Here is a 72,089-nt window from a genome sequence, read left to right as displayed (position 1 = left end):
CTCCCTGTCTGTCCGTCCTGGGGCCTAGGAAACACCTTGGGCTCTGGGTTTCCTGAGGGTTCTACATGGGACTCCTTCTGGGTCTGCCTGCTGGCTCTGGTAGCACATAGCACATCTAGACCCCAATTGGATATCCTGTACTGGCTATCCTTTCCCTGTGCCCCAATCATGCACACACCTCCAAGGGCAAGCGAGATGTTGTCCCAGGTGATCTTACCCAAACCCACGTTTCCTTGGGGACCTGACTCTTCTTTGCGCACTTTGTCATCTGGCTCCCATTCCCAGACTCACTGCTCTTTTCTTCCATTCTGGCTTCACCTTTCAGCCCTGAAATGCTCGGGGAAGAACCTTCTTTTGGGCTGCGTTACTTGGTCACAGCTCACCATTGGGCTAACCTTGGAACTGTAGCTGAAGTCAGGGACAATTCATTCAGTCAGGGTTTGTTGTGGAGCATGCCAGGGTCGTGAAGAGAAACAGTCCTGATCTCTGTTTTTGGTCTGCGGGAGAGAACTGAGGGGAGGGAACAATGGCCACCATCGTGGGGAGGGAGGGTCCTAAGGGAGCTAATGAGAGCACACGGTTGTGTCCAGCACAGAGAGGTAGAGCCCAGCTTCTGGGATTGCAAGGGAGCATAAAGGATGCTTCGCAGATGGGGTCATGCTTGTGATGGGTCCTGAATGATGCACAGGAGGTGGAAGGTCCATAGGAAGAGAGAGAAGGGCCTGACGGGTGTCTAGCAAGCACCTTAAACAGATGTCCTGATTCCTAGCTGAACGATCTAGAACTGGGAAGGGACTGAAATTTTACCTGATTTGCGAGTGAATAAATCAGCCAGCTACCATTCCCTGAGTACTGGTGGAAGTCAATGCCCCTGTGTCAGAGATGAAGGGCAGTTTATCACAGGAATAGCTGTAACAAGGGGATTGGTTTTTACTTTGTGTTTTCAGTTAAAGTTTACATAACAGGTTATGTTTTCATTTAACAATTTCTATACACCTTGTTCAATGACATTGGTTACATTGGTTATATCCAAAAGAAAGTAGATAATAATAATAATAAAGACCAAATTAAGAAAAAGTTAAAAGAGAAAACTAATGATATACTGTTAAATTTTAACCTAACGGTATCGGCAGTAACCCACTTTCTGATGCATTCTGGTTGTGGACAGGCCCGATCATATTCCTGGTCAGTGATCTGAGGGTATTCAATGGAGACTTATTCCCCATGGCTATCTGCAAATGGATTTTGGGTTTTCACTGTTGTCCATAGCCTTCTGTAAATTGGGTGCTCAGAATTTAAGTTCTAAATAAATTTCCCTCCTCTGATATTGGATTTTGTCTTTTATAATTCTTGGATCACCCAGGTTGATGTACTTCTTCCATGTGGGTTTAGCTGTCACCTCACTTTGATGGCTGCTTGTTTTAAGAGAACCCTTTAAGACCCCAGACACTGTTCTTTTGGATAGATTCTGGGCAATCTCTTAAAAATTGGCTGAATACCATTGAGAATGAGTATGTTTGCGCCTGTTCGCTATGTCTCACTTCTCACAGGATTTGGTAAAGAGGGCCAAGTGATTCCTGGACACACATGAGCTGCATTTCAGGAGAGGAACCCTGAACTTAAGGAATCCAAATCTTTTATAAAGCCGGTAACCATGCCTTCCCTTTTCTCTGGGAGGAAGACACTTAATTCCTTTAAGGATTTAGTGAGCAACTTTGGAAAATGGATAGTGCAGAAATGGGATAGGTCCAGGGATACTTGTGTCTAATAAATACCTGGCCATCCAAAGTGAAGACTGTATTCCCCAGCTTCTCTTGCAGCTAGGTATAGTCATGATTACACGCAGGTCTGTGAAGTATAAGGTTTGTGGGGCAGTTTCTGGGCAATCTTTTAAAAACTGGCTAGCCTGGACCCTGGATCACGTTTCCCCACTCATTGTTACTGATGCCTGCAATATGGACAACTCTGGCAGGCAAACAGCCATCACGGACCCTGAGTTGTCTGCTTCAGGACAGCAGAGCAGCAAGATGCCAGGAGCCGAGGCCTCCAGTGATGGAGGAACCGACAAACTAAATCTGGACTGATTATCTTTGAACTTCATTGTAGGGGAGGAAAATACATTTTCATTTTATTAAAACAATTTTTAAAAACAAAATTCATTGTGGTGAAATATATGAGGGGGCTTAAAAAGTTAGTAGAAAATAGAAAGAAAAGATAATAGAATTTTCCCATGAACTTATTGAGGCCCTCCTCCCCCCATATATCTATTTCCCATTTGGCAGTTAGTCCTACTAACTGGTGGCCTACACATTGCTATGATGCTAGAAACTGTGCCACCAGTATTTCAAGTACCGTCAGAGTCACTTCAGGTAGACAGGTTTAAATGATGCTTCCAGACAGAGACAGACTATGAAGAAAGGCCTGGTATCTACCTCAGAAAATTAGCCTATGAAAACTTATGGATCACAGTAGAACATTGGAACCTTGATGGCACAGTGGTTGGTTACTCAATGGCTGTGATCTGAAAGGTTAGCAGTTTTAAGCCACCAGCTGCTCTGCAGGAGACATGCTCCTGTAAACAGTTTCAGTCTCAGAAACTCACAGGGCAGTTCTACCCATTCCTATAGGGTTGCTAAGCGTCAGCACCAATGTGACTGCAGTGGGTGAGTTTCTGAGTGCAGGAGGATGAGCCCCAGGCTGAATGCAGCAGCGGCGATGATGGCCTCAAAGGTATAGGACTGTGAAGATGGCACGAGGCCGGCAGTGCTTCCTTCTGTGAAGCAACAGGTTGCTGTGAGGCAGCAAACAACAATAACAACAAAATATACGTAACAAAAGTTGCTATCTTAATCACTTTTGAGTATTTAATTTGGCGACTTTGAGTATATTCACGATTTTGTGCAACCATCACCACTGTAAGTATGCAGTATAGAAATTCAATACCCAAAATTGGACTGATGAAGGCATGGGATGGCTGGCTTGCAAACACCCATAGCTGGGGGAATAGATTCATAGGATTATGATGTAGTATTCACATAAGTATAGAATATTTTTGTTTTGGTCACTTGTAGAATATTACGTTTAAATGAAGGTGGAACATTTTTGAATTGTATGCATTTTAATTTTATATAGTTAGGTACAGGTATTATTTTATTATTGCTTTGTTAAAAATATGTATGGCTAAAGAGTGTGTAAGAGTGTTAAGTTGACAAGGGGTGGTCTGTGGCAATTACATAATCTGTCAACTTGCGAAGGGGTAGAGTCTAGCTTGTCAATCAGGCCATAGTCAATGAGGCCTCTGTGTGGGCATGACCTTCTCCTGAGGATTCTGGAAACTCCTGTATTCCTTCCTGGAGGTGGGAGAAACGCTCTGCTTCATCTTCCTGCCGGCAAGCCACATGGAGCTACACAGATGCAGCCAGAACCCTGGAACTGGAGGAGTCACAGGGAGACCCATGCCCACGCTGAGATGCTTCCACCACCACTGGATCCACAAGACTTTCCACCCACTGGCCTGTGATCTTCCTGCATTTGGCATCATTGCATGACTGTATGAGTCTCAAGAGAAATTTATGGACTAGTATTGACATATGCAGTAATATCAGACTTATGGACTTTATCTGGACTGGGTTGGGTTGTTTTCTTAATGTCAAATTGCTCTTTGATATAAAGTTCTCTCTTATACTCATGTGAGTATCTGGATTTGTTTCTCTAATCAACCCAGACTAAGACAACTACTATTCATTTATAAAATTTCTTTTTTAAAAGTTTTTATTAAATATTTTTGGGGGCTCTTACATCTCTTATCACAATCTATAAATTCATCCACTGTGGAAGCACATTTGTACATATGCCGCCATCATTATTTTCAAAGCATTTTATTTCTACATGAGCCCTTGATATCAGTTCCTCATTTTTTCATTTATAAAGTTTCTTGGTCATGTGTGGGATACAAAAGGGTTTTCCCCCAGGTTGTCTCCTCCAAATATATGTCAAATTTCGGACTTGCTTGTATCATGTGGTAAATGACTGTACACTTGGAGGTCAACACAACTTGCTTAGAGGTTATTCTCCCTAGAGCAATCAGAGTGTATAGTCTGTCCCACCCTAAGTAGGGCCCACTCCCATCTGATAAGGATAGTGGATTTCCCCCAAGATAGCATTAGCTCAATAATGGAAAGAAAGCAAGCTTCAAATAAACACACACACACACACACACACACACACACACACACACACACACACTAAACTGATAAGAAAGAGAGGTAGGAAAACATCAAGCACAAAATGTAAAAGATGATATCACAGAGTCCACAGATGGATGTAATAACCCTGAATATCGATGGACTGAACTCAGGCATTAAAAGTCTGAGGCTAGCAGACTGGCTTAGAAACACAACCCATTGATCTGCTGCCAACAGGAGACATCTCAAGATTACGGACAAAAATAGGCTGAGAATCAAAGGCTGGAGAAAAATATACCAAGCAAATGGAAATGCAAAAGAAAAACCAGGGGTTTCAATACTAATCTTAGACAAAATTGATCTCAAGGTGCAAGCTATTACAAGAGATAAGGAGGGGCACTATCTAATGCTCAAGGGAACAGTGGACAAAGAACCAGTGGGCATAATAAATATATCCACGCCCAACAAGAGACCAAAAAATTCATCAATCAAATACTCCAAAATATGAAAATACTCCAAAAGATGAAAAAAGAAATTACATGCTCAACAATTATAGTAGGTGACTTTAATACACTGCTCTCTGAGAAAGATAGATCACAGGGAAAGAAGCTTAACAAGGAAGCTACAGATCTAAACATTACGATCAGACAACTTGACCTGATATTTTCAGAGCTCATCACCCAAATGCAAAAATATTCACATTCTTTTCAAATCCACATGGCACATACTCGAAGATAGACCACATGCTGGGATACAAGTGTAATCTGTGTGAATTCAAGCACATAGAGATCACACAGACTTCTCTCTCAGACCACTGTGCCATAAGGCTGGAAAGCAACAAAAGGACAATTAAGAAAACAAGGGGGAATTTATAGAGGTCTAAATTAAGGCCTGTACATATGTAAATATATTTATATGTGAGGATGTGGAAATAGATCTATGTGCATATTTTATAGGTTTAATATTAAGGTAGCAGATGGACATTGGGCCTCCACTCAAGTACTCCCTCAATGCGAGAATACTTTGTCCTATTGAACTGCCATTCTATTATGCTCACCTTCTTGACACAATAGCTGAAGACAAAGTGAGTGAATAAGCAAATGTGGTGAAGAAAGCGGATGGTGCCCGGCTATCAAAAGATATAGCACCTGGGGTCTTAAAGGCTTGAAGGTAAACAAATGGCCATCTAGCTCAGAAGCAACAAAGCCCACATGGAAAAAGCACTGCAGCCTGCGTAATCATGAGGTGTCGAAGGGATCAGGTATCAGGCATCAGGCATCATCAGAACAAAAAATCTTACCATAGTGAATGAGAAGGGGAGTGCGGAGTGGAGACCAAAAGCCCATTTGTAGGCCACTGGAGATCCCCTTACAGAAGGGTCTTGGGGAGGAGATGAGACAGTCAGGGTGCAATGTAACAATGATGAAATAACTTTCCTCTAGTTCCTAAATGCTTCCTCCCCTAACCCCCTCGCCCCACTATCATGATCCCAATTCTACCTTACAAATCTGGCCAGACCACAGGATGTACACTGGTCCAGATAGGAACTAGAAACACAGGGAATCTAGTGTGGATAATCCCTTCAGTATCAGTGGTGTAAGGGGCGATACTAGGAGGGTGGAGGGAGGGTAGGTTAGAAAGGGGGAACCAATTAAAATGACCTACATTTAACCTCCTCCATGGGGGACAGACAACAGAAAAGTGGGTGAAGGGAGACATCGGACAGTGCAAGATATGACAAAATAATAATTGATAAATTATCAAGGGTTCATGAGGGAGGGGGGAGTGGTGAGGAAGGGGAAAATTGAGCAGCTGATGCGAGAGGCTTAGGTGGAGAGCAAATATTTTGAGAATGATGAGGGCAATGAATGCACAAATGTGCTTTACACAATTGATGTAGGTATGGATTGTGATAATAGTTGTATGAGCCCCTAATAAAATGACTTACAAGTTAAAAATAAATAGAAAACAAGGTAAAATTATTGAAGGATGAATAACTCTGTACTGCAAATGGAGTGGGTACTGGCCCAGATCAGAGATGAAATCAGGAAGTTTCTAGAAACCAATGAGAAAGAGGCTATGATGTACCAAAACTTTTGCTACACAGCAAAGGAAGTTATCAGGGGAAGATGTATAACAATACATGAACACATGAAAAAGGAACACAGACTTATTATTGATATGCTGACACAAAACTTACAGCAATTAGAGCAGAGTCATCAGGACAATCCTACTAATATCAAAAGAAAATAAATAATAAAAATCACTGCTGAGATTCATGATACGGAAAACAAGAAAAGTATGGAAAAAGTAATGCAGCTAACAGCTGGTTCTTTGAAAGGATTAAGGAATCAGCCGGCCACTGGCAATCCTGACCAAGGAAAGGAAGGAACAAATTTCAATAGCGAGGACGAGGGGTGAAGCAAGGGCCATTACAATGGACCTGAATGAAATCAAAAGGATAATTACACCGTACGACGGAGGCCTCTATGCCAATGAATTCAACAACTTGGGAGACATGGACAAATATTTGGAAAACCAATTCCTCTCTGGACTATCTCAGATGGATGTCAAGAATCTCAGCAGACCCATAGCAATAGAAGAAATAGACAAGGTTATCAAGGGATTACCAACAAAATAATCCCTGGACCAGATGGCTTCACAGGAGAATTCTACCAAGCATTCCGGGAAGAACTAACACCAATCCTACACAAACTCCTCCAGAACATAGAAAAAATCAGCAAATTCTTTAACTCGTTCTGTGCAGCTAGTATAACTCTGATACCTAAATTGGGCAAGGATCCCACAAGAATCGAGAACTACAGACCAATATCCCTAATGAATATCGATGCAAAAGTCCTTAACAAAATTACCGGCCAATAGAATACAAAGGTATATAAAACAAATAATTCACCATGACCAAGTGGGATTCATAGCAGGGATGCAATCATAGTTCAACGTATGAAAGACCATTAGTATTATTTGCCACATTGACATGAAAAATTATAAGAACTACATGATAACACTAATAGAGGTGGAAAAAGGCATTTGACAACATCCAACACCAATCCTTGTTTAAGACACTCAAGAAGACATGAATGGAAGGAAATTCCTCACTATGATACAAGCTATATATGTAAACCAACAGCCAACATGGTAGTCAATGGTGAAAACATGAAAACAATCCCACTGAAAAAGGGGACCAGAGAAGGATGCCCCTTGTCCCCACGCTTTCTTAACATCATACTGGAGGTCCTAGCTAACAGCGTAAGGCAACTAAAAGACATCAGAGGTATTTGCCTGGGGAAAGAAGAGGTGAAACTATCGTTATTCACATATATGATTTTTTATATGGAAAATCCCAAAAGCTCCACAAAGGGAATACTGGAAGCAATAGAGGAGTATGGCAGAGTGGCAGAATATAAGATCAATAAACAGAAGCCTTTTGGACTACGTTACACATCAGACAAGATCATGGAAGAAGGGATCAAAAAGCTGGTATTCACAATAGCCAAGCACAAATGGAAATATCTAGGGATATACCTGACTGAAAAAACAAAAAGATTTGTAGGAGGAAAACTATAGAACAATATTACAAGAAACCAAGAGTGACCTCAACAAATGGAAGAATATCCCGTTTGTGGATCCAAAGACAGAATATAGTGAAGATATCAGTTCTGCCCAAAGTACTTTATAAGTTTAATGCTATTCTGATATAAATTCCATAATCTTTCTTCAAAGAATTGGAAAAGCTGATTATCAACATCATATGGAGAGGGAAGAAACCCAGAATTAGCAGAGAATTCCTCAAGAAGAACGACAGAGTGGGAGGGCTTGCTTTACCTGCCTTTAGCACCTATTATACAGCCACAGTGGTCACAACAGTGTGGTATTGGTATAATGACAGATATTCATACCAATGGAAAAGAACAGAAAACCCACAAATAAAATCATCAGCATACAGACAACTGATCTTTGATAAGGGCCCCCAAAATATCAAATGAGAAGCAGATGCCCTCTTCAACAAGTGGTGCTGGAAAAACTGGGTAACTACCTGTGGGAAAATGAAGCAAGACCTTTACCTCACTCCAGCACAAGAAGAAACTCAAGGTAGATCACAGACCTTGAGGTAAAAGCCCAAAGTATTAGGGCCATCAGTGAGGCAATTAGGACAACCCTGAGAACTTTGGCACAGGGAATCCATAGGCTATTGGAAATAGGGAAGGGCACAAATACAGATGAGGCACAAATTAACAAGTAGGATATACTGAAGATAAAACACCTATGTACATTGAAGAATTCACCAAGAGAGTAATAGAGTGCACAGACTGGGAAACATCTTTAGCAATGACACATCAGACAAAAGCTTTATTACTAAAATATGCAGTACTTGGCTAGCTTACAAAAGGAAAATAACTAATTGCTCACTGAGGAGGTGCGCAAAGGGACCTGAAAAAAAGTATCACAAGAGCAGAAATCCAACTGGACAATAAATATAAGAGAAAATGTTCCAGATAATTAGCCATAATAGAAATGTAAATTAAAACAACGATGAGATACTAAACATACTCAAAGATTGCCGAGTTAAAAATATCAGAAAGTAACAAGTGTTGGAGGGGCTGTGCTTAGACAGGAACTCTCATCCACTGCTGGTGGACCTGTAGGTATGTACACCTATTATGGAACTAGATTTGGTGATATTAAAACAGATGGAAATTGAGCTACCATACAACCCAGAAATCCCCCTACTGGGCATACCCAGAAGGGGCAAGAAACAAACCAAGGCCAGACATCTGTGCTCCAGTGTTAATCGTGGCACAGTTTACAATTGCAAGGAGTTGGAAACAACCCAAATTTCCACCAACAGATGAATGGATTAAAAAATTGTGGTGCAATGGAGTACTATGCATCCCTAAAAGGAGTGATGAACTCATGAAGCACATTACCGCATGGGAAGAACTGGAGGAAATTATGCTAAGTGAAGTAAGCCAAGTACAAAAGGACAAGTACCACTGGGGTAAGCTTAAAATTGCCAAAGGGGCATAGGGGAAAAGCTACTGTATACATACATTCCTGGGGTGAGATCCAGGTAGTATGACAGGAGCTAGACCAAATCTATGGATACAAATGGGAGCCAACTAAAAATGAGGGTGGGGGACAGAATAAACAAACAAACAAAGATAGAAAGTAAGATATGGGGAACAGGGGAATAGGGCACTAACCCATCTAAGTGGAGGGTGTTGTTTATAACTTCACAGGAGAGGGAGAGAGGGACTAGATTTTAACCTAGTGCACTGTTAGACAGGGTTCTCTAGAGAGACAAAACCAGATTGCTAATAATTATATATATATACACAGATAGATAGATATATAACACAAGAAATGGCCAGTTAGATTATATACAGATAGATAGATACATAATACAAGGACTGAGCAGGTAAATTATAAAGCAGTACAAATGGCTCAGTGCAATTCACTCCCGTGAGACAGTTGTGAGACACTGGCAGTCCTTCAAGTCTTAAGGGCCGCCAGGTAGTCCTCTGTAGAGAGATTCAGGCTATCCTGGCACAGGCAGCAAACAGCAAGGCAGGTCACCAACAGTTAGCCAGGTCACCAAAAGTCAGGTCACCAACAGTCAGTCCCCAGCTCAAGAGATGTAAATTCCAATTGTGTGGCGAAGCAGGTCTTGAAGGAACCTCAAATTACAGTGACACAGCCCACAGGTTAGGTGTCCCACGGGTAGTGTAGATTGTAAATTGAGGCACAAAACAAGCAAGGCAGCCGCACAATGATCCTATGATCAAAGAGCAAGAGACAAGAAAGGCGAGGCACGCGGAGCCATTTATCTCTCCACCCTTCAATTAATCCCACATGTGTTTATTGGCCAGGCTGGCACAATAAACTACCTCATGCACAATGATGTGAATGCAACACACCGGCATGAAGCAGGGAACCAATAGAGAGGTCTGAGGGGCCGGCCCCAATTCCAACTATGTGGACACTCCCCCCAGAAGAATTCACTTCAGAGGAAGCACTGAAGCTACAGCATGGGGAGAGGGACATGTGTGATCAGAGCACACAGGAGCAAATGAAGAGGGAAGGAGAGAGAGTGGAGCACATCCTGGTCCACCAAGCCCTGAGGATGATATTCCTGCTCAGAGCAGCCAATGCACAGAGAGGACAATTGGGCCTGCCCCACCATGAGACATGAAGTCCCTTACTGACCCATAACTATGAGGGACAACACTGGAGGCAACACTGGAGGTGCTGGAATTGTGCCCAATCTGACCCCCCCACACTGGGGTAAAATGCCAAGGGTGTGCAATAGAGCAGCAAGGGGAGCACAGCAATGAAGTCCCTGAGGAATCCAAAAAATAGACTTCGGGGCCGGGACGTGGCACCCCATCAGACTTGACTAGAAAACACTCCTAAAGGTAAACAAACAGACCTGGGACTATTTATATAGGCTTTTCTTTCTTTCTTTTTTTGTCTTTGAGGTTTTTTTGGTTGTTGTTTTTGTTTGTTTGTTTCTTTTGTTATTTGGTTGTCTCTGTTTTGTTTTTATGCTTGTTACTGTCTGTGCATGTCAATCTAGATAAGATCTTTGGGATAAACAATCTGGAGGAAAAAACAAACCAGCTGTTCCTTGGGGACTCGGGAGAGGGGGAGGCAAGGAAAAGGAAGTGGGTGTTAACAAACCCAGGGACAAGGAAACAACACGTGATCTAAAATCAATGGCAAGGAGAGTGTAGGATGCCTGGCAGGGCTTGATCAAGTTCAATGTAACCAAGAGGAATTACTGAAATCTGAATGAAGGCCAAACATGATAGTGGGACAAGAAGAAAGTAAAAGGAAATAGAGGAAAGAAATGGGAGGCAAAGGACATTTTTAGAGGTCTAAATATAGGCATGTACACATGTAAATATATTTATATATAAGGATAGGGAAATGGACCTATGACCTTATATTTATTTGTTAAATATTAAGGTAGCAGATGGACACTCGATCTCTACTCAAGCACTCCCTCAATGTAAGAGCACTTTGTTCTAATAAGCCGGCATTCTGTGATGCTCACCTTCCTGACCGGATCACTGAAGACAAAATGGGTGCATAAGCAAATGTGGTGAAGAAAGCTGATGGGGCTCAGCTATCAAAAGATATAGCATCTGGGGTCTTAAAAGTTTGAAGATAAGCAAGTGGCCATCTAGCTGAGAAGCAACTAAACCCACATGGAAGAAGCATATCACCTGTGTGATCATGAGATGTAGATGGGGTCAGGTATCAGGCATCAAAGACCCAGAACAAAAAAGTCATATCAATGTGAATGAGGGGGAGTGGAGAGTGAAGACCAAACGACTATCAGAAGACAATTGGACAGCCCCTTACAGAAGGGTCACAGGTAAGAGATGAGCCAGTCAGGGTGCAGTATAGCACCAAGGAAATATACAGCTTTCCTCTAGTTCTTTAATGCTTCCTCCCCCCCTATCATGATCCCAATTCTACCTCACAAATCCGGCTAGACCAGAGCATGTATAGGGGTTCATATAAGAACTGGAAACACCGGAATTCCGGGACAGATAAACCCCTCAGGACCAATAATGAGAGTAACGATACCAGGAGGGTAAAGGTAAGGTGGGAGGAGAAAGGAGGAACCAATCACAATGATCTACATATAACCCCCTCCCAGGGGGACAGAACAGAAAATTGGGTGAAGAGAGACATCGGTCAGTGTAAAACATGAAAAAAAAATTATAAATTATCAAGGACTCATGAGGGAGGGAATGTGGGGGAGGGAGGAAAATAATGAGGAGCTGATGCCAAGGGCTCAAGTAGAAAGAAAATGTTTTGAAAGGATGATGGCAACATACGTACAAATGTGCTCGATGCAATGGATGTATGGATTGTTGTAAGAGCTGTAAGAGCCCCCAACAAAATGATTAACAGAAAAAGAATCCTTGGGCTGCTCAGAGAGGTTGGTAATTTGTGCCAATGGCAGGATTTAGCTGGTTTGCACCAGTTCAGCAGATCTGATACCTAATTTTTTTGTCGAGTCCCTCAAACGACGAACAAAAACATTTGTTAAAATGATACTTGTAATCAGGGTTCTTTCTAGTGCGGAAATCACAAGTTACATTCCTTCCTCTCTTTGAAGTTCATGTAGGTAACAGCGTATTCTACGCGTATTCTGCGCGTCTGCTCATTCCATCTGTAGGTATAACAGACTGGACAAACTAGGCTTGTAATATTTGCCTGTTCGTTTCATACACATCTTTCTACTTTTGAGAAAGTACTGCACTTTTAGTCTCTTGTGCTTGTTACTTTGGTAAACGAAAACATATAACATCAAAAGGAAAAAATGTCAAATAATCAGAGGGTGACACGCTGTCATTCATTCCAGCTTTGTGTTACGCTCCAAATTCCCATGAGATAGTATGAGTGAATTCTGAAATTCCTGAAAGAGTTCAAAGAGCTAACAGTCTTGTCAGAACAGTTGCTGTAAACTCAGCAGAAGCAGAAAGGGGTTTTCCCAAGAGGAACATAATGTGTTCAGAGAAGTCCCCTCACTGTTTCCGACCTATCAAACACAGCAACTCGTGTCTAACCGACCTGCCTCGAAAGGCATGGAATGCGCTCCCACCGTGGAAAGACGGCTAAGGATAAATCACACAGCCGAGGATGCTCGGATACAAGTGACGAAGATGGCAAGTGAGGACAATGCTTCCAATCAAGAGGCAATACGGGAATATCTTAAATAACCAGTTTATTGGTTTTGGGGGGTTCAGGTATTATTAATATTTTTAAAACTCTTATAATCTTGTTTTGTTGTTCTTATTCAAGTATTAACTATATGAAATAATGAACTACCTTTCGGTAGATCTTTTTTTTAATACTTAAGATGGTCATCAGGGGATCAAATGGGTTGTTAAATGATTTGAATCCCACCCCTGGTTGGTGCTCCCTCGCGGCTCCGAGGGAGAAAGGTGTGGCAGTCTGCTTGCCTCAAGGTCAGGGCCTGGGAAGCCATGGGGCCAGTCTACGGTGTCCTAAAGCATCGCGAGAGGGTTGCTATGAGTTGAGATCGCCTGGATGGCAACTGGTTGGAATTTCATGTCTGTGGAGTCTAGTTCATTTCACCTAGCAGAATGTTTGTGCGGTCCATGTGGTAGCATGCGGACCTTTAATTCTCTTCTGTCGTGCATACACACCATATTGCATGTATCTGTTCACTTGTTGATGGACACAGGTTATTGCCACCTTATGGCTGTTTTTCCAACACACCTCTGGATGCTGGTGGACAGGTCTCTCTTAAATAGACTCAAACTCAGGGCTTTTGAGTCCATTCTGACTGACAGTGACCCTACAGGACAGAGAGCTACCCCAGAGGGGGTGTCTGAGAATGTCCATCTTTACGGGAGCACACAGCCTCATCTTACTCCCTCAGAGTGGCTGACGAGTTTGAACCCCTGACCTTTTGGTTAGCAGCTCCTGAAGTCTCTGTTACAAACCCCCTGCATTGGGCCAGTGCTGACTCACAGCGACCCTAACACGACAGGGTAGAGCTGCCCCTGTGGTTTTCTGAGACTGTAACTTTTTACCAGAGTAGAAAGTCTCATCTTTCTACCCAAAGTCTCTGTTTTCCATCTTTTTTTTAACCCTTTTTTTTTTGAGCAGGGGGGTGGTGGTGGCAGCAGCAGTGTTGTAATAAACCACTGGATTCTAACTGGTACTAGCCTAGAGTGAACGAAGACTTCTGTAGGTTAAAAACATCAGCAGAGAGGAGGGTTTGAACTTTTTTCTTCCCCTCCCCCCCGCCTTGCCCTCAGCAGTGTCAGGGGGAGGGTGGGGCCGTCACCTCTGGCTTGTTCACCGCACCCTGGCCAGGCTCCATTCACAAGGAGGCCACGCGACCCAACAGCATCCATCTGATGGCAGTAAGCAACAAGCTGGCTCCATTCACAAACCCTGTCCTCCTTTGAAAACCAATCACCATGCGAATGAAGCATGACTGGGTGGTGGGCCAGCTCGGCCCATCTGTCACGCCCTTTCAGAGATCCAGGCGAAGGCAGCCGGCCTGGGCCTAGCCAGCCCCCTCTCCTTTGTACCCCAGGGACACGCACTGTAACGAGATCCCAGTACCTACTGAATTATTCAGAGCTGCCCTGAGTGTCAGTTTTATTATAAACATGCAGACTGCTGCAGGCTCCAAAGTTCCCAACCTCCAGCAGCCTTCTCCCTCCAGGATGCTCCAACTGGCTGCTTTGTGCCTCTGATTGCCCACTCCCCAGGCCTTGACAACCTAATTTGCCTGTGATCTGTTCTGACCTCATGCCTGGTCACAAGGCCTTGGCACCTGTACCCACAGCTCCTTGGTGCTCCATTCTCTATTCCACCACTCTGCTCACTGCCCGCCTGTGTACCCTTGCCTCTGCCAGTCTGCCCGCTCTCCTCCAGTTGGTGACATCAGACATCCCCAAGAACCTGCCTTCCCTGGAGTGGAGGGGACCTGCTGATAGCAGGATCTCCACTTCTGTGGGCCTCCCTCTAATCAGCTCTCCCCTCCCACCTCCATGTTCCAGCCCCACTCAATCCTCTCCTCTTCCCCACAAACCCCAGATCCCCACTTCTCTCCCCCAGTGGATCCGGAGAATACCCCCCAGCTGGTAACACAGTCGAGATGGGAAGGCACAGTTAAGAGTGATGAAATGCAGTGATGTTTCAGGCCTGACAGACCTATTTCTGGCAGCCGTGGAATTAAAGTGTGAGGCTTTGGACTGCAGCTGCTACTAGGAGCCTCTGCGTTTTTCTAAAGATGTGACTAAAGCTTTCAGGGTTTCAGCTCAGATCACCGTGGCTATTTATCCTGCTGCTGCGTTCACTGTACCTTTGTATTTGAAACGTTAGAGCTTTTAGAGGAAGGCCACGCAGCAGCAAGTGCAACGCATACACACTGTCCTGGTGGGGGAGAGTGTCCCCATTTTTTTCTTTCTTTCTGATTGTCCGCGTCAGCTCTAGTGGGAAGAGCTGCTGGGGGTGGGCGTGAGGGGTGTCCCAGCACAGGGAGTGCTGCCTCCATGCCCTGCCGACTGGGCTCCTGCAGGACGCTGGCAGCAAGGAGCGGCCATCCTGAGAAAGCTCTCAGAGGGCGCCTCCCTGCCACCAAGTTTGGTGGGGCCAGGCATGGACTGGTCTTCTCTCGTCTTGTCACTGCTGAGAGCTGGGCATGTGCTAACCTCGGTGGGGGAATGTGGCAGAAAGGAATAAATCCATTCTGGGACAATGGTGAGCACTTACTCTCCAGCACCAGCCGGCCTGCTCATTCCCGGTCCTGCTCCCAATTCCATCCCACTAGGGCCACCTGGAAGGAGGAGCCAGGATGGCTCAACAGTCACCTCGCGTGCAAAATCTGGGCCCTGTGGTCAGCAAAGCCTGACTCCACACACTAACTACAGGGCTGCGGGGGCACACCATTGATCAATTCTGGACCTCAGTTTCCATCCTTGGGCAGAGCATGTGGTTACCATGCTCGACTGCTCATTGAAAAGATGGAGCTTTAAACTCACCCAGAGGTGGCTTCATTGCATGGGCAAATCTGCTGCATCAGACCTCTTTACCACGATAAAAGTGGTATCCGTCCCAATGAAATTAAAAAGAAAAGAACAAGTAAAGAAATTGAAAGTGACAAACTAATAGTTTATAAATTATCAAGGGTTCATGAGGGAGGGGGGAAAGGGGAGGGAGGGGAAAAATGAGGACCTCATGCCAGGGGCTTAGGTGGAGAGCAAATGTTTTGAGAATGATGAGGGCAATGAATGTACAGATGTGCTTTACACAATTGGTGTATGTATGGATTGTGATAAGAGTTGTATGAGCCCCTAATAAAATGATTTTAAAAAGCAAGATGTTACTTTGAGGACTAAAGTACCCCTGACCCCAGCCATGGTATTTTCAGGTGCATAGCATGCACGCTGTGGAAGCCGGATATCGAATACGGAAGGCAGAAGAACGGATGCGTTTGAACTGCGGTCTGCGGGAAGAATATTGACAGTCCCATGGATGGCCAGAAGAACAAAGAGATCTGTCTTGGAAGAAGGACAACCAGAGTGCTCCTTAGAGGGGAGAAAGAGGAGACGTCACCTTACGTAACGTGGACATGCTGACAGGAGGGAGCAGTCCCTGGAGAAGGACATCATGCTCGGTCAAGTGGAGGGACATCAAGAAAGGGGAAGGCCCCGGTGAGATCGATGGACACGGTGGCTGCAGTTGTGAGGATGGTGCAGGAGCGACTGGTGCTCATTCTGTTCTACATAAGGTCACTCTGAGTCAGAATGAACCAAACTTTTTGGCCCCTAACAACAACAACAACAACAACAGAGGTGCCTTGGAAGCAAGGATTGGTGATCTACTTCTGAAAAATCTGCCCTAGGAAATTGGATGCAGCACAGCTCAAGTCTGACTATGACAACTGTTTTTTTTTTTAAACTTTTTTATTGTGAATTTGGTGAAGGTCTACAGAAGAGCTCATCAACGTCACAGTGAACAAGCACACAGACTTTGATTTCGCTCCCCTCTGGCAAACCCTTTGATGTACCACTGCATCTTCCACGCTCTGTGTTTCCCTGTGTACCTTCTTCCTCCTCTCAGAACCCTCTGAACTTTGCCCTTGGCGAAGTGCCGCCCTTTGGATCTTAAATGGTTAATGATTCCAACATGGGGTGAGTTCAGTTCTAGACCCTGTAGTAGTTACATGATCTCCTGGCAACTGAAGTGAAGGGGTGGAGGTTAGCCTGTCAATCAGGTCACGGCTTGATGGCCTCATTTGGAGGTGCCACAGAGACACATAGCTCACTGGAGGCCACGCACTCTCTGCTACACATTCCTGTTGACAAGCCAATGGAGCGACACTGATGGAGCCGGAGCCTTGCAGCTGGAGGAGCCATGTGGAGACCCACACCAGCACTGAGATGCTTCCATTGCCATTGGATCCTCAAGATTTCCCATCCACTGGCTTGTGATCTTCTTGCATTCGGCATTGTTGCATCTGTTGCTTGAATCTGAAGGGGAATTTTCAAACTGGTATCGGACATCTGGGCTAATGTCAGACTTGATCTGGACTGGGCTGGGATGCTTTCTTAATATACAATTGCATTTTGATATAAAGCTCTCTCTTACATATGTATGAGTGACTCTGGCTTTGTTTCTCTAGTCTACCCAGACTCACACAGACCTGAAGGGTGATAAAGAACCAGTCTTAGGGGTCCCACCAGTCTCCATCCAACCAGGAAGCCTGGTTTCTTTTACGATTTTGAGTTTTTGCCTACTCTGCCCTAGACCTTCTACTGTGGTCCTTTTCAGGGCAATGGTAAAGGTTTCTGTTTTGCTGGTTAAGTGTTATGCAGGCAGTAAAAGAGGCCAGTGTGGTGGACCTGGGGTGTGTGTGTGTGTCCTTGCCTGTGAATGCTGTGCTGGAGTGACCGCTCTGAGGGTGACAGAGGCTGCATCTAGGCCATTGCTTCCATTGTCCTTTAAGGCAGGGTAAAGGGGTGTGGCAAATCCCTTAAAATGTGTACTCAACTTTCTTTTGCAAGTCTGTTGCCACACCTGACTTCAAGGGAAAACGTAAATATAGCCTCATCATGTGACTGGTAGGGGAGGAGCTAGCCATGCCAAAGGAACAGAACACGGACAGTCAAAGGTGGGGGATGAGAATGCCATTCACTAGGATGGGAAATGGATGGGACCGGGTCTGGCATTTTGTACCCTTTCACACGGCCTCTACTCTGTTGCCAGAATTCTTGCTCTAATACAAGAAAATGAATGCCATTCCTCTCTTCAAAGTATCCCCAAAGTTCCCTGGCCCCCTGATAACTTTTCAAATGCCTAGTGTGTGGCAAGGCGGCCTTTCATAAGCTAACAGATGGCCGATTCCCTTTTAGCCCAGCCACCCCCTATACCCTAATCTCTCACAATGCTTCCTCCACCCCACACCTATAAGCAGGCTTTATTCTCTGTCAAATGCCCACCTTCGTCCTTTGACACTTTATTACCAGGAAAAGTTGTACTTCTCCTTTGAAAAGATCTTTCTAAATTTCACCAGACTGACTTAAATACACTTTCTTTTATTTCCTTGTTTAATAGTGTCCCAATTTCCATCTGCGGTGAAGTGAAATTAATTACTGATGGCTCTTCTATCCCTTTCTCTATAACTCCCACCAAATGATTAAATGGACCATGCAAATGAGGTGTAGGAGACTCTACCTTGGCAACTGGTCAGTTCTGCCATGCCTTTGGGTGTAAGAGGGCCTTCTCACACGTAGGAACAGGAAGACTCCCAGGACCATCCAGAAAGAAGAGCCTTCTTATTGCTGGAGATCAGGAGACTGTGAGGCAGAGCAGTGGGCGGGTTTGCTGGGCCACAGAAGCAGAGGCCAAGAGACCATGCGGCTGCGAGATGAAGGACCAGCATAAGATGCCTTTCAGCATGGCTGAGAAGAGGCACTACGTGGATCAAAGACTGTGTCCTTAATGTCTTGGGTTTAAAAAATTTTTAAATCCTGACTTGTGGTAACCTGTTAGCTTCCCTAGGAAAACCCCATAATTGAAGTCTGATCTGTGAATTCTGTGCGGCCATTCCAGTGAGTGACAAAACCCGGAAGGGAGGTAGAGTGCTGTCGGAGGGAGGGTTGGTGTCCGACTGCAGTAAAGACGGACTGACCCTCTGCCTCGTGGCACTGGGCCTCGGGCTCGTGGGGAGTTGGGTTCTCCGCCCTACGCAAGTCGTGGGAGGTCAGATGTGGCTCCTATGTCATTTTCCTCACCATCATCATCATCCCCCTTTCAGTAGCAGTGTGTGAGTGTCTGCTTCCTTCTGCCTTTGCTATGAACTGTGAGAGTTTCCTTCCTGGTCTTTATTCCTCCCTTCTGCCGTGTTGGTGCTGTGTTCAGGTGGGTGGAGTCCACCCCAGCACATGCTATATGTAGCAGAACGAAATGCCGTTGGGTCCTGCGCCATCCTCACGATCATCGCTGTGTTTGAACCCATTGTTGCAGGCGCTGTGGTGCTCCACCTCATTAAGGGTCTTCTTCCCCCTCCTACGCTTGATGTCCTTCTCCAGGGACTAGTTCCTTTTGATGAGATGTCCAGAGTAGCCAAGGGGAAGTTTCTCCACTCTTGCTTTTTTGGAGGGCTTTACTCATTCTTAGCCTCATGATTTGGGTGGGATGGGCTCTTATGTCTACCTCCTATCCCCAAGCCAGAAGGCACTGCCTTGACGCAGGGATAGGCATTTGACCCATTTGAAGTCAGCGGCAGAGTATGGCTCTCAGGACGGTATAGCAGGGCTTGACGATGTGAGGTCTGGAATATCTATCATATTTTATGATTGCACAAGAAGAACTTTGAGGCGGGTGGGGGTGGGGGACTATGCATGAAATATGATAATGAAGCCTGGTGGAAGGGGCAGGAAACGGAATATTTGGTGACACTGTGTGAACTCTTGGTTTAAGTGAACTTGGAGCCTTGCTCCGAGTTCGTCCTCTGGCCTCGCCATCGTAATGTGACTCAATACATTCACTTTGCTGTTTGTTCAGTTGCGAGTTGGATTTTTGTTTATTCCAACCTAATAATCCCATCTGATACAGAAATCAGCACCAGTGGGGTGTTTCAAGAGGCAGGCCCTAAAAGTGACAGTGATTCCACCAGCGAGGTGAGGTATAGGGCAGTAGGGTCCCTACATCTTGGGCTAAGAATGTGGCAATCTAGTCCAGTTAGTTATACGTTAAAACAGCCTTTTCTGACTATGATTCAAAACAAAACAAACAAAAATCAAAACCATGGTTGACATTCTGGATTCTGGCAGGACTGGAAAACTTCAAAACCCTTGTCAAAGGTAAAATAGTCGGAAAGGGAACTTCGGTGGGATAGTGGTTACATCCTGGGCTGTGAACCACAAGGTCCGACGTTCAAAACCACCAAGGGCTCAGTGGGAGAAATATGAGACTTTCTACTCCTGAAAGAGTTACAGACTCCAAAACCCATAGGGGCAGTTCTACCCTGCCTTACAGTGTTGCCATGAGTCAGAATTGGCTTGATGACAGTGAGATGTTTTTAGAAAAAAAAATAGCATGCGCAGAAGCAGGAATGAGGGAATGCATTGCATGAGATAAGACTGGGATATACATTTGATCTCCCTTTTGACCCATTTTAAAGCTGTTTCAGTTACCAAAAAACGGTGAAGGGGAAATACACGTGTGGACTAAGCTCCTGGTGAATCCCCTCTCACCATGGACTAGAGATGGGAAGAGCCTTGCTGACTTGCAGAACGCCCTGGAAAGTGGCTTGTTGCAGATGACTGAGGCTATCATTTAGCATCCTACTATCCGATCTTCCTTATGATCCAGTTAATTTTGTTCTGGTTTTTAAATATTTTCTGCTTTCTTTTCAATTGAGGTTTTGATTTATTTGACTTTGTTATTCCTGTTAGTTTTTAAAGGTTTTCTGCATGTGAAATCCAGGACCGGTAACTCAATGGCGACAGCAACGGTTCCTTGAGGATGTGGCAGGGGAGGCAAGGGGAGTGGGGAGCTAATAACAGTGAGTACAAGAGTGAAGGAAATGTTCTGATGCTGATCGTGGTGATGATTGTACAACTCTTGTTGATGTAACTGAACTATTGAATTATATGTAAATTATATGACAGTGAAACTATTTAAAAACAAAAAAGACTGGGATATGGATTAAACCTGCTGCCTAGCCCCTTCCCACGCACCTCCCGGTTATACACTCTTCAACACCAAGGAAAATAATTGCTTAAAAAATGAAACTGGGGAGGGAGGGGTAAAAATGAGGAGCTGATACCAAGGGCTCAAGTAGAAAGCAAATGTTTTGAGAATCATGATGGCAACATATGTACAAATGTTCTTGACACAATTGATGTAGGTATGGATTGTGATAAGAGTTGTATGAGCCCCTAATAAAATGATTTTAAAAAAGAAACTGTATTTACACGTATTAAAAAGTGTCTGTCACAGAAATGCATCGAAATCAATACAGTCAAGGCTTCCACAACCAGGAGGCTAGAAGAACACAGCCATCTTCTCTGAAAGCAATCATATTGGAGGTTCTTGGGTAGAATGAGAGCAAAACGTGGAGCAAAACTCAGTTATAACAAAGACCAGAATCACTGATTGGATAGAGCCTGGTGGAAGCTTTGAGACAATGTCCCTTCATCACCCTTCAGGTCTGGAAATGAACTCGGTTTCCAGCCAAAGACCAGATGGGCCTATAACAGAGACAAAACCCCTAGGGAGGCATGCCTTCCTTCAAGAGTCAACCATTCAGCTCATCAGAGCATTATTTACACCAGGACAAAGTGCAGATGGGCTAGGAACGGGGGAGGAATGGAAAAGAGAGGAAGTGGGATAAAGGATGATGTTACATTTGGGGTCTGCCATCAATGATATGAAACAAAATGCTTTTGAAAGGAAACCCAATTTGCTCTGTAAGCCTTCACTCAATCTGCAATGAGAAGTTTGAAAAAGCACACCTTCCCCTGCCCACGCCCCCCGGCCCCAACTATCATGATCCCAATTCTACCTTGCAAACCTGGTTAGACCAGAGGATGCACAGTGGTACAGTTGGGATCAGGAAACACAGGGAATCTAGGACAGATGAACCCCTGAGGACCAATGGTGAGAGTGGCGATACCTGGAGGGAAGGGGGGATAAAAAGGGGGAATCGATCTCGGGGATCTACATATAACCTTCTCTCTGGGGGATGGGCAACAGAAAAGTGGGTGAAGGGAGACTCTGGGCAGTGTAAGATGAAATAAAATAATTATAAATTATTAAGGGCTCATGAGGAAGGGGGAGCAGAGAAGGAAGGGGAGGGAAAAAAAGGAAAATGAGCTGATTCCAGGAACCCAAGCAGAAGGCGAATTTTGAGAATGATGAGGACAACGAATGTATAAGGGTGCTTTACACAATTTATGTATGTATGGATTATGATAAAATTGTATGTGCCCCAATAAAATGATTAAAAAAACAAATAAAAGGGGGGAAATAAAAAAATAAAAAGCACACAACCAAGGCTTTAGGAAAGGTAATAATTTAACAATGGGGTGCTTTACTAATGGACCACATGAACCACAGCTGGTTCTGTGGTCTTCAGAAGAACTAGATGGTGTCTGGCTATGACTTCATACTGTTCCAATCACGATCACAAGAGAAAGTCCTGAACAAAGTGGGAGGGAAATACAGAAACAAAATTAAAACCATAAACATCACTGGGCTTCCTGGTCTCAGAGGGACTCAGGGAATCGCTGAGACTGTGACCCCTAGACACCAGGGATCATCTTTTATTCAAACAATAGGCAGCATTTGTCTCCAAACAAGATCCAGAAGGCAGGAGAGAATTGGGAAAGGAAGATGAATGGAAACAGGAAACCCAGGGAAGGAGTGCTTGTGCATCGAAGGGATTGCAACTAATGTAAAAAACAAAATGTGTATAAATTGTTGAATGGACAATTGAACTTCTCTGTAAACTTCTACCTCCAAGTTGGGCTGCTAACTACAAGGTCTCTAGTTTGAAACCACCAGTTGCTACTTGTAAGAAAGACAGGGCTTTCCATTCCTGTAAAGAATTACAGTCTCGGAAACCCACAGGGGCAGTTCTCCCTGTCCTAGAGGGTTGCTCTGAGTCAGCATCGCCGCAATGGCTGTTGAGAGATCATTAAAAAATTTTTAAAGAAAAGAATCTATTAAAACAATGGATTAATCTTCCCAGATAATGAAAATATTGATCTATTCATACTGGATTACCTTAGTCAGTTAGGGAAATATTTTAAACAATAAACAAATGCTGGAGGAAATGCACAGTACTGAAGGGTAAGGGTATCAATATGTTTCCTACATATTCTTAAAAGAAATAAGTGATCACATAGGCAAGATCTACAAGAGAATCCAAATTTTAATGTTACACATTCCTCTTGCAGTACAAATGCCAGTCACAGCATCTCAAGCTAGGAACTACGTAAGTTAGAGAAGCAAGAATTATGTAAGTTATAAAACGCTAATAACTCAGACTTAGAACTAAATAAGTGAGCTGCAAGAGCCCCAATAAAATGACTAGAAAAAAGAGAACCATATAAGTGATAAAAAACCTAAAAATTTAAGCACATGTAATTAAAGCCAAAAATATGAATAATATGAAATTAAGATTTTTGTCAAGCATTAGAAAATCATATAATATTAAGATATTCTCATGTATATATAGGAAAAAAGTTACACCATGTATATTGTGAGATATAGAAAAGAATTTATTAAAAATTTAAAATTATTATTAATTAGGACTGAGAACATATATCTTATAATTCCATAGTTCAATCACATCAAGTAGAATGGTATAATTGCTACCACAATCCGTTTCCAAACATTCTTTTTCTTCCTGGACTCCTTGATATCATCTCCCTTTTACATCCCTGATTCAAATTTTAGGAAACAAATGTAGAGGACATGGCTGTCCTAAAATTCTTGATTGTTCTGAGAGGTTACGCCTCTCTCCTTGTATTCACACAGAAAGCATACGCACATACATACCAAAGGGACTCTCCATCACTCTAATTATCGATATGAGTGGAATACAGTCTGGAGACAAGGTTCAGATTTAGGATGCCACCCTGGTGGTTATGTAGAAATGGTTTCAGGGTGCATTTCAAGATTAACATTAGAGCTGTGTGTCTGGGAAGAGCAGTAAGGTCATTACCATCCCCCAGGTCGGATTCCAGACTCAAAGACTATGTATGTCACAGTAAGAACTCTGGTCTTAGATACTAGCTTGTCGAATTAACCAAAAGCAAATAGACTGGAAACCTGCGAAGGGAGTTATAAAAAGCTCGAACTCACTGCCATTGAGTCAATTCTGACTAATATCGCCCTACAGGACAAGCTAGAACTGCCCAGTTTCTGAGACTGTACATCTTTATGAGAGCTGAGAGCCTCATCCTCCTCCTGGAGGCAGTCTTCAGGTTAGTAGCCCACTATGCCACCAGGGAGTTACAGTGCACAGAGATCGCTAAGGCCAGATGACAGTGGCCAGTACCTTTGAACTCTTCACATACTTCTTGGGTCCCCAAACATAGTAAACCAGTGTTTACAAAGACGAAATATTAAAGTGGTGACTGTCATACTTTAGTGTACATAAGAGGTTTATTTAAAAAATAGATCCTTGTACTTCATCTCCAGAGTCTGATTCGTCTGTCATGGTTGGGCCTAGGGATCTGCATGATTAACAAATATCCCCAATGATTCCCATGCAGGAATTCAGAGAACTCAGCTTTGGGAAGCTTTCTATTCAGGGAAATAGAGAAATTGATGTAATATCAGCCAGTAGAACTTCTTGTATCCAGTGAGCGTCTAGCACTATGTAAAGCAGAGAGTGGGAGTTTGGCACCACTTTGTCTATTAGACCCAAAGGAGCCTGGGTCCCCAGAGTCAAGGTGGACTTGGGAAGTGTGAGGACCATTGCTCCAGGGTTTGACCTGACCTCAGTCCCTCATCCTTTCCTGCTCGATTCTGCTTTGCACCCATTGGGGTGGGTTTGTCCAGATGCTGTGAGCTGGCAAGAGTATGCCTGGGATATATTCCTGCTCCTTGACTAGGAAGTGAGTTCTGGTTACATCTGTGGAAGGTGGGGAATATGCCAACTGTCTGGAAAAGTGTTTACTAGGCTTCTCTGTATTGATTCCCCCTTTCTACCACATAGCACACCTTGGGACAGGGACTCTGCTGAGAGCCTTGGTGAAGCAGTCACTCTTTTCTGGCCAATTGGATGACTCATGCAACTTAGCTCCACACACCCTCCATCAAGGGCCTTGGGATTATCAAGGCCAGTATATTTAAAGTCACATTCTTGGGAGTCCTCTGGGCACTGCCAGATTAGCCACGGAAGAGAGAAGTGCCCAGGGGACAGCTGCCAGTGTCAAGGCCAGCAAGACTATTTGTGGCAAGTCCAGCAACACAGGCAAATTATGGGTACGGCTTTTACATGGTTTAGAATGCTACCTGGTGATGGCCCAAGTTTCCAAAGTTTCTTTTCATTCATTCTCCCCAAAATTAATTCAGCGTCTACTGTACACCAGTCACCAGGGAAGATTCAAGGGTGTGTCGACCCAATACTTCCCTAAATGAGATCACACAGGTTAGGTAATAACACAGTGGCCTTTCAGAGTGCTGTGGACCTCTTGCTATTCATGATGGCAGAGCATCCAACACAGAGTAATGGAGATCGATAATGGTAGGGTGCAGGGCAATCGTCTGAGAGCAAGGTCTTGGGCTTAATGTACAAGTTTAAGGAGATCTTGCCTAAAACAACTGTTTCTGGCCAAGATGGGATAATAAAGATGGGCTTTACCTTTCCACTTGAAACCATTTAAAAGTTATATGAAATAGATGAAGCAACAGTTTTGGACATTAGACTGCACAGGATAGTGGTCACTGAGAGATGAAAAATGGCAGAAGTAAGCCTGCAGACTGCTCCAGCCTTGAGAAAATGTCTAGTCTGCAGCACAAAAGGAGAAAATCAGGAGAAGCTAAGACTACTTCTGGGAATAGAAATATACCCAACATTCAACAAGGTAAAATTCACAATACCTGCAATCTCATCTAAATTAACCATAACAAGGATAAAGAACAACTCAATGGAAGCAGACCCAGAAATGATGCTGATGTTAGAACAAGCACATTAAAATAGTTATTAAATGTTTAAGAACGTAGAAGAAAGGCTCAACATGTTAACTAAAGGCATGGAAGATATAACAAAGATTCATATAAAACTTCTAAAAACAATGCCAGTAAGATGGTGACTGAGTAACACATATCAGAATTACTTCACAGAAATCAGTGCAGGAAAGTCACTAAGAGGAAAATTCCACACTGCTGGGTAACAGGAGGAGAATCATAAAGATAAGTAGGCACAGATCCACTAGGTTTTGAGGAGCCAGGGACTTTTGGCTCACCACTGTGGAGGTCAGCTAAAATTTAACCTTAGCCCAACACTGTTTAGGTTAGAGCTGGGATCCTTTGGAGATGACCCAAGGGCTTTATCTCAACACAGCCACAGTTTGTTGCCATGTTGGGCAGGGTTTAAATCCCTCCAGCCCCATGGTCAGCAATCGGGGCTCAGCTATAGTGTTACTTTTGTTTTACTCTCTTCTCTACCCCCCACCACAGTCTCAGTTGGCTCAGTTTTTTTTTCTCATGCCACTGCTGACCTCCAGGCTACTCCCCTTAGCTTAGGGCCATTCCCCTTAGCTTACAGTTGCCCTCCACCCAGCTGGGGGAGCTCCACCCATCTGCAGCATAACACGAGGCTGGGGAAAGTCTGACAACATTCCTCTGGGGAAATCCTGCCTGCTGTCCCACTCTCTGTAGCCCTTAACATGCTTCCTACCTTCTTCTGGGGGATGTCCCACCTGCATGGCTCATGTGACCGAGGGCACTTTCTCCCACCTGCCTTAGTGCTTCACATGGCTTAAGGCAGCTCAGCCAACAATCTCCAGTGCTCCACACTGCTGCAGGAACCTCTGCCCAACCTCTATGGAAATCTAGCTGACCAGGGCAATTCCACTCACTATCTGTGAGGCTCTACACCAGTGGTCCTCAACCTTTCAAATGCCATGACCCTTTAATACAATATCTCATGTTGTGGTGACCCCCTGAACCATAAAATTATTTTTGTGGCTATTTCATAACTGTAATTTTACTACTGTTATAAATTGGGTGACCCCTGTGAAAGGGTAGTTTGACCCTCAAAGGGGTCGTGACCAACAGGTTGAGAACTGTTGCTCTACACCACAGTAAATATTCCCACCTGCCTTCTGCAGCACTCCCATTGCAGCAGGCAGCCTTGCATGCCCTCTGCAGCACCCCAAGCTACTGTGGGCCACATCATTACGGCTTCTTGTGAGATCACCCAGTGTACACCATCCACGTGGACTAAGAACCACACAACCAGCATCTCCTGAGAGAACCATCCAACCTGCCCTCCAAATAACAGAATACTGGTTGGCCATGGAACAAATGAAGACACAGGATGAAAAAGCAGTAGGTCCATCCCATAGTGCAATTAGCTGCAGGAAGTTTGAAGAAGCATTCCTACGAGTCTCCCAGAGAGAGCCCGGTGCTCTTGGACTCTCTGGAAAATGTCACCAGACTCCTCTAAAGCAATGCAACACAAGCAGCAATCAGCCCCAACGACCTCAATGAAAAAACAGAAGAAACAAAAGGGAATGCCAGAAGATGTCCTGAACCTAACGACGTGAGAGAAAAAAAAGACATTGATCTGCCACAGAAACAAATTTTCAGAATGCTCCTTGGAGTCATACAGGATATGAGGGAAACAATATAGAAAAAGGATGAAATGATAGAGGAGATAAAGACCACACACCAAAGGAAAATACAAGAGCTTGGGGACAAGATAACAAAAAACAGTAGCAGACTCACGGACTATGCCAACCGACTGGAGGAGGCAGAGACTGCACCAGTGACCTAGAGGCCAGCCAAGCAGACTTTAACAAACGTGAACAAAAGACTGATAAGATCATCAGAGAAGTTGAAGAGAACTTAAGGGCTATGTCTGATGCTATGAAAAGGAACGACATTAGCATAATTGGATTACGGGAGGAAGGCACAATAAAGACATCAAAAGATGAAAAAAATCACAGGCTCAACAATTGAAGTAGGTGACTTCAATATACTGCTCTCTGAGAAAGATAGATCACTAGGAAAGAAACTCAACAAGGAGGCTAGAGATCTACACACTACAATTAGATAATTTGACCTTAGAGATATTTACAGAGTTCTCCACCAAATTTTAAAAAATCACATTTTTTCAAGTCCACATGGCACATATTCGAAGATCAACCACATACTCGGGCATACGTCGAATCTGCATAAATTTAAGCACATTGATATCATACAGGCCTCTCTTTCTGACCACTATGCCATAAGACTAGAAATCAACAAAAGGAAGATGAAGAAAACAATGGCAAACAATTGGAGGATGAATAACTCTCTATTGCAAAAGGAGTGTGTACTGGCCCAGATCAGAGATGAAATTAGGAAATTTCTAGAAATCAATGAGAATGAGAACACAACATATCAAAACTTATGGGACACAGTAAAGGACACAAGGAAGAAGCACACCAGCCTGTGTGATCATGATGTGTCAAAGGGATCTGGTATCAGGCATCAAGGAACAAAAAAGCATATCACTGTGATTGAGGAGGAGTGCAGAGTGGAAACCCAAAACCCATCTGTAGGCAACTGGACATCCCCTTACAGAAGTGTCACAGGGAGGAGACTAGGTAGTCAGGGTGCAGTGTAACAACAATGAAACCTACAACTTTCCTCTAGTTCTTTAATGTTCCTCTAGTGCCTCCCCACCACTATCATGATCCTAATTCTACCTTACAATTCTGGCTAGATCAGAGGATGTACACTGGTACAGATCAGAGCTGGAAACACAGGGAACCCAGGACAGATAAACCCCTCAGGACCAATAATGAGAGCAGTGATACCAGGAGGGTGAGGGAAAGGTGGGATTAGAAAAGGGGAACTGATCACAATGATCTACATATAATCCTCTCCCTGGGGGATGGACAACAGAAAAGTGAAAACAGTCAGTGAAAACATGATAAAACAATAATAATTTACAAATTATCAAGGGTTCATGAGGCGGGGGGAGGGAGGGAGGGTGGCAGAGGGAGGTAAAAAATGAGGAGCTGATACCAAGGGCTCAAGTAGAAAGAAAATGTTTTGAAAATGATGATGGCAACAAATGTACAAATGTGCTTGACACAATGGATGGATGGATGGATTGTGATAAGAGTTGTAAAAGCCCCCAATAAGATGATTTAAAAAAAAAATCTTCTAGAAAGGGAGCTGATGCCAAGGAGTTCAGGAAGGAAAAGAATGTTTTGAAGCTGATTGTAGCGATTATTGGACAATACTGCTTGGTGTGGTTAAACTATGGAATGATACATTTGTATTAACTCCCAATAAAATGGTTTGGGAAATGAAACAAAATAAAACTTCTTGACATGAAAAATAAATGTATGAAGAGAAAATAACAGGATGGTTTAACAGTAACTTAGACACTGCCCAAGAAAAAAAATTAATAAACTTGAATATAGAGTCCTAGAGATTACTCAAAATGAAACAGAGAGAATAGGTTGTGGGGGATAAAATATGGAGGAAAAGAGAGCATTGTTGAGCTTTGAGACAATTTCAAGTGGTCTCATATATTTTAAGGAGCCACCCTTGTGGCACTGTGGGATAAGCATTGGGCTGCTAACTTCATGGTCAGCAGTTCAAACCCACTAGCTGCTCTATGGAAGAAAGATGAGGCTCTCTGTTTCCATAAAGATTTACAGTTTAGAAACCTGAAGGAGCAGTTCTACTCGAAGGGTTGCTATGAATCAGAATCAACTTGATGGCAGTGTGTTTTGGATCTGGAATGTATTTTGAGTTGGAGTCCTAGAAAAAAGGGGAAAGGGGTAAAAAAAAAAAAGAAGAAGAAATAAAGGTCACATATATTTCAAATTAGATGAAAATGATATGCTCCCAGATCCAAGAACCTCATGAACTTCAACCATAAAAAACCTGAAGAAATACATTGACTTACACCATAACAAAATTGCTTAACATTTGTACTAAACAAACTATCGGAAAGAGCAGGCAGGGTTATCTTAAAAGCACTCATGTGCACCACACGAACCCGAAATCTCTCTACAGGTCAGAACACCAACAGGTATATACACACTGAAGTTTATCACAGCAACTTCTATAATAGCAAACGATGGAAACAACCAAAAACCCCATCTGTGGAGGAAATGAAAAAAGAGCTCTGGTATATACACACAATGGAATATTATCTCCCCCCCCCAAAAAAATGATGAGACTCTCAAACACCTCACGACATGGACAAAATTGGAAGTCATTATGTTCAGCCAAGTTAGTCAAATGCATAAAGATAAAAAATTCATGATACCATTATTATAAAGGAAAAAACAACCACAAAATGTTTCCCACACCAAAAGGAAAAGACCTCGAAGGCTCTGATGAGGCTGAGGGTCGGGTGGAGGGAGAGGGAAGGAAGGAAGAGAAAGAGACAGGGAAAGAGAAGGAGGAGGAGAAACGGAAGAAGCCGGAGAGGACTCGCCTTCCAGCTGGGGTTTTACTGGGAGACTCGCTCTCCTGGGGTGATGGGCTATGCAATCATGTACAGTGTGTGTTTCTTTGTAGGAGTTATAGTCCATAAGTAAAAAGAGAAAGTAAAATTTAAAAAGGCCAACACCAGTCCATTTCAGCTAAAAAGAAGAAAATTAAGACGTTATATATCAATAGACAAAGACTAAAACGACCGCAGACTTCTTGTTGAAAACAATGAAAGCCAGAAAGCCATCAAACAATATCTGTAAAGCCCTGGGGGAGGGAGGCGTCATTTTAGAATTTCACCTTCACTTTTGAAAAAAAATTTTTGTTTGATGAACATTACCTCAAAAAATGTCGTTCAGAAACGAAGGTACTATCTAACTGTTTTCAGACAGTGAAGTCATTTATCTCTGCGGACCTGAACTTCAAGACATTTTGACAGAGTTCTCCAAGTAGAAGGAAAAAGAAAACAAATGGGAATTTGAATCTACACAAAGCACCAAAGAGCATTGGCAACAGAGGTCCCAGTCAATAAACGAAGAAGGAATGATGATGGAATGCCACCCACCGTGAGAGCTACCCTGGTGTATCGTGGGTTAGCGTTAGGCGGCTAACCCAAGGTCAGCAATTCAAACTCACCAGATAGTCGGGGGAGGGGGGGGAGGGGAAAGATGACGTTTTCTGTTCCTGTAAAGATTTTCAGCCTTACAAGGACCCAGGAACAATTCTACTCTGTCCAGTAGGGTCACTAGGAGTCAGAATTGACCTGATAGCAATGCATGCTTTTTTTCCCTTCCCCAAATGAAATGAATGGATCTAGACAATGATCAACAATGGCAGACAGTGGGGGGAAAGGCCACCAGGTGTTATACAGTCGCTATGGAAGTGAATGTTACTATGTAAAGTAATCTTGCCAACGAACAAAACCAAAAACCACAATTGAACCCGAATCTGGTCAAGCTTCTAGGTCTAACTACCACTTTACAGAATATACAAATGGTAGAAAAACAAAAATAAATACCCAGGCTGTAATCTGAAAGGTCAGCAGTTCAAAACCACCAGCTGCTCCTCAGGAAAGAGACAGAGATTTCTACTCCCGTAAATAGGGTCTCAGGAACTCACAGGGCACTTGTGCCCTGTACTATTGAGTTGCTATGAATCAGTATCGACTGATTCATAGCAGTGAGTGAGACCACTGGTCTTCTAACCTAGTCTTAATTAGAATAATCTAGACTCGAGAAGTTCTATACAACAAACAACTAGATTTTATGCTCATAGAAAATAGATTGCAAAGAGAAAGAGAAACATTGACATGGAGAGGGGATTGAAGAGCTCTATCCACCAATCACCATGTGTGAGTCTTATTCAGAATCCTGATTCAAGCAAATGCCATAAGCCCCCGCTGCCATCGCTGTTTCAGAATCACAGTGACCTGTGACTATTTAGGGGAGCAGGGAGAAAGGAACTACCCAGGCCAAAGAGGAGGAAGGTCACTCCTGTGGTGGGACAGTCTGCTGTGCTGTTGACAGAGGAGCTGCAGCCGGAAGGTCTTCCACAACATAGCTCTCCTTTCCGTTTAGCTGTGCCCCAAGGTTTGATGTGAAACTCTGGTGTCCAGGAAGGGCAAATGCAGGTTGTTGACAGGGAGACTATTTCTGGCCTCTCCAGGTGTTGGGGTCACCTTGGAGGAGAAAGTCATATCGAGGCCTCTCAAGGCTGCTCTGGGGAACGCGACTGAGGCAAGCCAGGGGCTCTTCATAGGAAGCAGGTGGAGAGTTGAAGACAGGGAAGGAGAAGAGACAGACCCAGCTTCAAGAAGAGATAAGAAAAGGAGGAAAGAAGGCAGAGAAGAAAAGAGGGCGAGAAAGAGAAAAAGAGCTGCGGACGGAAGTAAGATCTCAGAATCTGTTCAGTTTTGGTTTTTTTTCAGATTTGGATTATATTATTTTCATTCAGTTGTTTTGAGTACCAGTGGTCTCACACTGCTAGCGAGTCAATACCCACTCATAGCAAACCAACACTTTACGGGAGTAGAAATCTCTGTCTTTCTTCCGAGGAGTGGCCAGTGAGTTCGAACTGCTGACCTTTCGGATCATAGCCACTCGTGCCACACCACTACGCCCTCGGGCTCCACAGTAATGCTGTGGGGCCCCTCAATAGCAAATCCAACGCTACTGCCTTCTGCTCTCCTCACCTGCAGGTCAGTGCAGAGGCCGAGCTGGGGAGTAAGGGGGGATGACAGAGAAGCCCCAGCTACAGAGGGTAAGGTCAACAGACAGGTCCAGATAATGAATTGACTGGAAGGGTAAGCGAGAAACCTGACTCCTGGTTTATTCATGATCACCTGGTTTATCCAGAGGTCAACTGTGTGTGCCAGGGCACCCTGTCCCGTATTTCCTCCGGCATCAGGATGCCCGGTGAGACATAATAACAGTAATCTTATTAGCTCACCCTATTGAGCGCTCATTATGCCCTGTTCAAAGCGCTTTACCAGGGAACGCATTTAATCTTCTCAACCACCCACTTCACACACAAGGAAACTGAGTCTGGAGAGGGAGGTTAAGGAACTTGCTTAAGGTCATCAGGATATTCCATGGCTCCGCTGTCACTGAGCCCAGGACAAGTGTCCTTCCAGAGCTCACAGTCTGGAGACAGTCTCTTCCGGGAATGGCGACTTCTGAGACCCCACTGCTTCCCCGGCAGCCCCCAGCCCAGCAGGGGTGAAACCAAACCCTTTCCCAGGTAGAGCTCTGTGAAGGCACCTCATCACTCCCCCCACCCCACCCCCCAATCCCAAGAAGCTGGGGCCCAGGGCTGGGATCCAGTCATCCCGGAGCTCTGGCTGAGACCTGGGAAGAGCCACCCTCTTTGTGAAAGGCTGGTGAGGTCCCAGGGCTGGGGAAGAGTTTGCCAAACAATCATCAGGGTGCTTGTCCTAAACTGTTCTCCGGGTGCCCAGCCTGGCCGTACCACGGGCTCCCCCGTGATTCTTATCAGCTTTCCAAGGAGACAGCCCTCAAGTGCGTGCATCCAACCTCAGGGTATGGGAGGGGATCAGAGGAGGTGTCCAAGGCTCACGGCTGGGAGGGGTGCTGCTTGGGGCCAGGTGGGAGAGGAGAACCCAGGAAGGCCGTGTGTGTGTGTGTGTGTGTGTGTGTGTGTGTGTGTGATGTGCACATGCATGTGTCCCACCTCGCTTTTGATGGCCCGAGGGGACATCCCAAGTCCCCAAATTGCCAAGCTCCCTCCTCTCCCCACGTTTTGGCAGACCACCCTTGAATAATCTCGCCTGAAATAGCATTGGGAACTTTCCTCTTTCTTCCAGGCTTTTGGATGGAATTATATTTTACAAATGACTCATTATTATATTTATAGCTTCTTCCCCAAATGATTCAAATTGTGGTTTGCCGCCTCCCTGTCTCTCGGCTCCCCCCTCCCCCCAGCTCGGCAGGAAGAAGTGCTGTTTACTGTACGGCCAGGTGTGGCTGCTGAGCTGTGCGTCGTCGCTTTGCCTCTCCCTGTAATTATGCTTTGCTGAAGCCCCGACAAGCTCCCCAGCACCCTTAGGCATGTGCAGCCTTTGTTCCAGCATGTCTCTGGGAGACAGCATTCGACATTAACTCGCCTTGGAATCTGCTCTTGTAGGAAGTGCGTGCGTGCGTGCGTGCGTGTGTGTGTGTGTGTGTGTGTGTGTGTGTGTGTGTGTAAGGGAAGAGTGTGGTGTGTGGGGAGCCACAGGGGGAGGCCTGTTCCTGGGGAGACTCTGACAGGGTCCCCTTTGTCAGGGCAATGCTCAGGAAATGGGAACTGCGCTCTTCAAAGCCCCCTGTGACCAGGCTGGGGAGGGCCAAGGCCTTTGAGGGCATTAGTTCTCCAGCAGTTGGGGAGAGGGCTGCTGGGGGCAGGGGTTGGGGGCTGGCTTATACATTTCGGACTATCTTAATGTCTTCTGCCTATGGACACGGCATGGTGTCCTGGGAGGGTCACTTTGCTTTGACTGATAGAACTTTCTTTACAAGGAAACTTTTTTATGGTGAATGCAGTGAATGTGTAGAGAGGAGGTCACTGTGTGCCCCGCTGCCGCCTCCTCTGGGGGTGGGTTTAGGAGGGAGACCCTGTTGCTCTCCTGGCCTGGCTGAAGCTCTCTGTGAGCCGCCCCTCCCTGGTCCACAGGTAGAGCAAGTGAGGTTGGGATGAGGCCCGGGTTACAGTCACAGTTGATTTCACCAGGTTCCTTGGGATGAGATTCCCCTTGGTCTGCCCGACTGAGTACTAGAGATGTTGAAACATCGGGGACACAGTGGAAAAGAAGGGCACTTTGGAAGTCATGGTGACATTCTCTGAGCCTCACAGAGCCCCTCTGCCCTGGGCTCTGGAGCCAGGTGGGGGATGGCATCGTAATGATGGGAGAGGGAGGGAGGGGTGGCAGCAAAGGCAGGCCCCTGGAGTTTCCCAAGGAAGGGAAGGGAAGGCAAAGCAGGCCAGTCCTGGCAAGAGAACAACTTCTCAGGAAACGTCTGCCCACCCCTTTCTTTTATGAACGGCAAACGTCCATCACTTAAAGATGCCGCATGATCAGGAGGGGCAGCAGCTGCTCGGCTGGGGCGTCCCAGGTGAAAGAGGTGCAAGCCTGAAGCTGTCTGGTGTCCCACCCCCGGGCTCTGCTCATGTGCCCAGATTAGGGCGCCCCGGCTCCTCCGGCCCGGCTTCCAGGCTCAGTTCTTGGCGCTGGCCGTGAGTGGAAAGTAGACCCGGGGTGGTGACTCCGGAATGGGTGCGGCGAGCATGACGTCATGCCTGGGGCAATCTGTCTGCAGCCTTCACCAGATGACTTCCATCTGGGCTGTGCTGGGTCTCTGGCAGCGTGTGAGATGGCCTGATGTGAGACCCAAGTCAGAGGCCCAGAGGCCCCAGGAGCCTTCCTTTTGAGGTAAAGAAGGGACGTAAAAGCAGAAGGGAAACCGATAGAGGGCTGTGGAGTGGATCCCGATCCGTGGTGACTCCGCTTCTCAGAGGTGGTGACCTTTCCAGGTTCTCCACTCGAGGTAACTCTGGGTAGGTTTGAACCCAAAGCTCGGGGCTAGTAGCCATGCAACTAACCTGCTTGTGTCACCCAGTGGCTCCACTGTGGTGAGGCAATTGGAAGGCAAAAAGGGCCAGGCAGGGACTCCCCTTGGTCAGGGGGACCTGAACTTCCTCCTCGGGCCTCAGGGAGAGACTCTTACCGGACAGACTGCTGCCTCCTGTATCCCGTGGACCCAGAGCCAGGGCTGGTCAGATGCAGCAGCAGGGAACCCGGCTGGTGGTGAGACTGAGAGCCACCCAACTCTGCAGCTTAAAGTCACCTTTGTAGCTTCTTCTGAAGAGAGTTGTGGTCCCTTGGCCCCCCTCCTCTTGCTGGTACCTCGCCACTGGCCTCCCTTTGAAGGACAGCACAAGGGCATCTGTGCTCCCGGAGTAGCAACTCTTCCTCTCTGTTGCCTCCTCCCCCCCAATGATGCTCCTGCTTGGAAGCCCGCTCCCCTGCCTCATCCAGGCAATGCAACCAGGGTGCAACCCGTGGGCAGAGAATGGCTGTGGTGGGATAGCACCTCGCCCCAGCATGGATAGCCAGGTTCCAATAACAACCAGCTGGAGAGCTGGGACCCCTCACACGCTGCCAGTGGGTCCATCAACAGCCACTGTGGGAGGTGGGATGGCGCTGCCTCAGAAACGTGGAAGGGAAACACCACAGACCCATCCATCGCCCTACTTGGCCTTTTCCTGAAAGAAGTCAGTGCTGTGGCACAGACGGGTGTCTGCACGCCCGTGTGCACCACAGCCCATTCGTCATAGCAAGGTCACCAGAACAGCAAGATGGAAACTACCTACATGCTCCTGAGCGGGGGATGGGGGTGGGGGGGGGAGGAATGGATAAATGCAGTTTGCGACATACACCCAATGGAATACTATGCAGCCTTGAAGAATAACGATGAGCCCGTAGAACGTTGGGTGTGGTGGATGAACCTGGAGGACATGATGCTGAGTGAGGGGAATGAGTCAAACATAAGAGGGCAACTATGGGGGGTCTTAAAGGCTTACAGGTAAACAAGCGGCCATCTAGCTCAGAAGCAAAAAACACACCAGCCTGTGCGATCACGAGGTGTCCATCAGCTATAAGGCATCATCAAAACAAAAAATATTACCATAGTGAATGAGGTGGGGAGTGCAGAGTGGAGACCCAAAGCCCAGTTGTCGGCCAATGGGTCCAGGGGAGGAGACGAGCCAGTCAAGGTAGGATGTAGCAACAATGAAAAAATACAACTTTCCTCTAGTTCCTAAATGCTTCCTCTCTCCCCCACTATCATGATCCGAAATCTACCTTGCAAGTCTGACTAGGCCAGTGGATGTACACTGGTACAGATAGGAACTGGAAACACAGGGACTCCAGGGCAGATGATCCCTTCAGGACCAGTGGTGTGAGTGGCGATACTGGGAGGGCAGAGGGAAGGTGGGTTGGAAAAAGGGAACCGATTACAAGGATCTACATGTGACCGCCTCCCTGGGGGATGGACAACAGAAAAGTGGGTGAAGGGAGACATTGGACAGGGCAAGATATGACAAAATAATAATTTATAAATTATCAAGGGGTCATGAGGAAAGGGGAGTGGGGAGGGAGGGGAAAATGAGGAGCTGAGGCCAAGGGCTTAAGTGGAGAGCAAATGTTTTGAGAATGATGAGGGCAATGAATGTACAGATGTGCTTTACACAATTGATGTCTGTATGGATTGTGATGAGAGTTGTATGAACCCCCAATAAAATGATTTAAAAAAAAGAAAAAGAGAGCAACTATGGCTGAGACTGACCGCTGTTAGAGAAAGAAAAACCGCGGAAAGGTTTTCACGCTCAAAGGAACGGACCACCAGAGGCAGGAGGGGCAGGAGGCAAGGGAAACCACAGGCCAGGGGGAAGACAGGGGTGACTGGGGCGGGGAGATGGGTGAATGAAGGAAACAGGGCAGGACAATGGCAGGTCTGATGAGCTGCTGAATGTAAAAATAGATGGTCTGTTCTGTAAACCTTTACCTAATTCACAATCGAAGATTTCATTTTGCTGTTGTGTTAAAGCTAATCATGGAGAAAAGAAGGGTCTTGATGAATTTTTAATTTTATCATTATTTTGTGTGGCAGAGGCTAGATTGCTGGACGGTGGAGGACTTTGCTTCACCCCGCCTTTGAGGGGGAAGAGGCTTGAAGGATGCGGTTTGAAAATCAAAGCATTGCTCTTGGGCTGTAGTTATGGGCTAGTTCCTGCTCACCTCCTTGTTTCCAGGTGCCAACCTGGACTTCAGTTTGACAAAACGATGTCAGGATGACGGGATCGGCTCGTCCACACTTCTCAAAGTGTCTCCACCACCACTGTGCCGCTGCGGGCACCTGCTCTCATCTCCATTTGCTTCCAGTGCCTTTTTGAGCTACAGAGGCCTCAGCCAGCGTGTCCAAGGGAGCACAGTGTGCTCCTTCGATTTTATGTCAACTTGAATTTGAATGAAAGTGGTGGGGGGGGGCAGAGGCCAACCTATCAGTTAGGTTACCGTCTGATGATGCCTCTTTTCCACAGGAGACAGTGCGAACTTCTCCCCCTCGTCTCTGCACTGTTTTTTGGGACACAGTACTTCCCTCCAAGGGTGGCCCCACTTGGGCCAACCCACCCTGAGAGCTGTGGGAGTCCTGCCACACTTCCACTGGCCTCCGAGCCATGCGACTGTGCACCCACTGGCCTGTGATCCTCCTGCATCACTGACCTGTAGCTGCGTGAGTTTGAAGAGGGAACCCCTCCCCCCACACCCGCTAGCATCGAACCCATGGGCTTCAGGTGGACTGGGACGCCCTCTGAATATACGATTACGTGCGTCACTGGGTTTGTTTCTCTAGACAACCCGGCCTCACACACACAGTTCATGATGCCATGGGGTTCAGAACCAATATCTGAAGGCTGCGTTCCTCTGCAGCATTTCTGTTTTTCGGTTTGTGCCTAGGGCACTGTGGGCAGGGCCAGCAGTAAAACCAAATCAGAGCGTGAGTGAGGCCATCTCCTTAGCACGAGAACATTGTGCAAGGTATCTCTCACCCCGCCCCCCGCCCCCCCTTCCATGCACTGTGGTCTAAGAGAAAAGCCCCTGTAAGGTGAATTAACTGCAAGCCCCGCGTGGAGTTAGGTGGATACTGCCAGCTGAATTGGCTCTCCGGTTCCCATCACAACAGGGATGCTGATGAGCAGTGCTCCGGGTTCACAAGCCCACACCCAAACCGACTCTGGTCTCCGTGATTCCTGCAGAGGAGTCAAGACCGCAGCAGCGACGACAACAACAAAACAACAAACAGCCAGGAACAATCTCTTGAGTCTTGACTGTCACGGGTACCAGATGTCAGGGCCAGCAGGGGGGTGGGGGGCAGACAAGAAGAACGTGTTATGTGGGAAACCGAGTGCTGGTTATCGTTCCAGGCGATGCCTCATCTCTGCGGCTTGTGCTGAGGGGCTCTGCTGGGGAAGCCCCTCTGGTTGAGAGAAATGAGGTCTCTGGGCATGCTGCGGGCAAGAAAAACCACAGGAATTTGGTGTTTGGATAGAAGGGTCTGGAAGAGGAGGTAGGGAGGGCTAGAGAAGCGAGGATAGATTGGGGCTTGGGGGAACAGTGAGAAAGTCACTGAGGTTGAGGAATGTTTAGGAGCCTTGGTAGTGCTGCAGATTAGGCATTAATGTGCTACTTGCAAGCAGTGTTCGAACCTACCAGCTGCTCCTGGAGAGAAAGAGGAGGCTTCCTACTCTCATGAACAGGAGTCTCAGAACCCCCGGGGGCAGTTCCACCCTGTCCTGTGGGGTCACTGTGAATCAGAATTGACTCGGTGGCAATGAGTTTGGTTTGGTTTGGTGCCCTGTCAAACTACTAATCTTGTGGTTAGTTAGCAGCTCGGTGTGTAGCCAGGACTCCACCAGGGCACTCCTGGCTAATTTAGGAAGCAGATGTTCCTTGAGGTCCCCGTAGCTCAGCTTGCTGTCTCTCGGGTTTCAGTACGTTCAGGAAGACTATTGAGGGTTTTTGTTTTTAGCTGAAGATGGAGCTGAAACCAAAGCCAAGCCCAGAGCACGTCTTTGGATTTGAAAATAACAGCTCTTTAAAATTGTCTGGAAGCAGAGTGTGTGAGACTCTCGTGGAAATGTGTGTTCGGTGAAACTTCCAGACATGATGGACAAGGCAAGGCCAGTCCCACCCTAGAAGAGCCCAGTGTGGAGAGTGAGCCGTGAGTCCTGTTGCCGGGAATGCTGGAAGATTCCCTTACCAAGCCCAAGGCAGAGCGTGGGCTGGGGATGGAGCCCTGCCTGGAATTACTGAGGCATCCTAAGCTCTGTGGACCCGTCTGTGTGGTAGCAGAGACCACGGTGAGTCAAGCACCCCTCTGGCGCTCTCCAGCCTCGGCCCGGGGAACCAGCACTCCGGGATGTTTGTCTCAGCTCAGTCTCCCTTTGTCAGTTGAGTCTCCGGAATCAAGTCTGGCTTGGCTCACACTTGAAGAGGTTTGCCAAATGTGTTAGTCGCCACTGACTGCTTGTGAAGTGGGGCACAGGATGCCACGGGGCTTGGGCTGGCCTGAGACCGTGCTGTTTGGAAGTTCCCTGGTGGTTGGGAGGGAGGAATGTCGCTGCAGAGTCAGAGGCGAGCCTGTGCTGGGGCCCAGGCCAGCTTTCCCTCTTGCGGGCCCCTTGCTCCAGGGAGCAGCTTGGGAAAGACCAGAGGCCCTTTCAGGGGAAGGAGGAGTAGGGAAATAAGCCTGAAAGCACTGGGCATCTACCTCTCAGGCCCAGAGTGCAAATGCATTTTTGATTCAATTCTGGGAACATAGAATGTTCCAGAAGGGTGTGTGTGTGTATGTATGTGTGTGTGTATGTGTGTCGGTGGGGGGTGGGGGGGTGTATAGCACCTCAGATCTTTGGTGATAGGAGGATCTTCAAGACTGGCTAGTACTGCCCTTTCATTTTATTGGAAAGCTAGTTTGAAAAAGAATAGAATTTGGCCTGGGCGGGGAAGCCCCATTCCTGAGCGAGATGGTGCCGAAGATGAGCTTCATGGACTCAGGCAGCCATTGCGCCCCTGGGTGCCTTAAACACCTCCCCTCAGAGGTCCAGAGCTGGCCTCTGGGGGAGGTAACGGTTGGCGGCTTCCAGTGTGCTTTCAGTCTGGGGGGCCTCATTTCCTTTTGTTTCTTTAACACGTTTGCTCCCCACCCGCGTGTCCTCGGAGCCCCCTTTGGGCCTTCTTGGGCAGCAGGGGGTGGGGGCTGGGAGACCTGAGGGAAGCTGCAAATGGGGAGAACACCAGGAAGAACGTAGGCAAGTCAGGGGCTGGTGCCGTCTGAGATCCTGGGAGGGGCAGGCCCACCTGCGGTGGCGGGTGGACACCTGAGCAGCCTCCATGAGAGGCCTCCTTACAGCAGCAGAAGGTGCAGAGGGCTGAGCGGCTCAGGACTCCTTGTGGCAGCAGGTGAGCTGCACTAGCCACTAGGTGCCTGGAGTCACCAGGGCGGGCACTGAGGTGGGCGGGCTCCTGGCATAGGCAAGCGCAGGAAAGAGAAGAGCTAGACGGGCTAGAAGAGCAGGACCGAAGAAGCGAAGAAAACCAGAGAGCAGGTGTTAAGAGCAGAGTGGGTCGTCAATGGAAAACAGCGTCTTGGTGGCTCCGTGCTCTTCCGCAAGGGCCCAGAAGGCTGCCAACTTGGATCGGTTTTCTGCCTGGACCCTTCAGTGACTTCTTTTAGGTGGTGGGTCCAAGAAGTAAGCCCCTGCCAAACAGCACGGAGCCGCCAGTGCCCACCACCCCACCGCCAGAGCGTCCGCGCCTTCTGATAGCAGCAGCTCTCGGCAGAACACATGAGACATAGGCAGCTGGGCTTGGGGGCAACACATGCTGTGGGTGGGCTGGGGAGGGGACAGGCATATGCTGGTGGGGGCGAGGAAGTGCGTTTATGGGCTCCTGTCTTGGCAGGCAGAGTGGGAGCAGATGTGAGCACTCAGGGCAGGGGCCATGCCTGTCTGCTGGCATGGTACCCCAGGGCCCGCTCAGTGCCAGGCATACTGAGGGCACTGCTCAGATCACCGAATGAAGGAACGATCCATCTGAGCACACTACGGCTCTTTGTATGTTCCTTCTAGAGTTGAAGAATGACCAAGGCCATTCGCCCCACTTGAGCTTTGCTCTTCAGGAAGAGCCTTCTCATGGTGGCTATGACAGGGGCCTGGAGCAAGCACCCCTGAAACCCTCTCAGGCCAGAGAGCGTTCCTCTGACCTGGAAGGGGAACCCGATGGCCATGTTCAGGATGCGGCCCGACAGCAGAGGTCACAGTAAGTTTGATAGGGAGTAAGTTTGATAACGGGGTCGTGTTTTCCCTTGAGGTGCCAACTGCAGAGGTCCCTGGTTGTCAGAAAGGGTTTGGTCTTGACCATGGAGGTGTGGACTAGGCATTGGGCCACTCCTTGGGAGAAAGACGAGGAGGCTGTCTGACCCTGAAAAGACTGACGGGTTGGGAAAACCTCTACAGAGTCACCAGGAGCCTGAATTGACTTGGCAGCACAAACTTTGGATGTGTGGTCAGTAGAGACCAGTCCCTGGAGAAGGATGTCATGCTTGGTCAAGTAGAAGGGCGGTGAAAAAGAGGTAGGCCCTCAACAAGAAGGACTGGCGCCGTGGTGCATCAGTGTGTCCCAACCCAAGAACAGTGGCGAGGAAGGCGCAGTGCCAGGCAGTGCTTCGTTCTGTGGTATATAGGGGCGCTATGAGCCGGAACAGATCCGATGGCCCCCAACAACCACCCCCTAAAGTCTACAAAGCCACCTAGCAGTGTCTCAGAAGAAGGCTGGTGACCTGCTTCACAAAGATGAACCATTGGGTCAGGGGTGGGGAGGGTGAGGGGATTTGGGGAGCAAACAATGAATGTGGGGGGGGGGGGACCCAGGGGGTGGGAGCATTAGAACTGAGTGTGATGATGTGGTGCAACTATGGAAGTGTATGATATGTGAACATCATCTCAAGAAACTACTCAGAAAACACACTGGGCCAGGGTTCCCATGGGTAGAGGAAGAAGTGCATAGGGGCATTGAGCTTATTTTTATCTATCTATCTATCTATTTATTTATGTATCTATTTATGCGTTGAGCTTATGTTAATGGTGGTGGAAGAATTTGGCAAAGGGCCTCAGTAGTGGTTGGACACCACGAAGAGTATAATCAATGGCACGGAATCGTACACGCAGGAGTTACTGAATTGGAGAATGCTTTTGTGTGTATATTTTTGCCACACACACAAAATAATCACAGAATAACAGTGAGTAGAAGGAAGAAGAAAATGTTCTAGAATTGATGACCGTACATCTCTTCTGATTAAGACGAATGAATGAATTGTACGACATGGAGATGAAACACTAATAACACTGGTTGAAAACGACATGATAGCCATTAAAACCCCATGGGGTAGCCATGAGCTGGGACGGACAGAAAGGCAGTGAATTGGTCATTTTCCTGACAGTCCTGGGCGTACCTCTCATCCTCAGAAGGGACCCACTGGATCCAGGGAGAACACCGGATTTGAACATCGGATCAGAAAGGTTTAGCCCCTGGGATTAGTTACCTGAGAAAGGGCAGGACCTTTTCCCAAACTCGTCGAGGGCCTTTCACTGGTTTATGGGAAGGCTTCCTGCCCCACTTCTAGATTCTCTCTGTAAGAAAATCCCTCAACTTCTCTTGGTCTTGGTTTTGGAAGGGACCCTGCTAGGGACCTGGCTGCGGTATGTATTTCCGGGTGGGCTCCAGAGAGTGCAGGAGGGTCTGCTCACCCTACAGACGTGCATCTTCAGAGCCGCTCAGCACTCCCCTTTCCTTTGGAAGCTGTCGCAATCAACTCCACAGGCACCAACCTCCCGAGACTATTCCAGCAGCCCGGGTGCCATACTGAGTGGGTTAAGCCTTGGGCTGCTAACCATAAGGTCAGCTGTTCGAAACTAGCAGCTCCCCCTACAGTAGCAAGTTGGGGTTTTCCACTCCTATCAAGAGTCACTGTCTCTGAAACCCAAGGGGCAGTTCTAGCCTCTCCGAGAGGGCTCTCCTAGGAGTCGGAATGAACTCACTGGCAATGAGTTTGTGTTCTGTTGTTTTCAGTCTGCTTCTCAGGGTTTCCAAATCATGTCCTTACTTCCCTTGGCTCTGTCAGAAAAGGCCACTTTCCGCCCCCCTCTGACAGCGCCAGCCACTGGACACATTGCCTCTCAGCGACAGAAAGGGCTGTTTTTCATTTCCCTGCCCCTTTCCAAACAAATTATTAAATTGCTCTCCTCCCCGGGCGGTCCCACCTCCTCCCGTTCGGGGACATCGAAACTAGACTGTGGAGGGCCCCTAACTTTGCCTTTTGCCTTGAGAATTGGTGGGTACAGGGAGCCTCAGTTTCTCCATCACATACTTCTGCAGGAGAGGGACAGGCCCACCAGGCCTGGGGGTAGGTGGGGGGCGGGGAGAGGGGGAAGAGCGCAGAGTCCCCGGGGGCCCAGGGCTCCGTGGTCCCCTCAATATGCCCGGAGATGGTTTGGGAGCCAAACGCTGCTGCGCCCCAGGCCCCAGGCGTCGGCGCGCCCCGAGAAAGGGCAGCGGACAGAGCGAGCGCGGAGGCAGGGCCGACGGTCCGCACCCCCGGCTGGCGCGGCGGGGCCTCTGGGAATGGCGGCTCGGGCTCCCTCCGCGCCCCCCCCCCCACCCCGCCTACCCGGCCGTCGGCCTAGCCCGGCCCGCTCGCTCTCGCTCTTGGGCTGGGCTGGGCAGCGACGCGGGAAGGGGGCCGAGGGAGGAGGGCGCGTTCCTGCAAATCACATGATTTTCCCGCTTATATAAATCACCGCTTGTTTTTCTCAACTGGCTGCGGACTTAAAGGTGCAGCGTCTTCTTTCTCTCCCAAGGGCAGGGGTGCCCCACGTGCTGCGCTGCGACCGCTGCCCCGCGGGCCTGGGGGTGGCTTTACGGACGAAGGGTGCCAGGGAGTTTCTGGATTGCATTGAAAACAAACGGGCAAACAGCCCAGACATAAAGATCCCACCGCCAAACGCAGGGATGAGTCCTTCTCCACTTGGAACCAGGGGCTGGGGTGGGGGGGCACAGAAACGGGACCACCAAATCAGCAGAGGCGGGTCCTGGGGTACAGGGAACCCTTGCAGAGGCCACTGAGGGCCCCAGCCTGGGCGAGGACCTTGAACTGAGGGGCGAAGATGAAAATGGCCTGGGGCAGTCACAGTCCGGCTTCTCAGGCGTATTGTTTATTATTCTGGCCAGCCCTGCCCGCGGGTTTGAGGCCTGCGACACGACGGGGCGGGGGTGGGAAGCAACACAGCTCTCCCAAACTCCTGGCATCTACCTTTCAATCCCAAACTCCTGGCATCTACCTTTCAATCCCAAACTCCTGGCATCTACCTTTCAATCCCAAACTCCTGGCATCTATCTTTCAATCCCAAACTCCTAGCATCTACCTTTTAGGCGCAGCGGGTGGAACCGAGGCCTGCTTGTCAGTCTCCGCTGCAAACACGTGGGAGCGAGGAGATTAAATAGCGCTGCCGCTGCTTTGGTCACCAAGTAGATTCGGACTCCGAATAACCCTACAGGAGGGAGCAGAGGATTTCCTCTGACTCCTAATATTGTCCCGACAGCCACCAGGGGTCTGGGAGAGGCTGTCACCGCTATAGCCTCAAACAGGACAGGTGGATTTGAGACATTCCCAGTTTATTCCTGCAAGCGCCTGCGGAAGGCAAACAGCCAGGTTTCTCTGTTTCAGAGTACAGTCCTGAGCCCACACGGTTCATGTGCCAGAAGCAGGATTTTACAATGATTACAGGAGATTCACAACACTGTCACAGATGCAATGGCTGTTCTGAGAAGGAAGGTTCTATACTGATGATTAGGGAGTGATCGATCCCTGCATTTCTCCAGGGGCCATGAGATCATCGTCCCCCGAGCCTTCATGCACCCTTCTTGATTCCGAATTGGGGTGAGGTTTCCAGTCTGGCTACTTAGCCTGCTGACCTCTGGAGCCTCCTTCCCGCATTGAAACAACCCAGCTGACAAACCTACAAAGGAATGTTTACTCTAAGGGAGGGGCCTGTTAACGGTTTAGATTTTTAACAAACTAAATCTTAAATTATCTTATATTTCTAGTACAGATTTTCAATAGGACAGGGTAGAACTGCCCCCTGTAGATTATGGAAAACGCTAACTGTATAGCAATGGTTCTCAACCTGTGGGTCGCGAACCCTTTGGGGCTTGAACAACCTTTTCACAGGAAAAATGACAGTTATGAAGTAGCAACGAAAATAATTTCATGGTTGGGGGGTCACCACAACATGAGGAAATGTATTAAAGGGCCGCAGCATTAATAAGGTTGAGAATAGGAATAGAAAGCCCTTTCCCCCCCCCTTGGAGGGGCTAGTGGTTTTGAACTGCTGACCTTGCAGTTAGCAACCCAATGCTTATCCCAGGACTCCTCTGGGGTTTCTTACGCTATCATATTTATGGGAAATAGACTGTCAGGTCTTCTCCCCACTGCAAAATTCTGACCTCTGAATTTTCTGTTAGCAGTCAAGATCTATTTAAAGGCGGGGCTTTTGGCTAAGCGTCCGGCTGCTAACCACAAGGTGGGAGGTTCAAGCCCTCTAAGCCACTTCGAGGGACAAAGAGGCTATCTGCCCCCATAAAGATTGACAGTCTCCAAAATGCTGTCTAGAATCACTATGAGTCAGAATCCTCTTGATGGCACTTTTTAGTTTTTATATTGTTTTTAAATAGCACTTGGTCTCAAAGGAGCCCCTGGGTGGAGCAGTGGAGCACCTAGGTCCAACTCGTGCTTAGGGACTAGCTGAAAGCATGATAGTTCAAACCCACCTGGTTTGAAACCACCCAGAATCTGCTTGGGGGTCAGGTTGGTGATCCACTTCCAAAAGGTCTCCACCTGAAAAACCTCCTGGGGTCTCCGGTGAGTCAATTCAGAGAGCAGCCCGACCATCTCTCTCCTTTGGAGACACTGCTGAGTTTGAACTGTCAACCTTGGGGTTAGCAGGCCAGTGCCTAGCCAACAGCACTCCCAGGACCCCTTGGCTGGTCATACAGCAAGTACTTCCATATTTGAAAGCCGTCTTTCACTTTGAGCTTTAGTATGGTAAAATATAGCAGTAAAGTCGCCACTTTTAAGTGTACGAATTCAGTGACGCTAACTACATTTACCATGTTTCAACATCACCACCACTACCCATTTCTATAAGTTTTCATCATCCCCAAACAGAAACTCGGTCACCCTTCAGTTCCACAGTATCCCTATGCACGGACCCCTCCCCTCTCCCCCAGCCCTGAGTAAACCCTGACAAACTTTCATCTGCGTGCATTGGCTCTTCTAGATATTTTGTAGAAGTGGGATCCTACGAGGTTTGTTTGTTCTTTTGTATCTAACTTATCTCAGCACGCTGTTTGTCATTTTATCGGTGGGACCAGTCCCTGGAGAGACGTCAGGCTTGGTAAGGCAGGGGCAGGGAGGCTCCACGAGGATTGACGTGGTGGCTGCAACAATGGGCGCCGGCACAGGGACAACTGTGAGGGCAGCGCAGCTGAAGAGCCAGCGCTTCATTCTGCCGGACATCTCAGCTCACGATCGGTGGGTCGATGCTGACTCCTAGCAGCCCTAGAGGACCGGGTAGACTGCCTCCGTGAACTTCTGAGACTAATTCTTTCTGGGAGTAGGAAGCCCCATCTTTCTCCTGAAGAGTAGCTGGTGGTTTCGAACTGCTGACCTTGTGATTAGCAGCCCAACAAGTAACCACTAGGTCACTCAGGATCCTTCTGCTGAATGTAGGGCCTCTGTAAGTCAGAATCGCTTAGTGGTTACCAGGGTCCCCCATGTCACAGCACTGTAACTGAGTGCTTGTCTTCCTCCACCCAGAAGCACACGGTCTTGTTTGCATGACACAGTTTTACTGGAACTGGAAATACCTTCCATTAGGAAGGAAGGAAATAATAAATTTGTTTGCTAAGGGCCTCTTAGCTGAAGAGGGCTATTCCCTTGTTTGATCCGCCCAGCAAGCCTGCAAGTCCAGAGGGCAGGTTATGATCTATCTGTCTATAAATATATATCTGTCTATATATATCTCCAGAGAAAGAGAGAAATCATTGTAAAAAGTTGTATTATATTCTAGAAACACGTGTCTAAGAGTACTGTCTCGTTCAAAGGTTTCCAAACGTTTATTTGGGAACTGCACTTTTGCTTTCAGAGCTAAGTGTAGCCAGCGGTCAGGTGAAGTAGACAGGCGCCTTAGTTCTGAGGTCAGAGCACTAGGAAGGGCTCGAGCCCCCAGGACTTGCCTCTGCTTTCCCTCCTGACCCCCAGGCTGTGCCTGGAAATGGGCTTTCAGTTCTGGGTTAGCCTGCACCCCGAGCCCGGCTCTAAACTCGCTGACTTTCAGGCCCGAGGTTTTTGCAGACTCTGGGTGTGGCCGCTCTGTGCAGCCAGTGTTGACTCTGGCAATGACACGGCAGCTCAGCTCTGCCCAGGTGTCAGCCATGGAGCCTGAACCAGCTGAGCAGGCCAGGGCAGCACTGAAGCAGGAGCCCAGCGGTGGGTGTAGCACCCCATGTCACAAGGGCCCCTGAGAAACCAACCTGGTCCGGGCCTGCTGGCCTGCTCGGCTCATGTCCTTGTTTCCTCTTAAGATCCACCAGCAGTTGTGGTTTTTAGAATGATGATTTGAAATCAATCAGAGCCATGGGTCACATGACAAACCACCTACTGCTATGGAATTGCTGCCGACTCATAGTGACCCTATACAACAGGGTCACTGCCCCCGTGGGTTTCTGAGATGATAAATCTTGATAGGAGCAGAAAGCCTCATCTTTCTCCCTCAGAGTGGCTGGTAGTTTCGAACTGTTGACCTTGCAGTTAGCTGCCCATTGTATAACACACCACGCCATTAGAGCTCCTTGGATACAGACCATTCTAAATTTGCCTCCAATTATGGAAGGGGCCAGGAAACGGAACAATGAGATTGGTTGCTTCTGGACAGTGATATAGAAATCTATTAAGGGTTTACTTATGAGGTGAGGCCTGGCTGGCAGCAGGGCTGGTGTGTTTTTGGTACCCCCAGAAGGAGGTAAGGATTTTAATCCTATCACAATCCATACATCCATCCATTTTGTCAAGCACATGTGTACATATATGTTGCCATCATCATTTTGAAAACATTTTCTTTCTACTTGAGCCCTTGGTATCAGCTCATTCCCCCACCCTTCCTCATGAACTCTTGATGATTTATAAATTATTATTTTTTTCATGTCTTACATCAACCACTGTCTCCCTTCATCCACTTTTCTGTTGTCTGTCCCCATGGGAGAGGGTTATATGTTGATTGTTGTGATTGGTTCTTCCTTCTTTCTCCCCCTACTTCCCCCTTCCCCTCCTGGTATCACTACTCTCATTATTGGTCCTGAGGGGTTTGTCTGTCTGGATTCCCTGTGTTTCCAGTTCTTATCTGTACCAATGTACATCCTTTGGTCTAGCCGGAATTGTGAGGTAGAATTTGGGTCGTGATTGGGGCGGGTGGGGGATAAGCATTAAAGAGCTAGAGGAAAGTTGTACGTTTCGTTGGTGCTATACTGTACTATAGCTGACTCGTCTCTTCCTTGTGACCCTTCTGTAAGGGGATGTCCAATTGTCTACAGATGGACTTTGGGTCTCCACTCTGCACTCCTCCTCATTCACACGAGGCAAGGATTTTTATGGCCGTGGTGAACAAAGGTGACTCAGTGCCTGAGCACCGGGCCTCCAAGGCTACCCCAGTGAGTGTTACCTAAGTGTTTACCAAGCAGAAGGCAGCTAACAGCCAGGCAGATCCTGGCCATAGTAGGACTTGCACAAACATGTACACACAAGAGACGGCATGTCACACCCTCGGAGGCTATCTTGGATGGCACCGTAGCCCGTGAGTGGCAGCACAGGCAACACCAGCATCTCTAAAAGCTTCTCAAAGACTTTTTTTTAAGTCTAGATAATATGTTTACTGATCTGTCTTGGAAGCAGTACAGCCAGAATGCTCCTTAGAGACACAGATGCTTAGGCTCAGCTCAGGTGTTTTGGACACGTTATCGGGAGAGACTAGTCCCTGGTAAAGCAGAGGATGCCCTCGATGGGCTGGAAGGACACAGTGGCTGTGGCATTGGGCTCAGACATGAGAACATCGGCGAAGATGGCGCCGGACAGCCGGTGTCTCCTTTGTGGTGGGTGCACGGGGTCTCTAACAACAACAACATGCTTGCATATGGGGGAGGGAGAGGACACTTGACCACATCAGACTTCTTGCCCCTGGAAAGTTCCCAAAGCTCTGACGTGTGGCTGACGGCTGCACAAAGATGCACCCTTCCTCTTGGCATGCGTTGGCCACACCTGCAAGGCTCCCAGGAGCATGGCTACTGGGGCAATGCTGCTCAGGGTGTAGGGTTGACACGTCAGGGCTGGCAGATGGGGCGGCCCTGTGTGCCCACATCCCTGTGATGCTGGGCATCTCTCGGTATGAAGACGGAACCAACATCTAAAAAACAAAGCCCAAAGATGCCAAGAATAAATCCCTCCATTGCTACCACCAGCTAAAAAAAATGGAACATTGCCACAACTTCTGCATGCGCTCCTGTTCAATCCTGACCGCCATCTCTTCCCCTTTCCGCAAAGGACGCCAGGCTACCAAATGTGGTGTCTATCGCTGCTGCACGTGGTGGCAGAAAGGATGTTTTGCTGTTGGTCTTTTGAAGCTTATGTCTTTTGGTTCATGGTTCATTCCTGAGATTCTTCCATGTAAGTATCTTTTACTATCTTATTTTCATTACTGAATAACTTAAAATTATATGAAAAACCACAATTTATATATCCATTTTCTGGTTAATGGACATTTCAGTTGTACTACTTGGTGGTTTTTTGTTTGTTTTCTTCCTTCTATTGCAATCAAAGCTGGTAGGAGCATGTGTGTGCACGGCTCCTGGGTGTGCACATGTGGGCCTCTCTCTAGGGATATGCTTGGAGAGGTGTTTGCTGGTCTATAGAAGATGGGAATCTTTGCTGAAAGTATAAACTGTTACCTAAAGTACTTTTGCTAATTTATACTCATAGTAGAAGTCAGAGTTGCTCTAAAATCTATTAATATTTGCAGATTTGGTGTGAAAAGCTTGCAAGTGTGGTTTTCAGTTTACATTTAAAAATGTATCATTTGTATTTATTGATGATACCATACAGTAAATAAAAATGCTATAAAAAGACATCTGGAATACATATAACAAGATTATTATATATGTAAAGACTCCTGTGGATCAATAGTAATTTTTTTAAAAAGAGAAAGGAAAAACCTATGAGCAGAAATCACATGCAATTACATTTTTTCTGACTAGTGAGGTTGGGCATCTTGCATGTATGTGTTTTTTGAGCATGCATATTTTCTCATAGAGAATTGCCTTTGCCTTTCTCAGAGCATTTCTTTTAGTCTGTTCTTTTCGTATTGATTTCTAGAGTTTCACTATGGTTTGTACTTACTGGTCTGTTTCGGGAACAAGAAGGGTTTTTCGACTCCTGTAAATACCAGTTACAGTCCCAGGAAACCCAGGGACAGTTCTACCCTGCCCTTTAGGGTCACTGGGAATTGACTCGAGGGCTGTGGGTTTGAGTTTTTGAGTCTGTTGCCTGTTAAATGTTTTGGAAATCTCTTTTCCAACCTGTTGACTATCATTTCATTTTGTAACCAGTGGCTTTTGAGGAACAGGTGCTGACTTAATGCAGTTGGATTTTGTACGTTTTCCACAGATGTTGTGAAGAACCCAGTGATACTCCACAGAGGGGCCGACGGTGCCTGACGGTGCCTGCTTCTCCGTACTCCGTTTTCGTTTCCCTTAACCTGACGCCTGAAAATGATGTCTCATTCTTCTGGTTTGTCTGAATTATGTGTGAACCAGAGCACCAGCTCACAGAGCTAGGGGCTTTTCACATTTCTTTTTCTGTTTCTATTTCTCAGCGTTCTGGGGGATAATTTACTTCTTCTTAATGGAATCTCCTGATGGATTTGTTAAAGAGTATTTGAGTATTAAAGACTCCCCTCCTGTTTTCTCCAACGTGTGTGGCTGTGTGCTGTTTGCGTGCACTTTACCCTGTGGCCCGTTGTTGACAAAATCAGGAAAACACTAACCTCTACAGCACGCTCCTCCTCCTTGGTCCTTGGACACTTGGTCTATTGAGCAATAGAGTGAAAAGCTGCTACTAACACTTTGTGAGACTGTGAGGGTGGGTGTGGGGAGCTGGGTATGGAAGGAGCAGCAATTGAGGTAGGGACGGAGGGAGAGAGCGCAAGTGAGCCAGCTGTGGAGGTCCACGGAGTGTGTGAAAAGAAAGACGGGAGAGCAGGTGGGGTTGAGGTGATGCAGACAAGAGCTGGGCAGTGTCACTAAGGCCGAGGCCTCTGTCTTGGGGTCTCAGTGACTCTCGGCTGGTGGCAGGAGCAGGGGAACGGAAGCATCCAGAGGGCCCATCCCCTGGCCAGCACACAGCCCTGGGAGGTGGAGCATTATTAGGTGGGAAAGGGACGCTCCCAGGGCTGTAAGGGGTTAAGTGGGGACTCAACTGCAGGACTAGCTCACTTGCCAGCCCGGTTCTTTATGGTACGTGAGGGGGCTTCCAAAAGTTCATGGCAAACATGGGATGAAAAGATGGCAGACTTGTTATCTTCAAGCCCCTGGTCCTGATGGCCGTACTGTGATGAGGTTCAGTTAGGGGAGGACTTGGCTTTCGTCAGCAGAGCCAGCTAAGAAGAAAGCAGAACGAGGACATAGCTCCTAAAGGCTGGCAGCTCCACAGTGAAATTCCGCGTCTCGGTGTTTTGGTATCAGTGATTGGCTTAGGTCTCTTCTTGGAGAACACAGGGAAATGAAGAGTCATTATAATTGGGCTCTACTGAAAAAAACCGGAAAGGAGCAAGTCTTCCTAGTGCTCTTCATGCCTGGAAGTACGTGCCGCCCCGCACCGCCTCCCTGCACCGCCACCCCGCACCGCCTCCCCACACCTCCACCCTCTTTTGCCTTTGGCCACATTTGGAGGACACTAAGCTTTCTCTTCACGCATTTCTTCATTCAGTCACTGTTACTAAAGGCACGTTTGGGCCATTTTGTGGAGAGCTGGGGATGAAGCGGTGCGCAGGGCACACAGAGGCCCTGCTGTCAGTGAGCCCAGGTCTAGAGGGGTGGGGATTCTCAGTCAACCAGAAAACAAAGAGCAGCTGCCAAAAGTGTTGTGAAGGCCACTTATAGGTGCTGTGACTGGGGGATGGGGAGTCAGTGAAGGTCACGCATATTTTGTGGGTTGGATCCGAACATTTATTTTTGACTGACAATTCCAATTATAGGGGCCTCTTACAATCCGCCCCTATAAACAGTTTTGTTTTGTTTAGCTGAGGAGAAACAGCACCTGCAGCACCTGCAGGTGCAGACAAGCAGGCCCTGTGAGTTTCCATCTGGGGACCAGGAACTTAAAACACTGCTCCCTGGACAGCTTCCCTAGCTAAGCAATTCTGAATTATTGTACCTTGTGTCCTGGGGCAGTTTTTATCCACCCCCCTCCCCAGTATCTGGATGGGAATGATAGTTCTAAAGGATGTTTGTCACTTGAGGTAAATGATTGCCACCCAGCTTTAATGGGGAGACCTGAAAGCATTTATGGAGAATAGAAATTCCACAGCTCTGTCCAGAGCCAGCATGCAAACTCTCTCTCCTGAGTTTGCTGCCCTTCACAGCAGGGCAAGTTGGAACAACTTCTTTCAGGCAGGTTTGGAGGATTTCTTTTCTGCAGCCCCCCACCACCCCCCCACCTCCCCTCCCAACCTTCCAGCCAGCCCCCTCCCATGCCTGTTAGCCAACTACTGGGTGCTGGCCAACAGGGCTGCTAATTACCTTCTAGATATTCAAAGCAGGGCATGGCCTGGGATTTGTTTTCTTGGCTCAGCAAAACTGTCTCCTACCAGGGTTCTTCTGTTCACAGCACCTCTCCGCTTGCTTGTTTCTCCAAGAGCAGAGCAGCAGGCTCTCAGGAATTGAATTTGATATGTATGGTCGGGGTTTCCTGCCTCCAAGGGGCTGTGGGTTTGTTTAGGAGCACTTGGCTGCTCATGGGCAACAGTGGACGGACAGCCTGCAGCTGCCTTGGAAGCTCTCTGTCCTAGTGGGGTCACCAGGACTCAGAATCAATGGCAGCAGTTGGATTATTTTGGTTTTACTCTTGTATCTTTGTTATTATTTTTAAAAATCCAAACACAAGACAAACCTAAAAAAAAAAGTGAAAAACTCTTGGACACGTTTCTGGTCCTTTTATTGGGGCTCGAACCCCTCCTAGCCAGAGGTTAGGTTAGGTCTTAGGGGTGCTCCTCTCTGTCCCCACAGTTGCTGGGTAGTTGCGGGCCACCTGTGGGAGAGAGTTCACTTTTCAGCAGGAGGGAATAAAGGGACACTGATTTTACGCTTCTAAACCGAGTCCTGGATTCCTTTTAAACTGGTGTTTGGGGTCCATCTGGTGGCCAGAGGGTTTCAACACAAACGGCTCTCACTTTTCCCTCTTGTGGTCGGGGGTGGCATGACATCCCAGGAAACTGTTTCTCGTCTGGTTTGGATTGTCCAATTAAAGATACCCATCAGGGAGTTCCTCCCATTTGCTGCCATGGACTGAACACCGACTCACAGTGTCCCTGTAGCACAGAGTAGACCTGTCCTTTTGAGTTTCTGAGATTTTAAATCTTTACAGAAGTAGGCGGCCTCACCTTTTCCCAGCAGAGCAGGTGGGAGCTTTGAACTGTAGCCTTGAACTCGGCTGCCAGAGCTCCTGATCAGGGAGCTAGCAGTTGGCTTCTCCTTACCACCCTTCAAGCAGATGAGACTCGGAGTGGAGCAAGGAGAGCAGCAACATTCGCATGGCATCCACAGGAGCCGTCTGTCTGCTTCCTTCAGGATATTTAAGAAAACCCCAAACATGAAAATCCAAATTTACAATTTTGGGTGAAGTGGGGCGAAGCTATCTGACAGGTTCTCAATTACTATGCTGAGCTCTATCCTCTCCCTGGATCAAAGAAATGTACAACTCGAAATGAATGGACGATATATTTACTTTTTAGTGTGACTTAGTCGGGAGTTTACATGTCAGACAGGAGCCCTGGTGGCCTAGGGGTAGGGAGTTGGGCTGCTAACTGCAAGGTCAGCAGTTTGAAACTCCTGCCGCTCCGTAGGAGAAGGACCGGCTTTCCATCCCTGTAGAGAGCTGTATTGGAAACTCATCTGACTTTGCTGTGTGACTTTTTGTTCCTGCAAATGAACAGGGACACGAAAGGAGAGTGACTTGATGGTGTAGACGAGGCGAAGAAAAAAACGAGGGAGGTGCTGTCAGCCATCCAAACAGAAGAGTTTGAAAAATGTTTCCAAGAATGGAATCACAGATTTGACAAATGTATTAAGTGTAATGGAGAGTGCTTGGAAGGTGATAAGATTGTTTTGTAAAAAAAAAATAAATAAAATTCATAGCTTTGAAGAAAATCCACTGGTGGTGGGGGCGGCACCCCTTCATGTGAGTGTTGCTGGGTTTATTTCTCTAGTCAAGCTAAGCAAGGCCTGGAAGGTTCCTGAAGTGGAGAGAGCGTCCCTTCGGAGCAGCACAGCTCTCAGTGCTGAACGGCTGTGTAGCGGCTGCCTCCACTGGACCAGCTTACAGCCTTTCTCGGCCGGTGCCTCCGGCCTCCTCCAGTGATCGGTAGGCCCAGCTCCTGCGCTCGGCAGTTTCCTTCTATGCTGAGGTCCCCCTCTCTGCAGTGCAGGCCTCGCCATAGGCAGGCTTCTCCTTGGCGGCCTGCTGGTCCAGCTCATCCCCAGTGGGGCAGCTTAGGGGCTGCTCTGCTCCCATTGGGCTCAGTGTCTCTGCAAGCCAGGTCTTAACCAGCAGCTCTCTCGGCAGCGGCTTTTCCAGTGAACTGGCCCAGCTTTCAGCTGGCAAATCCCTCAGCTCCCCACCTGTCCCGTTACTTCTTCATACCAGGCTGGAGGAATTGTGGTGGTGTAGGGTTATGTGTTGGGCTGATAACCTTGAGGTTAGCAGTTTGAAATTACCAGCCGCATCTCCAGAGAAAGATGCGGTTTCTACTCCTGTAAGCAGTTTTAACCTCAGAAACCTACAGTGGCAGTTTTGCCCTGCCCTCTAGGGTCGCCTTGAGTCAGCATTGCCTTGATGGTAGTTAGTTGAGAAAAAAAATGTTTATATGAGCTTAGGAAGGAAGAAGGGCCTTTGTGTCCCAAAGGACAAGCTCCCTCGTGGCTCCTGTCACCCAGGAGGCCTCTAAACACTCTCCTTTGCAGCCCCCCCAACGTACCCCAGCAGTCCTCATCAGTTACACGGTGGGGCTCTCTCCCCTGTTCAGAGTTCACCCCATCCTAGATTACCCTTGAGATTCCAGGCTACTCAGGTCTTACACAAAAGTAATAGTTTTGCTGGCAGAGTCCAGCCCCTCCCCACCCCCTCCTGCTGAAGTCACAACCCTCTGGGGTAGGGAGTCAACAGAGTGTCCCTCAAATGGCTTCTCCCAAGAACTAGGACAAAGGTAAGTCCTCCTCCGGGTTTAAGGGGGAAAAAAAATCTCAAAGCTGTTTCCCAAAGAAGCAAGGCAGAGGCCACAGCAAGTCCCAACTCTTCCTGTCCTTCAGCCGTCCCTGATGCTTCCAGCTCAATGCTTGTCTATTTTCTTTTCTGGGCTTCAACAGCAAGGGCCATATTCTCTATCCTTTTGTTACTCTGAGTCCCTTTTGCAAGAGGGCTTCGGAAAGTCTGTGGGAAAATGGAATGAAAGATAATGGGATTTTTCCCCTCCCACCCAACTTTCTGAAGCCCCCTTGTACCTCCTCTCAGCCTGCAGAAAGGGCATCGTGTCTGGTAAGGCAGAGGGCCAACAAAAGCAAGGGCATTTCTCGGAAGCGGGGTGCCACAACCGTGAGAGACAGGTGGTCGCTAGCTGAGATACAGCTGGAGTGGGCTCGGTGGCAGTGGACAACAGCGACAAAGCTTGCGAAGGCGGAAGGGGTGCATTTTCCTTGTTTAACAAGATGTCCTGCACATAGACAGGTGCTCAGTGGGTATTAGAGGAGCAACGGGCAGCAGGAAATCCGCCGGAAGTGGCTGGAATGGCAGAAGCAGCAGTTAAGCATGTTTTTCCCCAAGTGAGAAAGAGCGGAAGTGGCAACAGCAATGAAAGAGATCCAGGGAGAAGTTGGAGTGTGTATGCGGGGGTGTGGGGGGGATATGTGGGGAAGGGAAGGGGAGCACTCTTTTGAGCTAGAGTTTGGGTGGCTGCAGAGAAGGAGACAGGGTGAGAACCCCCAGGAGTGGGCCCTAAAGCTTCATGCAGGCTCCAACTGAAAGCCCCAGGCTGCTAAGGGCTTGATGAGGCAGCAAAGAAGGCAAAGGGCCAGAGCCACTCATGGAATGAATCTGGTTTGCGTCTGACATGTCTGCATCCCAATCGTAAGCCCTCAGACTCAGTGCCGTGAGTCAACGCTGATGCTTGGTGACCGCCCAGGACAGAGGAGAACTGCCCTGTGGGATCCGAGGCTGGAACCCTTTAAGGGAGTAGAGTGCTTCATCCATCTCTCCCAGGTGGTTTCAAACTGCTGATCTTGTAACTGCCCTCTGTGTAACCCACGGCCCACCATAAGCGCTAGGTCATATTAGCTCAGGTGAGCGGCATTTTTCAGACATATTTCTGACCTTCAAAAACAATCTTTTAAAAAAATTTAATTAAATACTTTTATCAGGGGCTCTAACATCTCTTATCACAATCCACACAATCATTCATTGTGTCAAGCCCATTTGTACACATGCCAAAAGTAACCTTTAAACATGGGTATTCTTACTGTTGACCGGTGAGGAATCTGAAGCTTACCCAGAACCAGACATCGTTTTTTAAACTGACCTCTGACTTTTGCAGTGTTCACACTGAGGGCGGGCTGGGTGGGGTCAGACCGGGAGGGTGGGGCGGGGGGACAGGCTGGGATGCAAGTTTTATGGCGCTAAAACGTTTACAATTTGGGGGAGAGGACTTTCTTTCAAGGAAAAAAATTCCTGCAACATTAGGTAAAAAAGGCAAAATTTACAGAGGATGACAAAACAGATATTAACACATTATTGAAGCTTTGACGAGAGGCGATCTTTGCTTCTGACATCTCTTTAGGCCATTTAGCAGAATTGCCTTTGATAGTAATCCTTTGATAGTCATGTAGCTTTCCCACCTGCTTTAGCCACCGCCCCCCCAATTCCCCGCCCCCCCCCATAGCAAACTCCCAACACCCCCTGGGTGAGGAGTGAGAACTCAGAGCTCGGACGGAAAGATTGAAGAAGAATGTGCATTGCGCACATTACTAGGTGATAAAAATCTGGTTTGTGGAAGAGAGAATGTTTCGTATTTCAGAACTTGTTAAAAACAACAAAAAAGTTCCAAATCAAAAGCGACCAACCAAACCCCAAGTTGACTGCCACCCAGGCAATCCTGACGCAAAGGGATCCTATAGGATGGGGAGACTGCAGACTGGCAGTGTGTCCATGAGTAGAAAGTCTTCTTCTTGTGGGGGTTTTAAGCCACATACCTTGAGGATCGCACCCACCACATCACCCCCTCTGCCCCCAGGGCTCTCCCCACTCCCTAATCAAAACAGCCAAGTTACCGTGTGGTATCTCCAGCCTCCGCCAGGTGAGCAAGAGCTGCCCTGAAGAGGCCTGCCTTCTTGTCTCTGGTGCCCAAGCAGACAGTTTAACGAAGGGGGCACCTTCGAGTTTTCAAAATGGAGTTCTATCAACAACAAAGCATTTGGTTTATTTATTTAATCATTTTATTGGGGGGGGGGGCTCTTACAAATCTCATAACAATCCATCATTCCATTGTATTAAGCACCCTGTACATATGTTGCCATCAACATTTCCAAAACGTGTTTTCTACTTGAGCCCTTGGTATCAGCTCTTTACCCCCCTCCTACCCTGGTGAATCCTTGGTCAATTATTTTTATTTCGTGTCTTACACTGTCCCGTTGTCTCCCTTCACCCACATTTCTGTTATCCATCCCCTGGGGGTGGGCTATATATCCCACCCTGTGATGTTTTTCTCCCCACCCTCCCCCCCACCAAGCATTTTGTTTTATAATCTTCTTTATGGTCATCATGTTGAGGAGAAAAGGGTGTGTATTTATGGCTGTAAGAGTGCTCCTGAGGCAAGCCAGGACTCAATCTCCGAATACTTGATTTTGTGAATCAATTTTAGATGGGCTGCTAACTTGTTTTAAACTAAAAGATCGCCAATGCTGAGAATCATTCTCAACGCCTTTGGTTATTTCTCTACAACGTGAGGGAGGCTATGAGGAAGTGCCTAGAGGAGATTTGTCTTAGAAAGGAGAAAGTTAAGGAAGGTTTAGGCCAAGGGCCTTTCTCGGTCACCAAGCTCCTCCTTGTTTGTCCGTGAGCAGCACGTCTAGGGCACTGAGGGAGCAGGTGTGCTGAGCTGCCGGCCTGTCCTGTCCAGCAGGACATCATCAATGTGGACACCTGAAAGAGGGACTGGGAATGAAGATGGGCAAGGGGGCGGAGAGATGGAAGCAAGACAGGAATCGGATCAAGCCTCGTTTTATTGAGTTGAGAGCAGAGGTTTAAATAGCGAGGGGCTGGCACCATTATGTCACATGTAAAATAGGGTACAGCTGAGGTAGCCAATAGTTGTGCATCTTCAAACAAGGAAGGGATGGCGGGCAAGTGATCAAACAGGTAAGTATGCTAATGAAGCATTCCTGGTGAGCCTGGGGGGAGATGCCATCAGACATGTATTGACCAATGAGCATAGCAGCTGCTAGTGAAAGATCACCAATCCTAGCAAGGGTCAAGGCAGCCACCCTCTGGCGGGAAGGGAACAAAGGACAGAAAAACCTTTGGGCAGTTTGTATGGCGAGAGTAGATTCAATGGCTAAAATCCAGGGTGGGGAGACACGCAGCTCCCGACACGGGCCTACCAGGAAAGGTGAGGCTCCCAGAAGCCAGAGCCCCGACTCCTAGCCCCTGAGGCTAAGCAGTGGGGCTGGGTAAAAAGGGGCTGTAGGTGGGCAGAAGCTTCCAACCACTCCGAGCACTCATTGTCCCCTGGTAGGTGCTACCCAGAAGGACAGTAGAAGGGCCCTATGGGTCTCCCAGGCTGCAATCCTCTTTTCTTTTGCAATGCCTCTCTTTAGTACTCTGGCATGATTGGTCCAACAGTGGCAGCATAATATAGTAACCGCCTTCTACCATTTAAAGTCATTCACAGCGGTAGGAGAATGTTTGATGTGAAAAATATAAGCCAGGTGAGAGTGTCTCGTTTTGAGGAATGAAATGCTAGGAGACAACGGATGGGTAAATAAGACGATGTGTCTGCGGTGGCCACTTAGTCCTTTGTTTTTAGGAACCTGGGAGAAATTGTCTTCTTTGAGTTTCAAATGTTAGGACAAATCTAGCCGTTTCTTAGCCTCCTCAGTGCCACCTGGATTGCTGAACCGAGTGCGTCTGAGGATACCCCGACTCAGCTGGGTTACTCGGGCCAAGCTCTGCAGCACAGGTGGATGCACAACCGCTGGTTGGGCCAAGGTGGCTCAGTGCTGCCCCGCTCACCCAGCAGAGGCTGCCAGGCCATTAAAGAGCTACTCTCAAGTCCCCCGAGGCTATAATTCTTCACAGGGAGTCGGAAGCCTCATTTACCCACCCTGGGGTGGCTGGTGGGTTCTAACTGCTAACCTTTTGATTAGCAGCCCAAGGCAAAACTCACACCACCTCCTCAGCTCATTTAAGAAGCACCGGACCCAGCATCATTGCTGCCCAGACACATCAGTAGTAATATCTTTTCTATAAAATTTTAGAAGTTTCACAAATCTTTTAGTTCTCAGGCAGGGTTAACTGCTTAGGTTTTTAATAACCTAGGGTGAACTATTTTATTCGATCTTTTCCAGCCAGTAAGCAAAGAACTTGATGCATTTTTTTTTCTTCAAGGAGAAGGGGAGGCGGGGAGGCGGGGAGGCGGCGAGGCAGCATCTCAGCCTGGCCTGAGCATTGGGAGCAGCGCAGCGCCGTGAGGCTGAAGCACAGCACTGATTGGGGTCTAGGGTTTCAGTGCTACTGGTACTATGGAGAGGAGCCTCTATGGCATGGTGGTTATGCTTTGGACTGCTAACCACAAGGTCAGCTGTTTGATTCTACCAGCTGCTCCATTGGTGAAAGGAGGTGTTTTACTCTTCTAAAGAGTTAAAGTTTTGGAAATATACCGGGACAGTTCTACCCAATCCTATAGGTTTTCTATGGGTCAGAATCGACTCGATGACAGTTTTTTTTTTTTTACGATGACAGTTTTGAGAGTGATGTCATTGAACAATAGCTAAAAGACTAAAGAAACTGTTGAGGACAAATGTTACCATATACATGGTTTATATATATATATACATATATATATATATATATATATGTTTTTATTGAGGGACATCTTGAATAGGGGCTGGTCATTAGCCTCACCTCTCTGCAAGTGGAATGGAGCAAGTAGCACAGATGTGGAAGGAAAAGCTGTGGGAGGCAGGACAGTGGTCCTACAAAGATGTCCAGACCAGACCTTAATGTCTGGGTTCCGGGGATATGCTCAATTCCCTGGGGAAATAGACTTTGCAGGTGGAATTAAGGTTACAGGCTTTAAATAGGGAGATTTCCTGAGATTATCTGAATGGGCCTGATGTAATCTCATGGGCTTAAAAAGTGGAAGAGAAAGGCTGAGGAATGAAGAGTCAGAGGGATGAGATGGAAGAAGAGGCAGGAAAGATTCAAAGCAAGAGAGATTCCATCCACTGATATTGGTTTTGAAGAGGGAGGGGTGAGGGAGGGACTGCAGGCAGCTAGAAATGAATTTTGTGTCTAGTGACTGCCATATTACACAGAGCAAGCTTAGAGAGCTATGAAGTATGAAAATTAAAATCTGATTTGAACCTTATTTAGTAACACATTTGACATATTTCAAGAGTTCATGGAGAGAGGCTGTGGTTTGGCAGAAGCGGTGGGCCAGGGCCAGGGCCTGATCCTGACAAGCTCTACTCTGCTGGAGGATGGGCCACGTGATGGAGAGAGATGGAACGATCTTGGACTTGCTCAACGATGCACTGTGGGTAGACAAGCTGCCCTCTGAGGATGTCACACTACTTCTGAATACGCTTCCTGAATCTGAACAAGAACATGGTAGCACCACAGAATTCGTTAAAGGACAAGAAATAAAGTGGACAGACTTAGCCTGACAGGACCTCCATGAGAACATCCCCCACATTGGAAACTGACACCCAGCTTCTTTCTCATAGCTATTAGAAAACCTGGATGAGATGGAGCAGGAATGGGAGGAGCAATACCAGGAGGGTAGGGGAAGGTGGGGAGAGGAAGGGAGGAAGAGGGAGCTGATTGCAATGAGCTACACATACTCCCCCTCCCCCAGGGGACGAACAACAGAAACCAAGGGGGAAGGAGACAGTGGTTGGTGTAGGATATGAAAATAATAATAATTTATAATTTATCAAGGGGTCACTGGGGTGGGGAGGGGAAGAGGAGCTAATACTAAGGGCTCAATAGAAAGTAAATGTTTAGAAAATAATTATGGCAACATATGTACAAATATGCTTGATACAATAGATTGTTATAAGAGCTGTAAGAGCCCCCTTTTAAATGATCTTTTGTTAAAAAATAGATGAAATTAAAAAATCTTTCAAGCTCAAATCTTTTAGCAATAAATCAACACTTAAAAATATGTTCCTACTTAATTTGTGGCAGCCAAGTAAAATGTGAAAATATTCACCGGCATGAGACACGAATGTGGGATATTTGGCTCTTTGCGCATAAAGCTCTTCATTCAACAGCTTGCGTTTGAACATGCCTGTTAGACATTTGCCCTTAAGTCTGATTTTGTCTTCCTGCTGGTGTGAACACTTCCTTACTACTTTTATGTACCCTGTCCAGCAAGACTGAAGATACAGCGAGCAAGGCAAAGGAGGGCCGACATAAAGATGATTCGTTTCTCCTGTACTTCTCTTAGAGAAGCATTCTGAGTAGGGGCTGGGGTGGATGTGAACGTAGCTTGCATGCAAGTATAGGTATAGTTGTGGGCCTCTATTATGGGTATACGGAAACCCGATTCGCTGATTACAACGGGACCTTAGATTCCCTGTATGGTTTCAAATTATGGATAAATTTACTGACTAAAAAGCTATCTGATAAAAAGAAGTTTATGGAAAAGCATGTCATGAAAAAACTGTGCCTGGCTTTTAAAATATTTTACATCAGAACATACTTGCCCTACCTTGTTAAAGGAGCCTTGGTCACATTTAGGCTGCTAACCTCAAGGTCAGCAGTTCGAAACCACCAGCCGCACTATGGGAGAAAGGAGACTTTCAACTCCTGCAAAGAGTTACAGTCTCAAAAACCCACAGGGGCAGTCCTACCATGTGCTATTGCGTTTCTATGAGTTGGCACTGTTGGCTCAACCTTGAGTTTCATATTTTGAGTTTTTGAACTTATCACATGTATAAATGAGATCTCGTTTGAGACATTAAGAAGGTTAAGACATCAGTTTGAAAGAGCCCCTATCAGAGCAACATGAAATCTGCTAAAGCTGAAGCAAGACCAAACGTCCAATGCACGCTGTTTGGCGGGAAGAAAGGTGAAATCTTGTTGCTTTAGTTAGGAAAAGGTTTTGGGGACAAAGCGCATGGCCAGAGACTTTTGGATGCTCAGAGTCTGTTGCCAGTTGACCTTCTAAAGGGTGATAGCTGCTTATGATGAGGGCATTTTGAGAAAGGTCGTCAAGTTTTCGTAGGCAAACGTCACTAGAGTCCTTCACCAGACACACTCCTGCTCATCCCTCTCATCCGACAAGGACAGTTTTTCAAGAGTTCCAAAGGGAGAGCATTTGGCTTCCAGTTTACAGCCCTGACAGGGGTCTTTCTGATTTGTTTCCTAATTGAAAAAAAAACTTACGGGCACCCATTTTTCTTGAGCTAACAATCTACAAAAGACTACATTGACATTAAATTCCCAGGGCCCTCAGTTCTGTGGGGCTGGACTGGATGACTGGCTTCACCGCTTACAGTCTTGAACTTGTTGGAGGTGAGTGGAGAAACACAAGGGGCTTCAAAAGATCCATGGGAAAAGTCCATGATCTTTTAATACCATGTTTCCACAAACGTTTTGTCGCCCCCTCAACATATCAGCACTTTTAATTTTTATCTTTTAATTCCATTTCCACAGACTTTTAAAGGCCTCTCATGTGAAAATAGACATAGAGGCAAAAGACATTATGAGACACAGGAAGGATTATCACTTGCTACTCTTTTTGATCATATACATAGAGCAACACGTTATTGGCAATAATGTGTGAAAGAAAAAAATTAAACTTTAAAAATTCCCCCCCCCAGCAAATTTAATTTAATGAACATGACCTAAAGAAATCTTATGTGACCTTCTGTTTACTGTAGACCTTTCATATGCATCTATTGATTTGTAGTTGCTGTCAGCTTATTGAAGTGCTAATGGACAACTGGTGAAGTAGCCCTGGGCTGAAGGGAGACAAGGAACAAGGGAAAGTAGAGGTGTGGCAGAAGCAAGGCCAGGTGGTGAATGAGGAGTTGGGCCCAGTGGGGGTGGCTTCCCCAATCTTCAGTAGAGGTCCTGCGTTGACAATCAGTGAGGCCAGCGGACTTGAAGCGGAAGAAAGGACGTTGATGAGCAGGAACTGTGCCTTGTAGCCGGTTCTAGTCTTCACCCCTTGACAGATGTGCCTTTTCCCTCCTGAGATGTGTGGATGGTGGGAGCAAAGGGAGGGTCAGCCAGATGTGCTCACACCCTCATTCCCCGAGAGCATCTGGGGACTTGCAGCAGGCATGAAATGAGACCTCCAAAGCATGTCATGTATGCTGTCTACCCCTCCTTGTATCTCTCTCTCTCTTTCAGGTTTCTATTGCGATTCAGGGGAAGGTTTACAGAGTAGCTCATCAGTTTTACATTCAGCATTCACATACAATCCCCTCACTGTGCCATCATTTATCCTATTTCCTGTGTTTTTGGTTTCCATTCCTTCTCCTCCCTAGCTCTCTGAACTTTGTCTTTGGGTAAACGGTAGCATTTACCCATGGGCATTTTGAGGATAAATGATTCGATTCTTTTAACATGGGGGTGAGTTCAGTTTCAGACCTGAAGGGTGACTAAGGGCCATAGTCTTGACGGGTCCCACTTGCCTCCATCTGATCAGTTAAGCCTGGTCTCCTTTATGACTTGAGTTTTGCTCCAAGTTTTCCTCCCACTGTGTCTAGGACCATCTATGTTACCCTTTTCAGAGCAGTTGGCAGTGGTATCTTAATGCCATCTAGTTCTTCTGATCTCTGGGTTGTGGAGATGGCGGTTTGTGTGGTCCGTTAGTCCATTGTTTCTGTAGATCTTTTGATTTTCATTTTTTCCCCGCTGGATGGGGAGAGGCATGCTGCACCTATGTGGCTGCTCAGGTTAAGACCCAAATTGATACTCCCCAAAGCAGGCTGTGGAACATTGTCTCGGTGAACCATGTTACGCCAGCCGACCTTGGTGTCCCTGGAGACTGTGACCCTGATCCCCCAGACCCAGTGAACTTATTCCCTTAAGGTGTTTGGTTATATTTAAGATATTTTCATAACTTTGCTCCCTGTCTTGCAAATACCTTTAAATGGTACTTAGTGTCAGATTTATAGTTTTAGTCTTTTCTTGGGGCCAAGACTTCTGTAAGTGGAAACTTATCTTCCTAAGGATGAAAATAGGTGAGTTAAAATAAGACATACTTTGCTGGAAAGATAAATCCAACCCAGCACTTGGTCTTTGAGGAGGTAACAACAGGGGTGTGTGGGTATAACTTTGAGTAGTTATCCTCAGGGCATCATCTTTCCACGGTGGCCTGATGGGGTGCCAGACAGATGGACTCCATACTGGGTGCAAGGTGCTTGTCTTCTCTCAGGTTTTTGACCACACTGTCTGCTATAGTTTATTGTGCCAGCCTGGCCGATAAACACAAGTAGGATTAACTGAAGGGCAGAGGGATAAATGGCTCGGTGCGTCTCACCTTGGTTGTTCTGTGCCTCAGTTTAAAGGGATACACTACCTGTGGGATGCCTAGCCTGTGGACTGTGTCGCTGTAAGTTGAGGTCCCTTTAAGCCCACACGATTGGAATGTTCATCTCTGGAGCTGGGGACTGACAGTTGATGACAGTTGGGGACCTGCCTTGCTATTTGCTGCCTGGGTATATATAGCCCAGCCCTCTCTACAGAAGGGGACGGGCACCTGGCAGCTCTCAAAACTTGAAGGACTGCTAGTGTCTCACTGCTTTATAACTTAACTGTTAATTTCTTGTATTATCTGTTTATTATTTAACGGTTTATTTCTTGAATTATATATCTATCTTTGTAAATATATTTATATATAATTACTAGCAATCTGGTTTGTCTCTCTAGAGAACCCTGTCCAATACACCGTCCCAAAGTATAGATGTAAAAAACAAAAACAAAACAACTCAGAAATCAACATGGTTCCAAATCCACACAATAAAAACTATAAATGTAAGGGGGTACTTACAACTCCAAGGACTTCCCCCTAAAATTCTTTTGGGCTTAGCATTGTTTTATTTTAGGATATATAGATAGACATACTGGCTTTGGTTATTTTTTTCCTTATAGAATCATTAATAATTAAAAAAATAAATAATCCACTGTGAACTCTGTTGACAAGGCTTTATGAAAATAGGCATTCTTATCTATTTTTGGTATGAGTGTCAAATAGTATAGTCATTAGGCAGGGGAATTTGCCAACATCTAAGGAAACCACATATAACCCCTTGGTCCAGCAAACTCATTTCCAGAAACTTCTCCTGAAGAAACACCTCCAGTAATACAAAATGAACATGCATAAAAGTATACATTATAGTACCGACAATGATAACAATTTGGCAATAACACACACACATATAGGAGACAGACTAAATATGTTATGTATACATTGAGTATCACGCAGCGTATTTTACAAAGTCTAATCTACCTCGCCCATCCATCTGTCCTACAATAAAGGGACGCTAGCTCCAAGGAGGACCCCTAGTGTCGTGGAGGCTCTGCGCTGGGCTGCCATCGGAAAGGTCAGCAGTTTGACACCAGAGGGAGGAAGACAGGACTTTCTACTCCTGTTAACAGTCTAGGAAACTCACAGGGGCAATTCTACCCTGTGCCAAAGGGTTACTTTTGAATTGGCATCGACTCGATGGAGAGTTTTGAGGATCCCAAAAGCCCTGCTGGCATAGTGAGTTAAGCGTTGGGCACGTAAGATTGACAGTTTAAAAACCCACCAACTGCTCTGTGGGGAGAAGATGAAGCTGTCTGCTCCCTTATAGATATGCAGTCTTGGAAGTCGATGGAGCAGTTCTGCTCTGTCCTACAGGCTTGCTGTGATTTCGAATAGACTCGGTGTCAGTGGATTTGGCTTGGGGATTTGGGTAAGTAGCTTTTTCAGAGTGATTTTCAGTATTTAATGCTAAGTAAACAAAACAAAACAAAACAAAAAACAAACAGCAAACGCGAACATGTTATCTTTTGTATATGAAATAAAGGATAATAATACACATGCATCTGATTGTAAATAACAAGACATACTGGAAAGATAGGAACCCTGGCCGCAGAGTAGTTCTGTGTTGGGGTGTGATCAACGAGTCTAGCAGTTAAACACCACAAGTCGCTCCAGGGGAGAAGGAAGGGCTTTCTACTCCCCTTAAAGAGTTACAGTGGGGCGTATTTGCTGGTGAGCGGAGCGGCCAGCACCTTCACGGTGCTGCCGGAGAACAAGCAGTCCCTGACGGGGATGACCGGGCTCTTCCAGAAGTGTTGCTGGTTGGGCAGAATGCTCAGCACACTGAGTAAGGATGTTGGTTCAACTAACCCCATCCCCAGGAAAAGTTCTGTGGATACCTTTGACTCTGCAACTCTGTTAGGGGCTACCGAAGGACACAAGATCGGCATGGCGGTGAGCTCCAGAGGAGTCACCAAGTTTCAGATGGCTGACTCCAACCTGCTCAGACTGAAGGAGAGGGACCAACAGATCATGGAACAGGGCGCTGCTGTCCAGCCTGCTTTCACCACTGCTCTTTGCCCTGTTGGCCAAAGGCCAGATTTCTGGCTCCCCCAGAGTGGCTGTCTCCATATGAGATTGTGAGCCATTTTTGAGAGGACAAGGGCAAAAGGGGGCTGCAGAGTTTACAGGGTAGCTGTGGGAAGAAACCAGCTGATTCTCCCCTTTGGCTCAATCTCTGCTGCTTGTTATGTGTTCCTGCAGGATAAAGTCTCTGTAGCCATCTGTGTGAAGAGCAAGGAATTATTAAACTCTTTAGTTACTAAAAAACAAAAAACCACCACAAAAAACCAAACCAAACCAACCAACCAAACAAAAAACACCCAAACAAACCCCAAAGAGTCACAGCCTCGGAAATCCCAGGGCTGCTCTACCCTGTCCTCTAGGGATGCTCAGTCAGCATTGACTTGATGGCAGTAACTTTAGTTTTTCTTTTTCTATCAGAAGGATAAACCAGAAACGAGTAAAAGTTATTACTTGCAAGAGGACGGCTAAAACCAGAATGGAGAGGATATAGGAGAGAACGATTTTGTTTGGGTATGGTTCTGTATAGTTTTGACTTTTGGAACTAAGTTAATGTTTTTGTGTTTATAAGTGGAGTTAAATTAGCAAGCATAGATAGGGAAGAAGCAATAAAATGGAATACAGAGAGACGCAAGTAAGCTAGACTGTAGATCAAATGGTATTATTGCTGGTATATTGCCATTGAGTCAGTTCTGACCCACAGCGGCCCCAGGCACAACAGAGCACACGTCCCAGTCCTGGGCCATCCTCGCCACTGTTCCTGTGCTCGGCTCATTGTTGCAGCCAGTGTGTCAGTCTCCCTGTGGGCCTTCCTCTTTTTCGCTGCCTGCCTACTTACCAAGCAGCATGCCAAATGGACAATCACAATAAAGGGAGAACAATGAGCCTGCCAAATAACATGCACACATGATATTCGACTGTCCTCAGCCTAAAGACAAGACGTATTGCGCATCAACAAAAGTTAAGCCTTCTATTGGCGCTCCGGTGAAGATGGAAAGTGCCGATTTGTTTTCCACTCGATCGTGTATACACCTTTTGTTTCCTGACCTTGGTTGCACTCTTTCCACTTCCTCGGTGGGTCTGTTTCCAGTTATCCTTCTTTCCCGCTCTTTCCTGAGCTCTCAATTTTGTCTTTTGGCCAGTGTTGCCCCTTTGGGCTCTCATGGCTGATTATTCTGAGGGATTCCCTGCTGTTATTATTTACCTTTTAGTCCTGTTGATCATTGGCCTGAAAGTCATCTTGGGGACTCTACTAGTCTCTTATCAGACCAGTAAGTCTGGTGTGTGTGTGGGCATTTTGAATTCTGTTCTACATTGTCTCCCTCTGCCTCCTTTCTCTTGGGATGCTGAGCAGCGGTCACAATGGCCGTAAAGGTGGAGGGCGCCATCTAGTGCTTCTGGTCTCAAGCAACAACAGAGAAGTCTTGTGTGCAAACTGAAAGTCGTGGTATAGGTGTAGATATGCTGAAATGATTTTGTGTCCAATACAGTATTGAGCAAATAAATAACTAGACTGACACTATAGGGAGCCAGACTTCTGCTGTAAATGGAGAGACAGATATGCAAAGGGAGGGCAAGAAAGAACCCCGAGGTGCTGGATTACTATAAACTCATGATTTATTATTCTCATCACGTTTCAGATGAAACTGTTTCCTAACTCTGTTTGCTGAAGGGGCAAGTGGCAAGGGTGAGATGTGGTTCTACATTTTGGTTTCTAAATACCATTCCTTAGAAGGAACCAGGACTCCTTGAAGAGATGATTCTTCCCATGACTGGGCAGGGAAAACACAACAGGAGAGCCAAGAAGGCTGACCATGGCAGGAAGTAAAGAAATGCTTTAAGACATGGTGCCGAATTAGCAATGCTTCGTTCTGTTTTATGTAAATAATGTGGCCGTGTGACAGAGTTGATGCTACTGCAACACTAACAATAAAGAATGGGATATGCCAAAGGCGACAGGAGCCACCTTGATGGGCTTCGCCTGGCTAAGCCTCAGGTAATTGGAGCATCAACATGGTACTGGCAGTATAGCTCAAGGAATAAAGAAGACCCCAGGAGTTCATGCTGACACCAAGGACAAGCCAGCCAGCCATGGTAGTGAGTGAGGGCAGAATGGAGCCTCTACTCGAATGCCAACTGGTAAGAGTTAAGTGTTAGAAACTCACCATCTATACGTTTTTTTTTTGGGGGGGGGGTTGATTTACCCAGGCCAGAATTACAAATGGAAGGTCGAGGTTTGTTGCAGAAGTGTGTAGGGACCAGGAGAGATTTTCAGTCTCAAAGCACATCCACAGATGATTCCTTAAGCACAAAGGGAGGATGATGAATTTAGTGGAAACCACCTGAGCACGGAGTCAGAAGTAGCAACAGGAGGACAAACAATACAAACTACTGCTCGGCACCTGCTGATGTGATGCGCTGAGTAGGACAGCATATTGCCTATTTAAGCGTTCTGCCAAAATGTATGATATACGCTATTGAGTGGGGATAAAATAATGGGCCTGTACTCCTCAAAATGTTAGTCATGGAAAAAAAGGAAGGTTGAGGGACTGCTCTAGATGAAAGGGGACTAAAGAGACAACTACATGCAGAATGTGATCCTGGAGTGGGGGACAAGTTCTATCAAGGATAATATATAGTGAGAATATCCTAGCAAATGGCCTTTCTTTCAATCCTTTGTTATTGGGAAATATTGATAATATATGATGTCATACATCAATTATGTTTTTAAGGCTGAGAACATCCACATTCTATTTTTAAAAAGTAATTTTTTAGAAGAAAAAAATAATTTTATTGGGTGCTCATACAACTCTTACACTTCATCCATCCATCCATTATGTCAAGCACACTTGTACATTTGTTGCCATCATCATTCTCAAAACATTAAAAAATAATTTTATTGGGGGCTCATACAACTCTTATCACAATCTATTCATCTATCCATTGTGTCATGCACACCTGTACATTCATTGCCATCATCATTCTCAAGACATTTTCTTTCTACTTGAGCCCTTGGTATCACATCATTTCCCCCCCTCCCTCTCCCACCTTCACGAACTCTTCATAATTTATAAATTATTTTCATGTCTTACATTGTCCGATGTCTTTCACCCATTTTTTCTGTTGTCCGTCCCCCAGGGAAAGGTTATATGTAGATCATTGTGATCGGTTCTCCCTTTCTCTCCTCCCTTCCCTTAACCCTCCTCGTATTGCTAATCTCATTATTGGTCCTGAAGGGGTTTATCTGTCCTGGATTCCCATGTTTCCAGCTCTGATCTGTACCAGTGTACATCCTCTGGTCTAGCCAGATTTGTAATCATGATAGTGGGGACAGGAAGCATTAAAGAACTAGAGGAAAGTTGCATGTTTCATCGATGATATACTGCCCCCTGACTGGCTTATCTCCTCCCTGTGACCCTTCTGTAAGGGGATGTCCAGTTGCCTACAGATGGGGTTTGGGGCTCCACTCCACACTCCCCTTCATTCACAGTGATATGATTTTTGTACTTTGATGTCTGATACCTGATCCCATCGACACCTGATCACACAGGCTGCTGAGCTTCTTTCATGTGGGCTTTGTTGCTCCTGAGACAGATGGCCACTTGTTTACCTTCAAGACTTGAATATCCCATACACTGTATCTTTTGATAGCCAGGCACCATCAGCTTTCTTCACATTTGCTTATGCACCCGCTTTGTCTTCAGTGATCATATCAGGAAGGTGAATGCCAGTTTAATAGAACAAAGTGATCTTGCATTGAGGGAGTACATGAGTGGAGGTCCAATGACCATCTGCTCCCTTAATACTAAGCCTATAAATATATGCACATAGATATATTTCCCCATCATCATATATAAATATACTCACATATGCACATGCCTATATCTAGACCTCTATAAACGCCCTTTGCCTCCTAGTTTTATCCTCTATTTCCTTTACGTTCCTCTTATCCCACTATCATGTTCAGCCTTCATTTGGGTTTGGGTAGTTGATCTAGGTTACATTGCCCTTGATCAAGCCCTAACAGGCTTCCTACACCCTCCTCGCCATCGATTTTGGATCACTTGTTCCCTTGTTCTGGGGTTTGTTAACACCCACTTTCTTTTCCCCGTTCTCCCCCTCTCCCATGTTCCACTCCCTGACCCCCAACCGGAACTGTTGGTCCTGTTGTTTTCAGCTCCAGCTTATTTATCCCGCCTATCTTATCTAGATAGACCTGCAGATATAATAATACGCACAAAACCCAAGACAGAGAAAAACAAAGCAACAAAACAAAAACCCAATGACAAAAAAAGAGAGAAGCCTATAAATAGTTTAAGGTCTGTTTGTTGACTTTTAGGAGTGTTTCCTGGTCGAGTCTGATGGGGT

At 46.7% G+C, this 72,089-nt stretch overlaps 1 long non-coding RNA gene and 1 pseudogene across 3 annotated transcripts; both read left to right on the top strand.

Annotated features, from left to right (window-relative positions):
- The first annotated feature begins 39,372 nt into the window (after positions 1–39,372).
- On the top strand, positions 39,373–51,573 carry LOC142450859 (uncharacterized). Of its 3 annotated transcripts, XR_012784967.1 has the most exons (4): positions 39,373–39,812; positions 41,580–41,769; positions 50,159–50,281; positions 51,278–51,573. It is a non-coding gene; the product is annotated as an uncharacterized LOC142450859 (long non-coding RNA). The 3 variants fall into 3 exon arrangements; XR_012784965.1 differs by lacking the exon at positions 41,580–41,769; XR_012784966.1 differs by lacking the exon at positions 41,580–41,769 and having other exon boundaries at positions 51,254–51,573.
- A 10,059-nt stretch (positions 51,574–61,632) lies between these two features.
- On the top strand, positions 61,633–61,818 carry LOC142450858 (anaphase-promoting complex subunit 13 pseudogene; annotated as a pseudogene).
- Positions 61,819–72,089: the final 10,271 nt, after the last annotated feature.

The sequence above is a fragment of the Tenrec ecaudatus genome, chromosome 6, assembly GCF_050624435.1.
Source record: "Tenrec ecaudatus isolate mTenEca1 chromosome 6, mTenEca1.hap1, whole genome shotgun sequence".
Taxonomy (NCBI): domain Eukaryota; kingdom Metazoa; phylum Chordata; class Mammalia; order Afrosoricida; family Tenrecidae; genus Tenrec; species Tenrec ecaudatus.
The sequence above is the reverse complement of the archived record's forward strand: the minus strand, read 5'-3'. Positions and strand labels throughout refer to the sequence as shown.